Source organism: Lactuca sativa, chromosome 1 (genome assembly GCF_002870075.4).
Source record: "Lactuca sativa cultivar Salinas chromosome 1, Lsat_Salinas_v11, whole genome shotgun sequence".
Lineage (NCBI taxonomy): Eukaryota > Viridiplantae > Streptophyta > Magnoliopsida > Asterales > Asteraceae > Lactuca > Lactuca sativa.
Window position 1 is genome coordinate 10528314 of NC_056623.2, and position 72089 is coordinate 10600402.

At 38.8% G+C, this 72089-nt stretch overlaps 4 protein-coding genes and 2 long non-coding RNA genes across 6 annotated transcripts; 1 reads left to right on the forward strand and 5 right to left on the reverse strand.

Moving 5' to 3' along the window:
• Positions 1 to 1105: 1105 nt before the first annotated feature.
• On the reverse strand, positions 1106 to 3868 carry LOC128127475 (cytochrome P450 81Q32-like). Its single transcript, XM_052765978.1, has 2 exons — positions 2241 to 3868; positions 1106 to 1978 (listed from the first exon to the last, which is right to left on the reverse strand). The coding sequence occupies exons 1-2, from the start codon at positions 3132 to 3134 to the stop codon at positions 1355 to 1357; spliced, it is 1518 nt and encodes a 505-aa protein (XP_052621938.1). The 5' UTR covers positions 3135 to 3868; the 3' UTR covers positions 1106 to 1354.
• A 6292-nt stretch (positions 3869 to 10160) lies between these two features.
• Positions 10161 to 12932, reverse strand: LOC128127533 (cytochrome P450 81Q32-like). The gene is made up of 2 exons (XM_052766105.1): positions 11305 to 12932; positions 10161 to 11042 (listed from the first exon to the last, which is right to left on the reverse strand). The coding sequence occupies exons 1-2, from the start codon at positions 12196 to 12198 to the stop codon at positions 10419 to 10421; spliced, it is 1518 nt and encodes a 505-aa protein (XP_052622065.1). The 5' UTR covers positions 12199 to 12932; the 3' UTR covers positions 10161 to 10418.
• Positions 12933 to 19228: 6296 nt separating this feature from the next.
• On the reverse strand, positions 19229 to 21622 carry LOC128127572 (cytochrome P450 81Q32-like). Its single transcript, XM_052766203.1, has 2 exons — positions 20373 to 21622; positions 19229 to 20110 (listed from the first exon to the last, which is right to left on the reverse strand). The coding sequence occupies exons 1-2, from the start codon at positions 21264 to 21266 to the stop codon at positions 19487 to 19489; spliced, it is 1518 nt and encodes a 505-aa protein (XP_052622163.1). The 5' UTR covers positions 21267 to 21622; the 3' UTR covers positions 19229 to 19486.
• Positions 21623 to 25267: 3645 nt separating this feature from the next.
• Positions 25268 to 27025, reverse strand: LOC128126947 (cytochrome P450 81Q32-like). The gene is made up of 2 exons (XM_052765147.1): positions 25938 to 27025; positions 25268 to 25675 (listed from the first exon to the last, which is right to left on the reverse strand). Exons 1-2 carry the CDS (start codon positions 26829 to 26831, stop codon positions 25268 to 25270), a joined length of 1302 nt encoding a protein of 433 aa, XP_052621107.1. The 5' UTR covers positions 26832 to 27025.
• Positions 27026 to 29099: 2074 nt separating this feature from the next.
• Positions 29100 to 30772, reverse strand: LOC128127661 (uncharacterized). The gene is made up of 3 exons (XR_008225543.1): positions 30195 to 30772; positions 29460 to 29526; positions 29100 to 29212 (listed from the first exon to the last, which is right to left on the reverse strand). It is a non-coding gene; the product is annotated as an uncharacterized LOC128127661 (long non-coding RNA).
• A 13917-nt stretch (positions 30773 to 44689) lies between these two features.
• On the forward strand, positions 44690 to 48468 carry LOC128132214 (uncharacterized). The gene is made up of 3 exons (XR_008230304.1): positions 44690 to 45265; positions 46369 to 46457; positions 46857 to 48468. It is a non-coding gene; the product is annotated as an uncharacterized LOC128132214 (long non-coding RNA).
• Positions 48469 to 72089: the final 23621 nt, after the last annotated feature.

Genomic DNA, 72089 nt, shown 5'->3' on the forward strand with positions numbered 1-72089 from the left:
GTCGAAATACGTAGTTTAAGTATGGGTACAAAAACTAAAAAGTACATATTTACATAGAGGTGAGTTAGGTACTGAAATGGGATCAAACTCGTACCGAATCCAAAGGTACCAAAACTGATTTGAGAAATTTGTAGGAATGAAATACCAAACCATAAGGTGCTATACAATACCAGTTCAGTTTGGTTCCGATACTGGTACAATGGTACAACCAATCTCTAACTAGTATCGATTTTACAAAGTACAACTTACAAAGCCAAAAGTACATGCGCATTTAAATTAAAAGAACTTAATAAACAACTAAAAGAAAGTTGAAAAAACATAAACCGAAACAATTGTGATGGTTTTATCATAAGTAGCAAAAGTTTTAATGTGTTACGACGTTGGAAAGAAAATTACCAACAAATTAAAAATCAGTACCTCCATTTCGGTTTGGTATCATTTTATTATCTGAGAACCGATGGTACCGGTCCCACAAGTAACAAGAACGAAATGAGTAATAATTAAGGAATAGATCATCGAACCGCTTATGCTTATGCGGTGAGGTTCGGGAAAATCGGTTCAAAGGCTCAACCCTATATTTATATGTATTTATGAGTGAAAATATATATAAATACACCTATATGTATTTATGAATACAACTTAAAGAAAATAAGATCTAAATACTAGCACCTGATTGTTTTGGATCACATAATTCCCATCATACAGTGCTTGGGGAAAAAAGAGAAATTAAATATCCTCCTACATTTTGTTCCTACCAATCCTCCTACCCATTTAAATGATGACATGTGTCTTATTAGTATCCTAAAATATCATTAAATTTCATTAAATAAGCATCAAATGTTACACATCTCACAATTTTATTGGGTGGGAGGATATGTAGGAATAAAAAGTAGGAGGATATTTAATTTCTCGGGAAAAAAAATTCTCCATTAGTTAACTCTAATGGCCGTAATGATTACTATCAAAATAGAGAAACCTTATGGAGATTCTGTCACTCATCTTCTAGACTAATCAATGTAACAATGTACTCTTTTTAATTACCTTTTATACTGCTATTAAATAGCTTATGGGAAGAGAAGAATTCGTAACGTTTTAGGTTGCCACATCATATTTAATATGAAACAATGCTTAAATAGCTTACAAAAGAAACAATAAAGATTAAATTTAAGCTACAAAGATAGCCACAAAACAACTAGATTGCTTAATAATTAAGAAGAATACATTAAATTGACCTAAAAATTTCAACCAGCGCGTACCTTCCACTCTACCTGTTGCACCCTTCGACTCTTTCATATACTACATCCTTAGGCAATTAAAATATATTCTTTTATAATGACACTCATAATTGATATCTTCACATGTGAGATAGCAGTTTGGCCATCACTCCACGGGACTGACATTTCGCCACCAAGGGTTTAGCTTTTGGTGCGATCAATCCTACTCCTGCGGTCATGTCAATCATCTCGTTACTCGGTCTTTCCCACTCGAAGCATTGAATAAGCGTAGCCATTGTCAACCCGATCATACGCATTCCCAAGTTTTCTCCTGGACACCTCCTCCTTCCGGTCCCAAATGGCATTAGCTTATAGGTATACCCATTTCCCGAACCTTTTAACCCTAGAAATCTTTCTGGCTTAAACATTGTAGGGTCTTTCCAGTTCTTTGGATCATTTTGTATCGCCCACACGTTCATCAGTAGCATTGTACCACTTGGGATGTGGTAACCTCCCACCATACAATCCTTTGCAGACTCATGTAACAAGAGTGGAGCAGCAGGGTATATACGCATAGTCTCGTTTATTATACAACGAAGATAAGGAAGGTTGGTCAAATCTGATTCGTTAACTAGACGATCTTCCCCAACACAATTGTCAATCTCAGTCTGCACTTTCTTTAGAGCTTCAGGATTATTTAACAAAAGCGATAACATCCATTCCATTGTTACACTCGATGTATTGCTTCCTGCTGATATTAGTACCTATCACACATGAAAATGATCAGGAAACTTAGCCATATTATATAACTAAAAAAAACCGAATGCTTGAATTTCAATTTCGAAGTGGAATTAGTTATAATATTAACAAGAATTAAAACGATATTATCAGTAGACTATGATATAAAATTATTTTCTTTTGCTAAATTGCTAGTGTATTACTCGAAACAATAGTATTAAAATGTTGCCTCTCATCGTTATTGTGTTCCCAATACCATGTAAGGTATGTTCTAATTTTAATGAGTACCTGCAATAATCCCTTGATAACTTCATCGCTGTGATTTTCAGGTTCTTTTTGTTGCGACATCAGTAGAAATTCAATCAAATTTTTCTTTTCATCGGAGCTACCACCCTCCGCCTCCACCACGGTTTTTCTTCTCTGCTCTTCTATAAAATCTTGCATTAACGCATGCCACTTTTCATTTAATGTCACCATTTCCTTCTCTAAGTGTTTCCCTCCCACCCACTTCCACCATGGCAAATAGTCGGACACATGGGTCGCCCCCATCACAATAAACAACTCCTGGACAAGCTCCATAAACCGCCCAGCCTCTCCCCCTTCAACATCACACCTCCTCCCGGCAATCGTCATCATCACCACATTCAGCACCACCTCAAATAACACCGACTTCATCTCCATCATCCCGTCCCTTACTACTCTAGGGTACATGACATTCTTAACCAGGTGGTGCACCACTTCTGCACGAATGGCGCTAAGGGTTCGTACCTGGCAAGATGACAAAAGCTCATGGCTGACCACGCGGCGGAGGCTACGCCAGTTATCATTATGGCTTGACCAATTAATGGTGGTGTAGTCCAACCCAAGGTGTTTTCCGGCAAGCAGACGGGGACGGTTGGCGAAAGTAAGGTCGTTGGTGGTGAGGCATTCCTCCACCACTTCCGGAGACGAAACTAAGAAAACCCGGCGGGCGCCCAAGCGAAGCATGAGCATCGGACCATGGTGGGCGGAGAGTTTACCTAAGGCTCGGTAGAGCGGCCGGCTTCTCAGCAGGTAAAGATGACCCACGATAGGTAAACATGGGAAGGGGCTCGGTGGTAAATTTCTTATTTTCCCTAGGGCAACTTTCGTAATCCATATCACGAAAATGATTGAGAAAAATATATAAAATATTGGCTCCATATTTATTCAGGTTTTAATTAATTTCTTGTATGTGTCTCATCCCGATGCTACCACATATATTTATAGTGAGATCATGGACAGGAAATGCAACCAGTCTACCACATAGATATAAACACGTGATTTACCTTGAAACTTCGTACCATACATGTCTCAATATATCGACATCTAATCAATATATACATATAACAGGTCCCATGCTGGGTGGACTTAAAAAAAACATTTAACTCAAATAAATCATGTTATTTCATTTGCAAATCAATCGAACTCAAGGGGACGGACAATCCTCATCGTAACAATGCAATGGGGTGAGCTGGCACCATAGGGAGGTAAAGGACCACCACATGGTTGGTGCGAGGAGAACACTATCTCTTTTATTTACTTTCCCTTGCCCTATAGTACTCGCAGCAATTTTTTTTTAAAAAAAAAATTATAAACCATTTTACAGCTCTATAGATACCACTATTTTTAACCTTTAATTCACATCACCTTCTATATTTTCTCTCCTTCATTCGTATTTGCATTAAAATGTATTCCAACAACCCCACACCCTAAAATATGGTTGGAGGAACTCTTTTACTACTAGTTCAAGAACACTATCTAGTGCAAAGTGTCCAAAACAATATTACCATATGTCTATGCGAAACGTAACCCGGAACATGTTCACCATCTTCACGGCTTTCCCCTTTATTATCTACAAACCCAACCCCATCAAGGCCCAAAAGCCAAACCCTCACCAAGCCACAAACACAAAACGCCACCGAGTCGGATGACGACTTCGTATAAGAAAATCAAACTACCCAAATAAATCTTCAAGAACCAACCCCTCCACGACAAAGGAAAAGGAAAGCATCAACCAAACCATGGAATCCAAAGGAAGATTTTGTGTTAGGCAAAATCATGGGTCCACATATCCAAGGATGCGGAGATCGAAAATTCAAAATCAACAAATCATATTTGCCGCATTACATAACTATTTTGCGCTGAAATGGATCTTGGTGATCTCTCAAAAGAAATATTCCTCGAGGTCACGTTCCAGTGATGGTGACTGGAATGCAAATAAGGACCGAAATCAGGCTATCAAAGAAAAATAAAGACAAAAAGATTTTGAAACAAAAGTCAAGAGATACTTTGGCGAAACCGAAATTGGTCAAACTGAGATCGATGTCCCCAAAGTCATCTCATGGGTCATCATCTAACCAAAGATGGATACCTAAAAGGTCAAACACAAAGGACAAAAAGGAATCAAAATCAAATGTCAAATCCCCCATCTATGTCATTAATAAAATTCTTAAACCTTATTATAGATGGGTGCCCAAAGGTCCTGCGACCCAATCACTTCACCATCCTTTAAATTCGTCAAGTACATTATCCGATTCAAAGGATATGGTATGGCAAGAAGTCTAATGTGTAGATAGAAATGGTCAACCTAGTGTCTCTATGGACTCGGTTCCCAAATCTAACTAATTTCGCACATTGTGCAGGAACAACTATAGAGGAATATCATCATACCTTGGTATGTTGATAGCGGCTGTTCCAGACACATGACAGGAGACATCTCTCAACTGCATAACATTGAGAAGTTTAATGGAGGGTATGTTTACTTTGCGGGAGGAGGAGGAAAAACCACTCAGAAGGGTACGGTTACTAATGGAGTTTTGAACTTTGAAAATGTTAATTACGCTTCAGAGTTGAAGCACAGTTTGCTGAGCGTCTCTCAGATCTGTAACAAAGGTTTTTCAACTCATTTCACAAACAAGGAATGTTTAACTTTTGAAGCCTGATATCATCATACCAGAGGATTGGATTTTGGTGAGATCTGAGCATGAAAGGAATGCATACATCATCGACATGAACCACAATGTTCCCGAGCAAGTAACATGTCTATTCTTAAAAGTCTCAAAACACAATGTTATGCTCTGGTATCGTCGTCTCGGTCATGCAAACACTAAGAATAGGGCTGCAGACGAGCCGAGCCGAGCCTGAGCCTGGCCAGGCTCGGCTCGGGCTCGTTCAAGTTATATAAGGCTCGAGCTCGAGCTCAGCTCGATTCGAGCTTCCTTGTACTGAGCTCGGCTCGAGCTCGTAAAGAATTATACAAGATCGGCTTGGGCTCGACTCGTTTTTTATCTGACGTGTCTAAATAAGCTTAAGCTCGGCTCGAGCTCGTTATGAAGCTCGTTTACTAATACCCTAAATCCATAATTCCCCTAATATGTTTTTATTTTAATATATATAAATAAAATTATATTATATTATATAAAGGCTCGTTTAGGCTTGCGAGCCTAATCAAGCTTAATGACATAGGCTTGAGCTCGGGCTCGTTTAATAAACGAGCTTAATATTAAGCTCGAGCTCGGCTCGGGCTCGTTAAAATTGATTTCGAGTCGAGCTTTTAACGACCCGATCTCGAGTAGCTCACGAGTAGCTTGGCTCGTTTGCACCTTTGGCTAAGAACCTCAATCGTCTTGCTAAGAATAACATTGTTCGGGATCTTTGAATAAAGGATTTCATTACTTTTGAAAAATGTGTGGCTTGTGCTCAAGGAAAACATCATCGCAAGCCACACAATCCCAAACTGGTCAACACAATCAACAAAACTCTCCAACTACTTCATATGGATTTGTTTGGTCCCGTGAATGTTCTGAGCATCAATAGAAACTCTTATTGCTTGGTTATAATCAATGATTACTCACGTTTTACATGGGTATTCTTCTTGTCTAATAAGAGAGAAACTGCTGAACTTATCAAAAGGTTTATTGTGCTCATTAAAAATCAGACCAACGAGAAGGTGAAGGGGATTCTAAGTGATAATGGCACCGAATTCAAGAATGTTGTCCTGTATCATTTTTGTGCATACTGCATCAATACAGTGCTGCTCGGAAACCTCAACAAAAGGGTGTAGCGGAGCGGCGAAATCGCACTCTGATTGATGCAAAAGGACCATGCTTTATGACTCTAAATTATCGGTCTTCTTTTGGGCTGAAGCCACTAACACGACATGCTATGTTCAGAACCTTGTTCTAATAAAAAAACAGCAGATGAAGACTCCATATGAAATTCTATATGGTCACAAACCACTACTATCTTTCTTTTCTGTTCGACTCCCACCCCCTCCCTTATATTCTCCCTCCCCCTTTCTCTCTCTCTCTCTCTCTCTCTCTAACTCTCACATTCTTTGCTTCCCTCTTTTTTGATATCATTTCAACACTGAAAAGCCTCTGAAATATGAGGAATTTACTGGGTTTTTTAGGATCGATATGCTCGGTCCAAAGGCCGATCCATCCGAAGAACACTTGTAGGTTTTAGGTTTCTAAACTATTTGTCTAAATTTCCAGAAGAAAGTTAAGGAAAATAGCGAAGGAGATTCAAAGAAGTTGTGTGTTTTTCATGGCTGATAGTAACGAAATCAACGCAAATGAATCCAAGGTATTTTTATTTTCTGATTTGTTTTCTTTGCCCCTCGTTCTTTTCTTTATTATTTTCATCCCAAACTAGTTAATTTTCATTTCATGTGTTCAGGTGGCAATTTATATTTCTGATTCACCTCATGAGTGTGTATGTATGTCTGTTAAGAAAGTAAACGAGAAACAAGGGACTATCCCTGTTTTTACCTATATGTTTTGGTCGGAAAAAAAAAACACATCCGCCTCCCTTCTTAAAATCGAAATGCTAGGTCTAATCGAGGTGAAAAATGAATTGAAAAACTAAGAAATTTGGTTTAAAGAGAGATGAACAAGACTTCTTTAATCAAAGGTATGTGTTCTTATTTGCAGCAAAAAACAAAGTGTAAATAAGGGAGTACTACTTGATTGTGATAATAAAGGTTGATGCTTTTATACCTTCAAGGGTTTATCAGATGAAGTTTTTCCACATCCACAAAGGTTCAATATTTTCAACAATCTATAACACCCACCGGCATATGCAAGCACAGTTTCAGTAAATAAAGAACATCCACTAATGTTGACCATAAATCTTCGTATAGATTGCTTCTTCCATGACTGGTGCTATCCAAAATATGAAATTGGGGCTTATAAACTTCATATTATTGCATTAATGGGTAATACCATGTACCAATTTGAGTGTACGTGTGTATTTTTCTGAGGAAGAAGATGATCGATCAGGTGAAGAAGAAAAATAAAAGGATAGATTTGGGGATGGGTCTTGTAGAGAGAGAGAGAGAGAGAGAGAGAGAGAGGCGGGTCCTATATTATTTTTTAATTGTTAAAATAAATAAATAAATATTAAATGAAAGAAAAATGAAAAATAAATACCCCAAGGGTATTTAGTCATTTCAATTTTTGGAAGGACTATTTTCACATATAAACTAGTCCAAAAGGACCACAAAGCCAAAAAATTCATGGTTTGGACTAAAACCCTAAAAAATTGAATATCACAAGGACCATTTTTGCAGTTTTGTCTTATATGTTTGTGGGAGTGGTACTGGGGAAGCTCACTAAGTTTTGTGCTTACAGCTTTATGTTTATGATTTCAGGTACTTCTGGTTCGAAAGGGAATGACACGACATGATCGCATCGTATCTACCAACATTCTGCATTTTATGACATGATTTGTCCTATGATAATTATTTTATACATTAACACGTTCTAATAGGATTGAAATGAATGAATGATGTTTCTTTTGGCTTATAAAATGAAATTTTCACTTAGTAATTTTTGGGACGTTACAAGTCGGTATCAGAGTCTTGGTTTGAGGGATTCGGGCACACTCTCAGGTGTGTTTGAACTCAAACTGAGGAATTGGTAATTTTTTACAAGAAAATGGATTTTTCATAAATATATTTTATAAAGAAAATGGTATGATGTGTGCAATCAGCCGAGCTCATGCAAGTATTTTCCAAAATACTCATACATGTTTATATTTCTGTATATGCATATGTATATAGCATGCTAGATTAGGGCTAAGAATCTGCTCATAATTTCATAGTAAGATGCTTGAATCGATGCCTTTGTGTGCCAGTTGTATGAACCCTTAGAACTGCATGCTAGTATGGATTTCAAATGATTAGATAGAGTGGCCTGGTTTAGTAGTGATCTAGTTTAGAACTTAATACTTAAGTGTTGCTTGCTTTGTGTTTATAGGGACTCCACTAGTGTCGACTAATTATTAAGTGAATACATTAAACTACATGTTATGGAGATTAGATAATTCTCGAAGGTTGGATTCAAATCTATTGTGCAACTCTAAGTGCAACTGTTATAGAGGGGGGCCTAGCATTCGAAAATTATATAGTGCTAGTAACATGTAGTTGTAATCGTGAGATGGTGGAAGGCACTGGATGGGAGGCTCTTCAGCAGTTGATGGCAAAAAGTGGGGGTAAAGAAACACTAGGGAAGCTCAGGAAATGTTTTAGTACGTAGGACGCTCTTTATTATAAGTAGGGTAATTGATATTGGGGAAGCGACTAAGAGGATTTAAGACCGTCCTTGGGAGTTAAGGATGTTTAGTTAGAATCCAAACCCAAAAATTAGGGTTTGCACCATGACCACTTACGCCTAGTGTACCTGGGGTTACGCCCAGCGTATCCATGCCGCTTCCAAAAATTACAAAATGTCACTAAGGGATAAAATGTAGTTAATTCTCATATTAAGGGTTAAAAGTGGAAATACCTTAATATCAAGATGTTACAAAAATAACATGTTTTATTAATATATATTTGTTTTTTATATTTATTTAAAAAACAAAAAGAAAATATGATATCGAAAATAGAGGGTGTTATAACAAACATGTTATAACATGTTGTCCGTTTCTTCTAATTGGTGTTATAACGCAGACATGGCATGTGAGGTGACATTTTTTTGGTGCTTTAACATGCTATAACATGTTGCCCATACCCACCGGTCTTAAAGCAAACCATTACAAACACAAGGTCTTTTAAATGTCAACTTATGTTCTCAATGACTTAAATACATGTCGAAATACGTAGTTTAAGTATGGGTACAAAAACTAAAAAGTACATATTTACATAGAGGTGAGTTAGGTACTGAAATGGGATCAAACTCGTACCGAATCCAAAGGTACCAAAACTGATTTGAGAAATTTGTAGGAATGAAATACCAAACCATAAGGTGCTATACAATACCAGTTCAGTTTGGTTCCGATACTGGTACAATGGTACAACCAATCTCTAACTAGTATCGATTTTACAAAGTACAACTTACAAAGCCAAAAGTACATGCGCATTTAAATTAAAAGAACTTAATAAACAACTAAAAGAAAGTTGAAAAAACATAAACCGAAACAATTGTGATGGTTTTATCATAAGTAGCAAAAGTTTTAATGTGTTACGACGTTGGAAAGAAAATTACCAACAAATTAAAAATCAGTACCTCCATTTCGGTTTGGTATCATTTTATTATCTGAGAACCGATGGTACCGGTCCCACAAGTAACAAGAACGAAATGAGTAATAATTAAGGAATAGATCATCGAACCGCTTATGCTTATGCGGTGAGGTTCGGGAAAATCGGTTCAAAGGCTCAACCCTATATTTATATGTATTTATGAGTGAAAATATATATAAATACACCTATATGTATTTATGAATACAACTTAAAGAAAATAAGATCTAAATACTAGCACCTGATTGTTTTGGATCACATAATTCCCATCATACAGTGCTTGGGGAAAAAAGAGAAATTAAATATCCTCCTACATTTTGTTCCTACCAATCCTCCTACCCATTTAAATGATGACATGTGTCTTATTAGTATCCTAAAATATCATTAAATTTCATTAAATAAGCATCAAATGTTACACATGTCACAATTTTATTGGGTGGGAGGATATGTAGGAATAAAAAGTAGGAGGATATTTAATTTCTCGGGAAAAAAAATTCTCCATTAGTTAACTCTAATGGCCGTAATGATTACTATCAAAATAGAGAAACCTTATGGAGATTCTGTCACTCATCTTCTAGACTAATCAATGTAACAATGTACTCTTTTTAATTACCTTTTATACTGCTATTAAATAGCTTATGGGAAGAGAAGAATTCGTAACGTTTTAGGTTGCCACATCATATTTAATATGAAACAATGCTTAAATAGCTTACAAAAGAAACAATAAAGATTAAATTTAAGCTACAAAGATAGCCACAAAACAACTAGATTGCTTAATAATTAAGAAGAATACATTAAATTGACCTAAAAATTTCAACCAGGTACGCGCGTCCACTCTACCTGTTGCACCCTTCGACTCTTTCATATACTACATCCTTAGGCAATTAAAATATATTCTTTTATAATGACACTCATAATTGATATCTTCACATGTGAGATAGCAGTTTGGCCATCACTCCACGGGACTGACATTTCGCCACCAAGGGTTTAGCTTTTGGTGCGATCAATCCTACTCCTGCGGTCATGTCAATCATCTCGTTACTCGGTCTTTCCCACTCGAAGCATTGAATAAGCGTAGCCATTGTCAACCCGATCATACGCATTCCCAAGTTTTCTCCTGGACACCTCCTCCTTCCGGTCCCAAATGGCATTAGCTTATAGGTATACCCATTTCCCGAACCTTTTAACCCTAGAAATCTTTCTGGCTTAAACATTGTAGGGTCTTTCCAGTTCTTTGGATCATTTTGTATCGCCCACACGTTCATCAGTAGCATTGTACCACTTGGGATGTGGTAACCTCCCACCATACAATCCTTTGCAGACTCATGTAACAAGAGTGGAGCAGCAGGGTATATACGCATAGTCTCGTTTATTATACAACGAAGATAAGGAAGGTTGGTCAAATCTGATTCGTTAACTAGACGATCTTCCCCAACACAATTGTCAATCTCAGTCTGCACTTTCTTTAGAGCTTCAGGATTATTTAACAAAAGCGATAACATCCATTCCATTGTTACACTCGATGTATTGCTTCCTGCTGATATTAGTACCTATCACACATGAAAATGATCAGGAAACTTAGCCATATTATATAACTAAAAAAAACCGAATGCTTGAATTTCAATTTCGAAGTGGAATTAGTTATAATATTAACAAGAATTAAAACGATATTATCAGTAGACTATGATATAAAATTATTTTCTTTTGCTAAATTGCTAGTGTATTACTCGAAACAATAGTATTAAAATGTTGCCTCTCATCGTTATTGTGTTCCCAATACCATGTAAGGTATGTTCTAATTTTAATGAGTACCTGCAATAATCCCTTGATAACTTCATCGCTGTGATTTTCAGGTTCTTTTTGTTGCGACATCAGTAGAAATTCAATCAAATTTTTCTTTTCATCGGAGCTACCACCCTCCGCCTCCACCACGGTTTTTCTTCTCTGCTCTTCTATAAAATCTTGCATTAACGCATGCCACTTTTCATTTAATGTCACCATTTCCTTCTCTAAGTGTTTCCCTCCCACCCACTTCCACCATGGCAAATAGTCGGACACATGGGTCGCCCCCATCACAATAAACAACTCCTGGACAAGCTCCATAAACCGCCCAGCCTCTCCCCCTTCAACATCACACCTCCTCCCGGCAATCGTCATCATCACCACATTCAGCACCACCTCAAATAACACCGACTTCATCTCCATCATCCCGTCCCTTACTACTCTAGGGTACATGACATTCTTAACCAGGTGGTGCACCACTTCTGCACGAATGGCGCTAAGGGTTCGTACCTGGCAAGATGACAAAAGCTCATGGCTGACCACGCGGCGGAGGCTACGCCAGTTATCATTATGGCTTGACCAATTAATGGTGGTGTAGTCCAACCCAAGGTGTTTTCCGGCAAGCAGACGGGGACGGTTGGCGAAAGTAAGGTCGTTGGTGGTGAGGCATTCCTCCACCACTTCCGGAGACGAAACTAAGAAAACCCGGCGGGCGCCCAAGCGAAGCATGAGCATCGGACCATGGTGGGCGGAGAGTTTACCTAAGGCTCGGTAGAGCGGCCGGCTTCTCAGCAGGTAAAGATGACCCACGATAGGTAAACATGGGAAGGGGCTCGGTGGTAAATTTCTTATTTTCCCTAGGGCAACTTTCGTAATCCATATCACGAAAATGATTGAGAAAAATATATAAAATATTGGCTCCATATTTATTCAGGTTTTAATTAATTTCTTGTATGTGTCTCATCCCGATGCTACCACATATATTTATAGTGAGATCATGGACAGGAAATGCAACCAGTCTACCACATAGATATAAACACGTGATTTACCTTGAAACTTCGTACCATACATGTCTCAATATATCGACATCTAATCAATATATACATATAACAGGTCCCATGCTGGGTGGACTTAAAAAAAACATTTAACTCAAATAAATCATGTTATTTCATTTGCAAATCAATCGAACTCAAGGGGACGGACAATCCTCATCGTAACAATGCAATGGGGTGAGCTGGCACCATAGGGAGGTAAAGGACCACCACATGGTTGGTGCGAGGAGAACACTATCTCTTTTATTTACTTTCCCTTGCCCTATAGTACTCGCAGCAATTTTTTTTTAAAAAAAAAATTATAAACCATTTTACAGCTCTATAGATACCACTATTTTTAACCTTTAATTCACATCACCTTCTATATTTTCTCTCCTTCATTCGTATTTGCATTAAAATGTATTCCAACAACCCCACACCCTAAAATATGGTTGGAGGAACTCTTTTACTACTAGTTCAAGAACACTATCTAGTGCAAAGTGTCCAAAACAATATTACCATATGTCTATGCGAAACGTAACCCGGAACATGTTCACCATCTTCACGGCTTTCCCCTTTATTATCTACAAACCCAACCCCATCAAGGCCCAAAAGCCAAACCCTCACCAAGCCACAAACACAAAACGCCACCGAGTCGGATGACGACTTCGTATAAGAAAATCAAACTACCCAAATAAATCTTCAAGAACCAACCCCTCCACGACAAAGGAAAAGGAAAGCATCAACCAAACCATGGAATCCAAAGGAAGATTTTGTGTTAGGCAAAATCATGGGTCCACATATCCAAGGATGCGGAGATCGAAAATTCAAAATCAACAAATCATATTTGCCGCATTACATAACTATTTTGCGCTGAAATGGATCTTGGTGATCTCTCAAAAGAAATATTCCTCGAGGTCACGTTCCAGTGATGGTGACTGGAATGCAAATAAGGACCGAAATCAGGCTATCAAAGAAAAATAAAGACAAAAAGATTTTGAAACAAAAGTCAAGAGATACTTTGGCGAAACCGAAATTGGTCAAACTGAGATCGATGTCCCCAAAGTCATCTCATGGGTCATCATCTAACCAAAGATGGATACCTAAAAGGTCAAACACAAAGGACAAAAAGGAATCAAAATCAAATGTCAAATCCCCCATCTATGTCATTAATAAAATTCTTAAACCTTATTATAGATGGGTGCCCAAAGGTCCTGCGACCCAATCACTTCACCATCCTTTAAATTCGTCAAGTACATTATCCGATTCAAAGGATATGGTATGGCAAGAAGTCTAATGTGTAGATAGAAATGGTCAACCTAGTGTCTCTATGGACTCGGTTCCCAAATCTAACTAATTTCGCACATTGTGCAGGAACAACTATAGAGGAATATCATCATACCTTGGTATGTTGATAGCGGCTGTTCCAGACACATGACAGGAGACATCTCTCAACTGCATAACATTGAGAAGTTTAATGGAGGGTATGTTTACTTTGCGGGAGGAGGAGGAAAAACCACTCAGAAGGGTACGGTTACTAATGGAGTTTTGAACTTTGAAAATGTTAATTACGCTTCAGAGTTGAAGCACAGTTTGCTGAGCGTCTCTCAGATCTGTAACAAAGGTTTTTCAACTCATTTCACAAACAAGGAATGTTTAACTTTTGAAGCCTGATATCATCATACCAGAGGATTGGATTTTGGTGAGATCTGAGCATGAAAGGAATGCATACATCATCGACATGAACCACAATGTTCCCGAGCAAGTAACATGTCTATTCTTAAAAGTCTCAAAACACAATGTTATGCTCTGGTATCGTCGTCTCGGTCATGCAAACACTAAGAATAGGGCTGCAGACGAGCCGAGCCGAGCCTGAGCCTGGCCAGGCTCGGCTCGGGCTCGTTCAAGTTATATAAGGCTCGAGCTCGAGCTCAGCTCGATTCGAGCTTCCTTGTACTGAGCTCGGCTCGAGCTCGTAAAGAATTATACAAGATCGGCTTGGGCTCGACTCGTTTTTTATCTGACGTGTCTAAATAAGCTTAAGCTCGGCTCGAGCTCGTTATGAAGCTCGTTTACTAATACCCTAAATCCATAATTCCCCTAATATGTTTTTATTTTAATATATATAAATAAAATTATATTATATTATATAAAGGCTCGTTTAGGCTTGCGAGCCTAATCAAGCTTAATGACATAGGCTTGAGCTCGGGCTCGTTTAATAAACGAGCTTAATATTAAGCTCGAGCTCGGCTCGGGCTCGTTAAAATTGATTTCGAGTCGAGCTTTTAACGACCCGATCTCGAGTAGCTCACGAGTAGCTTGGCTCGTTTGCACCTTTGGCTAAGAACCTCAATCGTCTTGCTAAGAATAACATTGTTCGGGATCTTTGAATAAAGGATTTCATTACTTTTGAAAAATGTGTGGCTTGTGCTCAAGGAAAACATCATCGCAAGCCACACAATCCCAAACTGGTCAACACAATCAACAAAACTCTCCAACTACTTCATATGGATTTGTTTGGTCCCGTGAATGTTCTGAGCATCAATAGAAACTCTTATTGCTTGGTTATAATCAATGATTACTCACGTTTTACATGGGTATTCTTCTTGTCTAATAAGAGAGAAACTGCTGAACTTATCAAAAGGTTTATTGTGCTCATTAAAAATCAGACCAACGAGAAGGTGAAGGGGATTCTAAGTGATAATGGCACCGAATTCAAGAATGTTGTCCTGTATCATTTTTGTGCATACTGCATCAATACAGTGCTGCTCGGAAACCTCAACAAAAGGGTGTAGCGGAGCGGCGAAATCGCACTCTGATTGATGCAAAAGGACCATGCTTTATGACTCTAAATTATCGGTCTTCTTTTGGGCTGAAGCCACTAACACGACATGCTATGTTCAGAACCTTGTTCTAATAAAAAAACAGCAGATGAAGACTCCATATGAAATTCTATATGGTCACAAACCACTACTATCTTTCTTTTCTGTTCGACTCCCACCCCCTCCCTTATATTCTCCCTCCCCCTTTCTCTCTCTCTCTCTCTCTCTCTCTCTAACTCTCACATTCTTTGCTTCCCTCTTTTTTGATATCATTTCAACACTGAAAAGCCTCTGAAATATGAGGAATTTACTGGGTTTTTTAGGATCGATATGCTCGGTCCAAAGGCCGATCCATCCGAAGAACACTTGTAGGTTTTAGGTTTCTAAACTATTTGTCTAAATTTCCAGAAGAAAGTTAAGGAAAATAGCGAAGGAGATTCAAAGAAGTTGTGTGTTTTTCATGGCTGATAGTAACGAAATCAACGCAAATGAATCCAAGGTATTTTTATTTTCTGATTTGTTTTCTTTGCCCCTCGTTCTTTTCTTTATTATTTTCATCCCAAACTAGTTAATTTTCATTTCATGTGTTCAGGTGGCAATTTATATTTCTGATTCACCTCATGAGTGTGTATGTATGTCTGTTAAGAAAGTAAACGAGAAACAAGGGACTATCCCTGTTTTTACCTATATGTTTTGGTCGGAAAAAAAAAACACATCCGCCTCCCTTCTTAAAATCGAAATGCTAGGTCTAATCGAGGTGAAAAATGAATTGAAAAACTAAGAAATTTGGTTTAAAGAGAGATGAACAAGACTTCTTTAATCAAAGGTATGTGTTCTTATTTGCAGCAAAAAACAAAGTGTAAATAAGGGAGTACTACTTGATTGTGATAATAAAGGTTGATGCTTTTATACCTTCAAGGGTTTATCAGATGAAGTTTTTCCACATCCACAAAGGTTCAATATTTTCAACAATCTATAACACCCACCGGCATATGCAAGCACAGTTTCAGTAAATAAAGAACATCCACTAATGTTGACCATAAATCTTCGTATAGATTGCTTCTTCCATGACTGGTGCTATCCAAAATATGAAATTGGGGCTTATAAACTTCATATTATTGCATTAATGGGTAATACCATGTACCAATTTGAGTGTACGTGTGTATTTTTCTGAGGAAGAAGATGATCGATCAGGTGAAGAAGAAAAATAAAAGGATAGATTTGGGGATGGGTCTTGTAGAGAGAGAGAGAGAGAGAGAGAGAGAGAGAGGCGGGTCCTATATTATTTTTTAATTGTTAAAATAAATAAATAAATATTAAATGAAAGAAAAATGAAAAATAAATACCCCAAGGGTATTTAGTCATTTCAATTTTTGGAAGGACTATTTTCACATATAAACTAGTCCAAAAGGACCACAAAGCCAAAAAATTCATGGTTTGGACTAAAACCCTAAAAAATTGAATATCACAAGGACCATTTTTGCAGTTTTGTCTTATATGTTTGTGGGAGTGGTACTGGGGAAGCTCACTAAGTTTTGTGCTTACAGCTTTATGTTTATGATTTCAGGTACTTCTGGTTCGAAAGAGAATGACACGACATGATCGCATCGTATCTACCAACATTCTGCATTTTATGACATGATTTGTCCTATGATAATTATTTTATACATTAACACGTTCTAATAGGATTGAAATGAATGAATGATGTTTCTTTTGGCTTATAAAATGAAATTTTCACTTAGTAATTTTTGGGACGTTACAAGTCGGTATCAGAGTCTTGGTTTGAGGGATTCGGGCACACTCTCAGGTGTGTTTGAACTCAAACTGAGGAATTGGTAATTTTTTACAAGAAAATGGATTTTTCATAAATATATTTTATAAAGAAAATGGTATGATGTGTGCAATCAGCCGAGCTCATGCAAGTATTTTCCAAAATACTCATACATGTTTATATTTCTGTATATGCATATGTATATAGCATGCTAGATTAGGGCTAAGAATCTGCTCATAATTTCATAGTAAGATGCTTGAATCGATGCCTTTGTGTGCCAGTTGTATGAACCCTTAGAACTGCATGCTAGTATGGATTTCAAATGATTAGATAGAGTGGCCTGGTTTAGTAGTGATCTAGTTTAGAACTTAATACTTAAGTGTTGCTTGCTTTGTGTTTATAGGGACTCCACTAGTGTCGACTAATTATTAAGTGAATACATTAAACTACATGTTATGGAGATTAGATAATTCTCGAAGGTTGGATTCAAATCTATTGTGCAACTCTAAGTGCAACTGTTATAGAGGGGGGCCTAGCATTCGAAAATTATATAGTGCTAGTAACATGTAGTTGTAATCGTGAGATGGTGGAAGGCACTGGATGGGAGGCTCTTCAGCAGTTGATGGCAAAAAGTGGGGGTAAAGAAACACTAGGGAAGCTCAGGAAATGTTTTAGTACGTAGGACGCTCTTTATTATAAGTAGGGTAATTGATATTGGGGAAGCGACTAAGAGGATTTAAGACCGTCCTTGGGAGTTAAGGATGTTTAGTTAGAATCCAAACCCAAAAATTAGGGTTTGCACCATGACCACTTACGCCTAGTGTACCTGGGGTTACGCCCAGCGTATCCATGCCGCTTCCAAAAATTACAAAATGTCACTAAGGGATAAAATGTAGTTAATTCTCATATTAAGGGTTAAAAGTGGAAATACCTTAATATCAAGATGTTACAAAAATAACATGTTTTATTAATATATATTTGTTTTTTATATTTATTTAAAAAACAAAAAGAAAATATGATATCGAAAATAGAGGGTGTTATAACAAACATGTTATAACATGTTGTCCGTTTCTTCTAATTGGTGTTATAACGCAGACATGGCATGTGAGGTGACATTTTTTTGGTGCTTTAACATGCTATAACATGTTGCCCATACCCACCGGTCTTAAAGCAAACCATTACAAACACAAGGTCTTTTAAATGTCAACTTATGTTCTCAATGACTTAAATACATGTCGAAATACGTAGTTTAAGTATGGGTACAAAAACTAAAAAGTACATATTTACATAGAGGTGAGTTAGGTACTGAAATGGGATCAAACTCGTACCGAATCCAAAGGTACCAAAACTGATTTGAGAAATTTGTAGGAATGAAATACCAAACCATAAGGTGCTATACAATACCAGTTCAGTTTGGTTCCGATACTGGTACAATGGTACAACCAATCTCTAACTAGTATCGATTTTACAAAGTACAACTTACAAAGCCAAAAGTACATGCGCATTTAAATTAAAAGAACTTAATAAACAACTAAAAGAAAGTTGAAAAAACATAAACCGAAACAATTGTGATGGTTTTATCATAAGTAGCAAAAGTTTTAATGTGTTACGACGTTGGAAAGAAAATTACCAACAAATTAAAAATCAGTACCTCCATTTCGGTTTGGTATCATTTTATTATCTGAGAACCGATGGTACCGGTCCCACAAGTAACAAGAACGAAATGAGTAATAATTAAGGAATAGATCATCGAACCGCTTATGCTTATGCGGTGAGGTTCGGGAAAATCGGTTCAAAGGCTCAACCCTATATTTATATGTATTTATGAGTGAAAATATATATAAATACACCTATATGTATTTATGAATACAACTTAAAGAAAATAAGATCTAAATACTAGCACCTGATTGTTTTGGATCACATAATTCCCATCATACAGTGCTTGGGGAAAAAAGAGAAATTAAATATCCTCCTACATTTTGTTCCTACCAATCCTCCTACCCATTTAAATGATGACATGTGTCTTATTAGTATCCTAAAATATCATTAAATTTCATTAAATAAGCATCAAATGTTACACATGTCACAATTTTATTGGGTGGGAGGATATGTAGGAATAAAAAGTAGGAGGATATTTAATTTCTCGGGAAAAAAAATTCTCCATTAGTTAACTCTAATGGCCGTAATGATTACTATCAAAATAGAGAAACCTTATGGAGATTCTGTCACTCATCTTCTAGACTAATCAATGTAACAATGTACTCTTTTTAATTACCTTTTATACTGCTATTAAATAGCTTATGGGAAGAGAAGAATTCGTAACGTTTTAGGTTGCCACATCATATTTAATATGAAACAATGCTTAAATAGCTTACAAAAGAAACAATAAAGATTAAATTTAAGCTACAAAGATAGCCACAAAACAACTAGATTGCTTAATAATTAAGAAGAATACATTAAATTGACCTAAAAATTTCAACCAGGTACGCGCGTCCACTCTACCTGTTGCACCCTTCGACTCTTTCATATACTACATCCTTAGGCAATTAAAATATATTCTTTTATAATGACACTCATAATTGATATCTTCACATGTGAGATAGCAGTTTGGCCATCACTCCACGGGACTGACATTTCGCCACCAAGGGTTTAGCTTTTGGTGCGATCAATCCTACTCCTGCGGTCATGTCAATCATCTCGTTACTCGGTCTTTCCCACTCGAAGCATTGAATAAGCGTAGCCATTGTCAACCCGATCATACGCATTCCCAAGTTTTCTCCTGGACACCTCCTCCTTCCGGTCCCAAATGGCATTAGCTTATAGGTATACCCATTTCCCGAACCTTTTAACCCTAGAAATCTTTCTGGCTTAAACATTGTAGAGTCTTTCCAGTTCTTTGGATCATTTTGTATCGCCCACACGTTCATCAGTAGCATTGTACCACTTGGGATGTGGTAACCTCCCACCATACAATCCTTTGCAGACTCATGTAACAAGAGTGGAGCAGCAGGGTATATACGCATAGTCTCGTTTATTATACAACGAAGATAAGGAAGGTTGGTCAAATCTGATTCGTTAACTAGACGATCTTCCCCAACACAATTGTCAATCTCAGTCTGCACTTTCTTTAGAGCTTCAGGATTATTTAACAAAAGCGATAACATCCATTCCATTGTTACACTCGATGTATTGCTTCCTGCTGATATTAGTACCTATCACACATGAAAATGATCAGGAAACTTAGCCATATTATATAACTAAAAAAAACCGAATGCTTGAATTTCAATTTCGAAGTGGAATTAGTTATAATATTAACAAGAATTAAAACGATATTATCAGTAGACTATGATATAAAATTATTTTCTTTTGCTAAATTGCTAGTGTATTACTCGAAACAATAGTATTAAAATGTTGCCTCTCATCGTTATTGTGTTCCCAATACCATGTAAGGTATGTTCTAATTTTAATGAGTACCTGCAATAATCCCTTGATAACTTCATCGCTGTGATTTTCAGGTTCTTTTTGTTGCGACATCAGTAGAAATTCAATCAAATTTTTCTTTTCATCGGAGCTACCACCCTCCGCCTCCACCACGGTTTTTCTTCTCTGCTCTTCTATAAAATCTTGCATTAACGCATGCCACTTTTCATTTAATGTCACCATTTCCTTCTCTAAGTGTTTCCCTCCCACCCACTTCCACCATGGCAAATAGTCGGACACATGGGTCGCCCCCATCACAATAAACAACTCCTGGACAAGCTCCATAAACCGCCCAGCCTCTCCCCCTTCAACATCACACCTCCTCCCGGCAATCGTCATCATCACCACATTCAGCACCACCTCAAATAACACCGACTTCATCTCCATCATCCCGTCCCTTACTACTCTAGGGTACATGACATTCTTAACCAGGTGGTGCACCACTTCTGCACGAATGGCGCTAAGGGTTCGTACCTGGCAAGATGACAAAAGCTCATGGCTGACCACGCGGCGGAGGCTACGCCAGTTATCATTATGGCTTGACCAATTAATGGTGGTGTAGTCCAACCCAAGGTGTTTTCCGGCAAGCAGACGGGGACGGTTGGCGAAAGTAAGGTCGTTGGTGGTGAGGCATTCCTCCACCACTTCCGGAGACGAAACTAAGAAAACCCGGCGGGCGCCCAAGCGAAGCATGAGCATCGGACCATGGTGGGCGGAGAGTTTACCTAAGGCTCGGTAGAGCGGCCGGCTTCTCAGCAGGTAAAGATGACCCACGATAGGTAAACATGGGAAGGGGCTCGGTGGTAAATTTCTTATTTTCCCTAGGGCAACTTTCGTAATCCATATCACGAAAATGATTGAGAAAAATATATAAAATATTGGCTCCATATTTATTCAGGTTTTAATTAATTTCTTGTATGTGTCTCATCCCGATGCTACCACATATATTTATAGTGAGATCATGGACAGGAAATGCAACCAGTCTACCACATAGATATAAACACGTGATTTACCTTGAAACTTCGTACCATACATGTCTCAATATATCGACATCTAATCAATATATACATATAACAGGTCCCATGCTGGGTGGACTTAAAAAAAACATTTAACTCAAATAAATCATGTTATTTCATTTGCAAATCAATCGAACTCAAGGGGACGGACAATCCTCATCGTAACAATGCAATGGGGTGAGCTGGCACCATAGGGAGGTAAAGGACCACCACATGGTTGGTGCGAGGAGAACACTATCTCTTTTATTTACTTTCCCTTGCCCTATAGTACTCGCAGCAATTTTTTTTTAAAAAAAAAATTATAAACCACTTTACAGCTCTATAGATACCACTATTTTTAACCTTTAATTCACATCACCTTCTATATTTTCTCTCCTTCATTCGTATTTGCATTAAAATGTATTCCAACAACCCCACACCCTAAAATATGGTCGGAGGAACTCTTTTACTACTAGTTCAAGAACACTAACTAGTGCAATGTACCAAAGGGTCTTTGGCCTAGCGGTAAGGAGTGACTCTCTCAAATGAGAGGTCATGGGTTCAAGTCTCACTAGGAGACATAAGTGGTGTTTAGGATTAGATTAGGAGTAGGATAGTTTGCCGTTTCAAAAATAAATAAATAAATAAATAAATAAATAAAACTAGTGCAATGTGTCGAAACAATATTACCATATGTCTATGTCAAACGTAACCCGGAACATGTTCACCATCTTCACGGCTTTCCCCTTTATTATCTACAAACCCAACCCCATCAAGGCCCAAAAGCCACAAACACAAACCGTCGCCGAGTCGGATGACAACTTCGTATAAAAAAATCAAACTGCCCGAATAAATCTTCAAGAACCAACCCCTCCACGACAAAGGAAAAGGAAAGCATCAACCGAATCGTGGAATCCAAAGGAAGAATTTGTGTTAGGCAAAATAATGGGTCGACATATCCAAGGATGCGGAGACCGAAAATTCAAAATCAACAAATCATATTTGTCGCGTTACATTACTATTTTGCGCAGAAGTGGATCTTGGTGATTATCATACAAAACACCAAATTTTCAAGAGATGAACAGTCACAACAAGAATTCGGAGTATTAGGGACGACGCTTTTTGGGACGACAAAAGCAATAGCGGCGACACCAGACTTGACGCGCTTTATGTCGCCGCTAAAACCCCACCGTCGTCGCTATTAACGACGTCGCTAAAGGTAACCACCGGTGATCCGTCGGAGATAAGCTACTTTCAATCGTGACCATTGGTTTGGCAAATAATCCAACGGATAGGGTTTGTTCCTGTGATAAGGCATTAGAGACGACACCTTTAGCGGCGACATGTCGCCGCTAAAGGGGGCGATCCGTTGACTCACCCTTAGACGAAATCTGGCCCTACAATTCCAACCCAATCCAACGGTTGGTAATCACCAAAAAGTGCGTGTATGATTCCCTCCATTTTGTCGCCGCAAATAGCCCCATGTCGCCGCTATTAGCGTAGTCCTTTATGTTCCAGTCCGTCTTCCCCAGACGAACGTTCCTCTCCTTTCTTTCACACCGGCGATCTGCAGTTTCTGTGGCGACTCCCAACGCTCTCCACTGCTGATTGGGCTACAAACCTTTCTCCCACCGCCGATTGTCCTCCAAAACCGAGTCCCACCGGCGGTATAACCTCCAAAGCGACTGCCACCTCCAATTCCGACGGGACCTTCGATTTCGTGCTCATATCTCTGGCGAGGTTAGTTTTCAGGACCCAATTGTGTTTGCATTTTTCTTTTAACTCACATTAACACCACCGATTCTTATTTGAAGTGATTTTTTTTTTTTTCGTTCCAGCAGCTTCACCACTGTCTAGCTTTCATTTTTCCTGGCAAAAACAAGTTAGTTTGATTAGTTTCACTTGATGGAAACTGTAAAATTGTTTATTTTGAAGCTGTGAAATTGTTTATGAAGCTGTGAATGTGAATGATTATTTTGAAGCTATGAATCTGTGAAATTTGTGAAATTTATTATGAAGCTGTGAAATTGATTTTGAGTGTGAACTGTGAAATTGTGAATTTGATTATTTTGATTTCTTTGGATTGATATAAACTGGAAACTGTGAAATTGTTTTTTTTTCAATTGTTTGAATGTATGTTTCAGTTGATTAATTTGATATGTTTTGTATGAATTGAATAGTTTATATATATTCACTTGTTGATCATGTATGAGTTGATGAATTTATATGTGAAATTGATATATATATATATATATATATATATATATATATATATATATATATATATGTGAAACTATTGTATGTTCATCATGAATTTGTATGTAAAATTTAAGAATATTCATATGATTATTAGAAATATATTTTATTCTATATTAAAAAAATAAAATAAATGCATCATAATAGATAATTTTTTTGTATAAGTTAATGAAGAAACATTCGTAAAAAAGGTTTTTAAAAGAAAAAGAAAAAAACCATAATAAACTAATTAAATAAATAACAAATATATAATATCATTTAAAGCAAAATTTAATAATAAAAAAAATAAAAATTAAAACGCTACGCTAAATCTACTAAGTTATAATTAATCAAAATAGAAAAATAAAAACAAAAATAAGTTCATAAATCAAAATTGGTCAAAATTGTTTAAAAAAGAAAAAGAAGAAGAATAATAATAAATCATAATAAACTAATTAAACAAATAACAAATATATAATATCATTTAAAGTAAAATTTAATAATAAAAAAATTAAAAATTAAAACACTACGCTAAATCTACTAAGTTATAATTAATCAAAATAGAAAAATAAAAACAAAAATAAGTTGATAAATCAAAATTGGTCAAAAAGGTTTTAAAAAAAAGAAGAAGAAGAAGAAGAATAAACCATAATAAACTAATTAAATAAATAACAAATATATAATATCATTTAAATTTAATAATAAAAAAAATTAAAAATTAAAACGCTACGCTAAATCTACTAAGTTATAATTAATCAAAATGGAAAAATAAAAACAAAAATAAGTTGATAAATCAAAATTGGTCAAAAAGGTTTTAAAAAGAAAAAGAAGAAGAATAATAATAAACCATAATAAACTAATTAAATAAATAACAAATATCTAATATCATTTAAATTTAATAATAAAAAAAATTAAAAATTAAAACGCTACGCTAAATCTACTAAGTTATAATTAATCAAAATGGAAAAATGAAAACAAAAATAAGTTGATAAATCAAAATTGGTCAAAAAGGTTTTAAAAAGAAAAAGAAGAAGAATAATAATAAACCATAATAAACTAATTAAATAAATAACAAATATATAATATCATTTAAACTAATTTAATAATAACAAATCTATACTCCTGCGTTTTTTGACATTATGGTTCATTTAGTTTTGCATTTACCTGATGAAGCAATTTCTGGAGGCCCAGTATGTATGAGATGGATGTATCCCTTTGAAAGGTATATGAAAAAACTAAAAAACTATGTCAGAAACAAGGCGAGGCCGGAATGTTCTATAACTGAGGGTTATGTCGCTGAAGAGGCATTATCATTTTGTTCGATGTACCTTGAAGATGTTGAGACTCGATTCAATCGCCTTGAAAGAAACGAGGATGTTATCATAGAAGAAACAAAGTTATGGGTGTTTCAGTCTAAGTGTCGACCAACTAGCGGAAGGAAAATGAAAAATCTCAGTCTAGAGGAGAGAAAACGTCTACATTGGTTTGTGCTTGATAATTGTGAAGAAGTCAGAAAGTATATTGCGTAAGTGTTCTTATCTTTTAATTCATTGTCTTTTTTTAATTTCGCATTTTTACTAAATATATATATATATATTTTCATCAATGTAATGAATTCAAAATCATTACATTCTGAAAGTGATGAAAAAATTGAATTTCCTAAATGGTTCCTTCATAAGGTCTATGATATGCAAAAACAAAAATCTCCAGAAATCTTTCTGGCTTAAACATTGTAGGGTCTTTCCAGTTCTTTGGATCATTTTGTATCGCCCACACGTTCATCAGTAGCATTGTACCACTTGGGATGTGGTAACCTCCCACCATACAATCCTTTGCAGACTCATGTAACAAGAGTGGAGCAGCAGGGTATATACGCATAGTCTCGTTTATTATACAACGAAGATAAGGAAGGTTGGTCAAATCTGATTCGTTAACTAGACGATCTTCCCCAACACAATTGTCAATCTCAGTCTGCACTTTCTTTAGAGCTTCAGGATTATTTAACAAAAGCGATAACATCCATTCCATTGTTACACTCGATGTATTGCTTCCTGCTGATATTAGTACCTATCACACATGAAAATGATCAGGAAACTTAGCCATATTATATAACTAAAAAAAACCGAATGCTTGAATTTCAATTTCGAAGTGGAATTAGTTATAATATTAACAAGAATTAAAACGATATTATCAGTAGACTATGATATAAAATTATTTTCTTTTGCTAAATTGCTAGTGTATTACTCGAAACAATAGTATTAAAATGTTGCCTCTCATCGTTATTGTGTTCCCAATACCATGTAAGGTATGTTCTAATTTTAATGAGTACCTGCAATAATCCATTGATAACTTCATCGCTGTGATTTTCAGGTTCTTTTTGTTGCGACATCAGTAGAAATTCAATCAAATTTTTCTTTTCATCGGAGCTACCACCCTCCGCCTCCACCACGGTTTTTCTTCTCTGCTCTTCTATAAAATCTTGCATTAACGCATGCCACTTTTCATTTAATGTCACCATTTCCTTCTCTAAGTGTTTCCCTCCCACCCACTTCCACCATGGCAAATAGTCGGACACATGGGTCGCCCCCATCACAATAAACAACTCCTGGACAAGCTCCATAAACCGCCCAGCCTCTCCCCCTTCAACATCACACCTCCTCCCGGCAATCGTCATCATCACCACATTCAGCACCACCTCAAATAACACCGACTTCATCTCCATCATCCCGTCCCTTACTACTCTAGGGTACATGACATTCTTAACCAGGTGGTGCACCACTTCTGCACGAATGGCGCTAAGGGTTCGTACCTGGCAAGATGACAAAAGCTCATGGCTGACCACGCGGCGGAGGCTACGCCAGTTATCATTATGGCTTGACCAATTAATGGTGGTGTAGTCCAACCCAAGGTGTTTTCCGGCAAGCAGACGGGGACGGTTGGCGAAAGTAAGGTCGTTGGTGGTGAGGCATTCCTCCACCACTTCCGGAGACGAAACTAAGAAAACCCGGCGGGCGCCCAAGCGAAGCATGAGCATCGGACCATGGTGGGCGGAGAGTTTACCTAAGGCTCGGTAGAGCGGCCGGCTTCTCAGCAGGTAAAGATGACCCACGATAGGTAAACATGGGAAGGGGCTCGGTGGTAAATTTCTTATTTTCCCTAGGGCAACTTTCGTAATCCATATCACGAAAATGATTGAGAAAAATATATAAAATATTGGCTCCATATTTATTCAGGTTTTAATTAATTTCTTGTATGTGTCTCATCCCGATGCTACCACATATATTTATAGTGAGATCATGGACAGGAAATGCAACCAGTCTACCACATAGATATAAACACGTGATTTACCTTGAAACTTCGTACCATACATGTCTCAATATATCGACATCTAATCAATATATACATATAACAGGTCCCATGCTGGGTGGACTTAAAAAAAACATTTAACTCAAATAAATCATGTTATTTCATTTGCAAATCAATCGAACTCAAGGGGACGGACAATCCTCATCGTAACAATGCAATGGGGTGAGCTGGCACCATAGGGAGGTAAAGGACGACCACATGGTTGGTGCGAGGAGAACACTATCTCTTTTATTTACTTTCCCTTGCCCTATAGTACTCGCAGCAATTTTTTTTTAAAAAAAAAATTATAAACCATTTTACAGCTCTATAGATACCACTATTTTTAACCTTTAATTCACATCACCTTCTATATTTTCTCTCCTTCATTCGTATTTGCATTAAAATGTATTCCAACAACCCCACACCCTAAAATATGGTTGGAGGAACTCTTTTACTACTAGTTCAAGAACACTATCTAGTGCAAAGTGTCCAAAACAATATTACCATATGTCTATGCGAAACGTAACCCGGAACATGTTCACCATCTTCACGGCTTTCCCCTTTATTATCTACAAACCCAACCCCATCAAGGCCCAAAAGCCAAACCCTCACCAAGCCACAAACACAAAACGCCACCGAGTCGGATGACGACTTCGTATAAGAAAATCAAACTACCCAAATAAATCTTCAAGAACCAACCCCTCCACGACAAAGGAAAAGGAAAGCATCAACCAAACCATGGAATCCAAAGGAAGATTTTGTGTTGGGCAAAATCATGGGTCCACATATCCAAGGATGCGGAGATTGAAAATTCAAAATCAACAAATCATATTTGCCGCATTACATAACTATTTTGCGCTGAAATGGATCTTGGTGATCTCTCAAAAGAAATATTCCTCGAGGTCACGTTCCAGTGATGGTGACTGGAATGCAAATAAGGACCGAAATCAGGCTATCAAAGAAAAATAAAGACAAAAAGATTTTGAAACAAAAGTCAAGAGATACTTTGGCGAAACCGAAATTGGTCAAACTGAGATCGATGTCCCCAAAGTCATCTCATGGGTCATCATCTAACCAAAGATGGATACCTAAAAGGTCAAACACAAAGGACAAAAAGGAATCAAAATCAAATGTCAAATCCCCCATCTATGTCATTAATAAAATTCTTAAACCTTATTATAGATGGGTGCCCAAAGGTCCTGCGACCCAATCACTTCACCATCCTTTAAATTCGTCAAGTACATTATCCGATTCAAAGGATATGGTATGGCAAGAAGTCTAATGTGTAGATAGAAATGGTCAACCTAGTGTCTCTATGGACTCGGTTCCCAAATCTAACTAATTTCGCACATTGTGCAGGAACAACTATAGAGGAATATCATCATACCTTGGTATGTTGATAGCGGCTGTTCCAGACACATGACAGGAGACATCTCTCAACTGCATAACATTGAGAAGTTTAATGGAGGGTATGTTTACTTTGCGGGAGGAGGAGGAAAAACCACTCAGAAGGGTACGGTTACTAATGGAGTTTTGAACTTTGAAAATGTTAATTACGCTTCAGAGTTGAAGCACAGTTTGCTGAGCGTCTCTCAGATCTGTAACAAAGGTTTTTCAACTCATTTCACAAACAAGGAATGTTTAACTTTTGAAGCCTGATATCATCATACCAGAGGATTGGATTTTGGTGAGATCTGAGCATGAAAGGAATGCATACATCATCGACATGAACCACAATGTTCCCGAGCAAGTAACATGTCTATTCTTAAAAATCTCAAAACACAATGTTATGCTCTGGTATCATCGTCTCGGTCTTGCAAACGCTAAGAATAGGGATGCAGACGAGCCGAGCCGAGCCTGAGTCTGGCCAGACTCGGCTCGGGCTCGTTTACGTTATATAAGGCTCGAGCTCGAGCTCAACTCGATTCGAGCTTCCTTGTACTGAGCTCGGCTCGAGCTCGTAAAGAATTATACAAGCTCAGCTCGGGCTCGGGCTCGACTCGGTTTTTATCTTACGTGTCTAAATAAGCTTAAGCTCGGCTCGAGCTCGTTAAGAAGCTCGTTTACTAATACCCTAAATGTAACAACGCAAATTTTCAAACAAATTTTTCATTTCAAAAATAAATTATTTTCATTCAAACAAAGCATAATTATTCCAAGTGTTATGTCAAAATACAATTCATAGAATTCCCAAGATCTCAAAACATCAATCAGTGTGTACACATCACGCCGGCGCCTTCCCACGGTCCTCGCTAGTACCTGAAACACATACGTAACAACTGTAAGGATAAATGCTTAGTGAGTTCCCCAATATACAACTTACGCATATACGCCTTTCCAGGCCCTGACCTTCCGGTCCACAACACAACGCCTTCCGGCCCATATAAACATACATAGCACGCATAACAATTAACTTACCACATATAGCACGTATATCACATATCATATCCGACCTTCCAGTCACACAGTCAAACCCTTCCGGGTATAGTATAGTGAGAAGACTCACCTCGTGAATACTGAAAGCTAGCAAATCCTGAAATCACTCGTGTTCGATCCGCCGAGCTACAAACTCCCTATAACATCATATATCTCTTATTAACACTTTTATCTTCTAAGTTAACTGACCCTAAGAAGTCACACATAGGTCAACTCTGGTCAACGGTCAACTCGACCGGACTCGGCGAGTGCCATAGCGACTCGGCGAGTCTAGACGTCCTCCAACCCTCTAAGATTCCCCTTCTACTCGTCGAGTATCCTCCTTGACCCGACGAGTTATTCCTGGAAGAATCGCGGGGCCACCCCGACTCAACTCGCCGAGTCTGAAGAACAACTCGACGAGTCCCAGTTATTCTTCAAGCTACTCGCCGAGTCTGTTCGTCGGACTCGGCGAGTCCATGCCATGCAACCGCTCAAACTGCTTCCTAAGGTCGGAACTGCTTCGACCATTCATAGGTCTGGCCTTCCTAGACTGGTCCATCACGTAAGGTCCTCATTTCGGTGCTCATGATACACCCCAAGACTTATAATTTACATATTGACCTAAGGCATAAGGATTCCAATCCAAAACCTTCATCAATTCCCGAAATGCACAGGCATGGGACATTCTGGACCTCCAAAGGTCCCAATACAGGGTTACAATCGTTTGGGGGACTAGGGTAACATTCAATCTATCCACAAAAGGGTTTCATAAACCCTAATCCTCTAAACACATCACCATAGCAGAGTATACTCGAATTCTTACCTGGATGATGTACTCTCTGTGTCCCCAATCCTCAGAACGTGACTCTCTTGCAGTTCCTTTAGCCAAGCCCTTCTCTTCCTTGCACAACAACTCCTTCAAAATCACCAATGGCCTTTAACCTTGCTCCAGATGCACACAATCGATTTAGGGTTTCTCTCAGAAGGCTAAAGTGAACAATGACGGCCAATAAGTCCCTTTTATACGTCCCAAACCTGAACGGTTAGGGTTTTCGCTAAACAGCGCAGACTCGCCGAGTCCATATCTGGACTCGTCGAGTCCAGTTGCGAACCCGCGACCAGGTCTGCGGTCCTACTCGGCGAGTCTAGGCTCCAACTCGCCGAGTCCCCTCTTAAAACACTCCAAAAACATAATTTTAACCATACCTGAGATTCCGGGCTGTTACAATTCTCCCCCACTAGGATTAGACTTCGCCCTCGAAGTCTCACTCGGAAAATAGTTCCGGATGCTGCTCCCGCATCTCACGTTCCGGCTCCCAAGTCATTTCCGATCCTTTCCGGTGTTGCCACTGAACCAACACCAGAGGTACCTCCTTGCTCCTCAGAACCTTGATCTTCCGATCCCTGATGACCACCGGTCTCTCGGCATAATTCAGGCTCGCATCCACCTGAATATCCTCTAATGGAACCACTGCTGACTCATCGGCTATGCACTTCCTCAATTGTGACACATGAAAAGTGTCGTGGATCTGTCCCAACTCCGCTGGCAACTCCAAACGATAGGCTACCCGGCCTATCCTTGCAATCACACGAAATGGCCCTATATACCGGGGCCCCAACTTGCCCCTCTTCCTAAATCGAATCACTCCTTTCCAAGGAGAGACCTTCAGGAGAACGAAGTCGCCGACTTGAAACTCAAGCTCGGATCGGCGCCTATCTGCATAACTCTTCTGTCGGCTCTGGGCGGTCAATAACCTCTGTCTAACTTGTTGAATCTGCTCTGTCGTCTGAAGCACGATCTCTGTGCTGCCCATCACTCTCTGTCCCACCTCTCCCCAGCAAATGGGGGTCCGACACCTCCTACCATACAATAGCTCAAAAGGTGGCATACTGTTGTAGGAAAACTCTGCCAAGGGTAAATACGCATCCCAGCTACCCCCGAAGTCTAACACACATGCTCGAAGCATGTCCTCCAGCGTCTGAATCGTCCGCTCGCTCTGACCGTCTGTCTGGGGATAGTATGCGGTACTAAAATGCAATTTAGTACCCAGCTCTTCATGGAATTTCTTCCAGAACCTGGAAGTGAAGCGCACATCACGGTCTGAAATAATCGAGGTCGGCACTCCATGCCGAGATACTACTTCTCTCACATATATCTCCGCCAACTTCTCCGCTGAAGAACTCTCGCTGATGGCAAGGAAGTGTGCACTCTTCGTCAACCTATCCACAATCACCCAAATTGCATCAACCCCCCTGGCAGTTCTCGGCAATTTGGTGATGAAATCCATAGTGATCTGTTCCCACTTCCACTCAGGAATCTCCAATGGCTGTAACTTGCCATGCGGTCTCTGGTGCTCGGCCTTAACCCTACGGCAGGTCAAGCACCTCTCAACTAACCATGCAATGTCCCTCTTCATACAAGGCCACCAATACTCTTTCCTCAAACCCAAATACATCTTCGTAGCACCGGGATGGATTGAGAATTTCGATCTATGAGCCTCTTCCATCAAAGTAATACGCGTATCGCCCACGAACGGTACCCAAATCCGACCCTGAAACGTCAGAAGCCCTCGTCCATCCTTAACGAACTCTGAAATTAACCCAACGACCCGCTCTTTCTTCTGCATCTCTGGTCTCACAGCCTCGGCCTGTGCTTCACGAATAGCATCCAATACTGGAGTCATCACAGTCAGTCTCAAACATACATCTCGCAATGGAGTGCTCTCCGCTCTGCGGCTCAATGCATCGGCTACCACATTAGACTTGCCTGGGTGGTACAGGATCTCACAATCATAATCCTTGACCACATCCAACCACCTCCTCTGACGCATATTTAGGTTGGGCTGATCCATCAAATACTTCAAGCTCTTATGGTCCGTGTATATCGTACATCGAACCCCATATAGGTAGTGACGCCAAATCTTGAGAGCGAACACTACTGCCCCCAACTCTAAATCATGCGTGGGATATCTCGCCTCATGAGGCTTCAGCTGCCTCGACGCATAAGCTATCACATGACCCCTCTGCATCAACACTGCACCCAGTCCCGAAATCGATGCGTCGCAATATACTACAAAATCTTCCATCCCTTCCGGGAGAGCTAAAACCGGGGCTTCGCACAACCTCTGGCGAAGTGTCTCAAAGGAAGTCTGCTGCTCGGGTCCCCATGAGAATACAACACCATTCCGGGTCAATCTGGTGAGCGGCACTGCGATCTTGGAGAAATCCTTAATAAATCTCCGATAGTACCCTGCCAACCCAAGGAAACTCCTGATCTCAGAGGGCGACTTCGGCACCTCCCAACTCATCACAGCCTCAACCTTGGCCGGATCGACCAATATCCCTTCCTGATTAACAACATGTCCTAGAAATTGGACCTCCCGCAGCCAGAAGTCACATTTGGAGAACTTTGCATAGAGCTTCTCCGACCTTAATACCTCAAGGACCTCCCTCAAATGCTCCTCATGCTGCTCTCTAGATCTCGAATACACTAGGATGTCGTCGATAAATACAATCACTGACCGATCCAACATCGGCCTGCATACCCTGTTCATGAGATCCATGAACACAGCCGGGGCATTGGTGAGCCCGAAAGGCATCACCACGAACTCATAATGCCCATATCGCGTCCTAAACGCTGTCTTCTGGACGTCCTCATCCCGTACTCTCACCTGATGGTACCCTGACCTCAGATCAATCTTGGAAAACCAAGATGCTCCCTGCAACTGATCGAATAAATCATCGATCCTCGGCAACGGGTAACGATTCTTGACCGTCAACTTGTTCAACTCCCGGTAATCAATGCACATCCGGTGTGAACCATCCTTCTTCTTGACGAACATAATAGGTGCTCCCCACGGCGAGCTGCTCGGCCGAATGAATCCCTTCCCCAGCAACTCCTGGAGCTGCGAGGACAACTCTTGCATCTCTGGAGGTGCAAGACGATAAGGCACCTTAGCAATAGGCGCGGCCCCCGGAACCAGATCGATACCAAACTCTACTTGCCTCACAGGAGGTATTCCCGGCAGCTCCTCGGGGAAAACATCTGGAAACTCACGCACCACTGGGACCTCCTCCACTGACCTCGGTCTCTCGGAAACCTTCCGCGTATCCATCACATACGCCACAAAACCCTTACAGCCCTGCTGTAGACACTGCCTCGCCCTAGCGGCCGAACAAAAAGCTGATCCCGAACGGGTACCCTCGCCGTACACCGAAAGAACTCCCCCACTATGGTCTCGTATAGTCACCAGCTGACGCTCACAGTCGATGACAGCGCCGAATCGGCTCAACCAGTCCATGCCCACGATGACACAAACATCACCCATCACGATAGGAAGCAGGTCAATTGGGAACTCAACCCCGAAAATCTCTAGCACGCATCCCCGGAGAACCTCCGTGGCACAAATCACTCTCTCGTCAGCTATAGAAACTCTCAGAGGCCGGCTCGACGACTCACGACTAACGCTGATATGCTGACTAAAAACTAAGGATACAAAGGACCTACTCGCACCCGAGTCAAATAACACTAGAGCAGGCACAGAGTTCACAAGGAAAGTACCTACACATATAATAACATAAGCATAACATCTCGAATTTAAAATAAATACATGAATTACAGCATACCTGCCACAACATCGGGCGCAGCGCGGACCTCCTCCGCAGTCAGCTGAAAGGCTCTCCCACGAGCCCTCGGGGCCTCGACCTTCACCGGTCGAGTCTCAGTAGCCCTGGCAGTAGGTGCAGATCCCTGACGAAGCTGAGGGCACTCGGCCTTCCGATGGCCTGTCTGGTTGCAATGAAAGCAGACCATAAACCCCTTGGGGCACTCCCTAGCAATGTGCCCCTCCTTGCCACACTTGTAGCAAGCACCAGCTCGACACGCCCCATCGTGACCCTTGCCGCACTTTCCGCAAGTGCGGCCCTTCGAACCTCCTGTCCTCGAATCGGCGGACTTTATTCGCTTGGCTGCCGGCTGGGACTAAGCCGGTCGCCGGTCCACCCGCTGAGACTCGGCCTCCTCCCTGGCCTGGGTCTCCAACTCGATCTCGCGCTTCCTGGCATTCGCCTGAAGCTCAGCAAAAGTATGGTAGGTGGAGTTCGACACAAACTCTCGGATATCCTTCCTCAAAACACCCAAGTACCGGCTCATCCGAGCCTGCTCTGTGGGCACCAGCTCGGGGCAGAACATCGCCCTCTCATGAAACCTCCGCGTGATCACCGCAACCGAATCAGTACCCTGCTTGAGGGTTAAGAACTCCTGAACCAATCGTTCCCTCTCCACCGGGGGAACGTACTCGTCCCTGAACATAGCAGTAAACCCCTCCCATGTCACTGCTGTAATCTCTGCCAAAGTGAAGTTCGCCGTCACGAACTTCCACTAATCCTTCGCTCCCAGACGGAGCTGGTTCAAAGCGAACCGTACCCTCAGGTGCTCCGGGCATGAACAAGTGTAGAAGCACCCCTCTATATCCGCGATCCACCTCATCGCAGCAATCGGATCCTGCGTCCCATCGAACTCAGGTGGCTTCGTGTTGCTGAACTCCCGGAACAGCAACGAGTCACCCGCCTGTGGCCTGGCAGCGGCCACAGCTGCGGTAGCTGCAGCGGCTACAGCTTCAGTCAATGCGGCGTACCGCTCCTCAAACGTCTCCATCAGGGTGGTCTTAATAGACCCAAACATCTCCGGGATCTCAGCCCGGATCGCCGCAGCTACCTCCTCGTGAATCATCTGACGAATCTCCTCGTCACTCACACCGCTCGAACTCGCTCCGTGGCGTGGCCTAACCATGATGTCTCTGAAATACAACATAAAACTATCAGAGACTCCATCGAGTATAATCGCACTCGATAACGCAACCCCACTCAGTCTCTGATATTCAGGGATTCCTACTTGGGTCTCCCACTGACCCGGTGTCTTCGGTAGTACGGGCCCAATACTACCGACCACACCGCATCAGCATTCATCCCAAGTCTTCCTCCCCAAACCCCGGATAGTGAGTACTCTACTTCTGTTATGCACTATCTACTTGTACACTAGCAAAACATCCCATATCGGCAATCTTCCCTAGACTAAGGTATCACAATTCAGGCCACTCTAGTCCTATCATGAATACCTAGTCTTCTAGCATGCATAACAATTCATATCATATAATGTTGTAAGGTATTTTGGGGATCTTTACCGTTCGGGCGCTGACTGATCGTACACACTGCTTCTTTCTTGTTTACCACAAAATCATTCATAAAAGTTTATGTCTTTATTTGTAAAAGTTTTCCTCAAATCCTCGGTTTGAGTTCAGTTACGCCCGAAGGTGCACCCGAATCCCTCAAACCAAGGCTCTGATACCAATTGTAACAACGCAAATTTTCAAAAAAAAATTTCATTTCAAAAATAAAGTATTTTCATTCAAACAAAGCATAATTATTCCAAATGTTATGTCAAAATACAATTCATAGAATTCCCAAGATCTCAAAACATCAATCAGTGTGTACACATCACGCCGGCGCCTTCCCACGGTCCTCGCTAGTACCTGAAACACATACGTAACAACTGTAAGCATAAATGCTTAGTGAGTTCCCCAATATACAACTTACGCATATACGCCTTTCCAGGCCCTGACCTTCCGGTCCACAACACAACGCCTTCCAGCCCATAACATAATCGCCTTCCGGCCCATAACATATTGCCTTCCGGCCCATATAAACATACATAGCACGCATAACAATTAACTTACCACATATAGCACGTATATCACATATCATATCCGACCTTCCAGTCACACAGTCAAACCCTTCCGGGTATAGTATAGTGAGAAGACTCACCTCGTGAATACTGAAAGCTAGCAAATCCTGAAATCACTCGTGTTCGATCCGTCGAGCTACAAACTCCCTATAACATCATATATCTCTTATTAACACTTTTATCTTCTAAGTTAACTGACCCTAAGAAGTCACACATAGGTCAACTCTGGTCAACGGTCAACTCGACCGGACTCGGCGAGTGCCATAGCGACTCGGCGAGTCTAGACGTCCTCCAACCCTCTAAGATTCCCCTTCTACTCGTCGAGTATCCTCCTTGACCCGACGAGTTACTCCTGGAAGAATCGCGGGGCCACCCCGACTCAACTCGCCGAGTCTGAAGAACAACTCGACGAGTCCCAGTTATTCTTCAAGCTACTCGCCGAGTCTGTTCGTCGGACTCGGCGAGTCCATGCCATGCAACCGCTCAAACTGCTTCCTAAGGTCGGAACTGCTTCGACCATTCATAGGTCTGGCCTTCCTAGACTGGTCCATCACGTAAGGTCCTCATTTCGGTGCTCATGATACACCCCAAGACTTATAATTTACATATTGACCTAAGGCATAAGGATTCCAATCCAAAACCTTCATCAATTCCCGAAATGCACAGGCATGGGACATTCTGGACCTCCAAAGGTCCCAATACAGGGTTACAATCGTTTGGGGGACTAGGGTAACATTCAATCTATCCACAAAAGGGTTTCATAAACCCTAATCCTCTAAACACATCATCATAGCAGAGTATACTCGAATTCTTACCTGGATGATGTACTCTCTGTGTCCCCAATCCTCAGAACGTGACTCTCTTGCAGTTCCTTTAGCCAAGCCCTTCTCTTCCTTGCACAACAACTCCTTCAAAATCACCAATGGCCTTTAACCTTGCTCCAGATGCACACAATCGATTTAGGGTTTCTCTCAGAAGGCTAAAGTGAACAATGACGGCCAATAAGTCCCTTTTATACGTCCCAAACCTCAACGGTTAGGGTTTTCGCTAAACAGCGCAGACTCGCCGAGTCCATATCTGGACTCGTCGAGTCCAGTTGCGAACCCGCGACCAGGTCTGCGGTCCTACTCGGCGAGTCTAGGCTCCAACTCGCCGAGTCCCCTCTTAAAACACTCCAAAAACATAATTTTAACCATACCTGAGATTCCGGGCTGTTACACTAAATCCATAATTCCCCTAATATGTTTTTATTTTAATATATATAAATAAAATTATATTATATTATATAAAGGCTCGTTTAGGCTTGCGAGCCTAATCAAGCTTAATGACATAGGCTTGAGCTCGAGCTCGTTTAATAAACGAGCTTAATATTAAGCTCGAGCTCGGCTCGGGCTCGTTAAAATTGATTTCGAGTCGAGCTTTTAACGACCCGATCTCGAGTAGCTCGCGAGTAGCTTGGCTCGTTTACACCCCTAGCTAATAACCTCAATCGTCTTGCTAAGAATAACATTGTTCGGGATCTTCGAATAAAGGATTTCATTACTTTTGAAAAATGTGTGGCTTGTGCTCAAGGAAAACATCATCGCAAGCCACACAATCCCAAACTGGTCAACACAATCAACAAAACTCTCCAACTACTTCATATGGATTTTTTTGGTCCCGTGAACGTTCTGAGCATCAATAGAAACTCTTATTGCTTGGTTATAATCAATGATTACTCACGTTTTACATGGGTATTCTTCTTGTCTAATAAGAGCGAAACTGCTGAACTTATCAAAAGGTTTATTGTGCTCATTAAAAATCAGACCAACGAGAAGGTGAAGGGGATTCTAAGTGATAATGGCACCGAATTCAAGAATGTTGTCCTGGATCATTTTTGTGCATACTACGTCAATACAGTGCTGCTTGGAAACCTTAACAAAACGGTGTAGCGGAGCGGCGAAATCGCACTCTAATTGATGCAACAGGACCATGCTTTATGACTCTAAATTATCGGTCTTCTTCTGGGCTGAAGCCACTAACACGACATGCTATGTTTAGAACCTTGTTGTAATAAAAAAAAACAGCAGATGAAGACTCCATATGAAATTCTATATGGTCACAAGCCAACGGTCGCTCACTTTAGGATCTTTGGATGCCCCTGCACGCTACTTCACTTGGAATCAACTCCTAAGTTGAATTCAAAGGCTGATGACTGCTATTTTGTGGGATATGTTGGACCCACTGTTTATCGAGTCTACAACAAATCCACCAAACATATCGTGGAGTCATTCGATGTGCGCTAGCTGGAAGAAAACACGACTAAAGCTCGAGTTGGACCAGATTGGTTATTTGATTAGACTTTTTTTTTTAAATCATTTAATATGTTTTCAGATGATATTTCAAGTACATGCTCAGGTTCGAGTGCAGTTGTTGGAGATGATGAGGAAGATGTTGTCATTGGCTCATTCAAACCATTTGTGGTGATTCCTGAATCTCCTACAGCGGATGCAGCTACATCAAATACATCACCTTCATCATCAGTCCAAAAGTCTAGTTTTGAAACCGAAGGCACTTTCCTTATCCCCGAAGAAGCTGAGGTTCTCTCAAGGGAAAATGTATCTGCCAAACAAAGCTTCATGGAATATCTCTTTCCATAGCCATTCACAGATGAATTTGTGGCAAGTACTTCTCATGATCACAGACCGATTGAAGGAGGTGATTCGACAGCGGGAAGATTTGATAACATCACAAATCTTCCAGTTACAGTCACTGATATCATCCATTCTATCCCAACCAGAGTTTAACGCGATCATCCTATCCAGAACATTATTGGTCCACTAGAAAGCGGGGTTCAGACAAGAAGTCAAAGCGAAGATGTTAACGAGTGTCCCTAGTCGTGCTTCATATCTCAAAATGAACCAAAGAATGTAGACACGGCTTTAAATGAACCAAGCTAGGTAGATGCAATGCATGAGGAACTGAATCAGTTTGAGAAGTTGAGAGTATGGCAGTTAGTAGAGGTACCAAAGGGCAAGAAGTCTTTGGATACGCGTTGGGTTTTCAGAAATAAGAAAGATGATAGCAAAGTTATTGTAGGAAAAAAAATCTCATTTGGTCGTTCGTGGTTTCAGGTAGATAGAGGGTTTTGACTACACTGAAATGTATGCTCCTGTGGCGTGTTTGGAAGCCATTCGTATATTCCTAGCATATGCTTCCTACATGGGGTTTACAATTTGTCAAATAGATGTCAAGACAACCTTCTTGTACGGAGTCATGAAGGAGGAGATTTATGTTGATCAACCACCAGGGTTTGTCAATCCAAAGTTTCCAAATCATGTCTACAAACTGGACAAGGCTCGATATGGTTTGCATCAGGATCCTAAAGCTTGGTGTGCTACTCTAAATGAACATCTGCTTGAGCACGGATACACAAGGGGAACGATCAATCAGACATTATTCATCAAGAAAGTGGTTGGAGATTTGATTGTCGTACAGATCTATGTAGAGAATATCATTTTTAGGTCGACTAGCACAGAGCTATGAAAAGAGTAGGAGGATATAATGAAGAAAAGATTTGAGATGAACTCACTGGGTGAGATGACAATGTTCCTAGGGTTACAGGTTCAATAGGATTTAGCTGGATTTTATTGCATCAAGGAAAATGTGTGGAAGACATGCTAGAAAAGTTCGGTTTTAAAGATTCAAAATTGCTTCAACTCCAATGGCAGAAAGACCAGTGTTGACTCCAGATCCATATGGGGAATCCATAGATCAAATTGAATATCGATCGATGATCGGATCTCTAATGTATCTGAATACCAGCAGACCTGACATCATGTTTGTCGTCTATCAATGCGCTCGTTATCAGGATAATCCTAAAATTTCCCATTTAACTTCTATTAAGAGGATTTTTAGATACCTTAAAGGTAGCCCTAAACTAGGTATTTGGTATCCTAAAAATCCCGATTTCGATTTATATGCTTTTGCTGATAGAAGCTATGGAGGGTGTGATCTTGACAAGAAATCTACATGGCATGGATGTCAGTTTCTAGGGGACCGATTGGTGTCTTGGAAATGCAAGAAACATCAAACGGTGTCGACCACAACGGTTGAGGCTAAATACATTGCTGTTGGGTCAAAATATGGTTTATACTTTGCTTTTCTGGGCATTTATATTTTTATATAATATTTTATGAGCTTAAAGTCTAGTTTACGGTCAGGTGGGGTTTACGGTCAGTGTTTACGATCGTAAAACCATTTACGGTCCAAGTTCAGTTAGCCCATACTCCCAAGTATAAATATAGGTGTTAGGGTGAGGAGTAGAGGATTGATGAACACGAAGAGAGTTTACGGTCAAGAGAGAAAGGAGCGTTTGTGTGTGTGAATCTTGTGTAAGGAACTTAATTCATATTATCGATAAATTCAAGATTCATATGATTCTTCTTCTCCTTCTCTTCTATTTGATGTGACATCATCCGTTTGATTGGGATTCCGCACCATCAAACGGATCTGATTGATACACGGGTAGATTAGGGACTTACAATTGGTATCAGAGCTTGGTTGTATCAGTCAATTTTGTCAGATTTCGGGCATTATTTGATCTTATTTTCGAAATATTCTTGCGTTTTTGGATAGGTCACTGAAAAATAAGGGGGGTTTGTTCTTCGTGTTTTTCATAAAAAAATATTTTTGATCGAGTTTTAGAGCTTCAAAGTCGAACAATCGTTGTTTTTTTTGTCGTAATCAGCGAGGAGTTTGCGGCCGGCGGCTAGGGTTTCAGAGTTCACGACCGGAAACTGTTCAAGGTCGCCGGAGCATTGCGGCCGGAGTTTGTGGCCTCGGCTCGGATTTTGGCTCGGCTCGGATCGCGGCTAGGGAAGCCCGCTAAGCAGCAGCTCGCATCAACCCCTTCATAAAAAATTTCGAAAAGGAATTGAGGGTGCCCAGGATCGAACCCGGGACCTCGATCATCAACAAGGCGTCTTACCAGTTGAACCAGCTTGCATCTTGTTCCTTTCCTTCGAAATTTAAACTATAACCCATCTCTCTCACAGCAAGTTTTCCTATTTTGACACTTTTAATCCAAAATTCAATTCCTTTTTAATTTTAAATTCCTTTTTCATCTTTAAAAAAAATTAAAATTAATAATAATAATAATAATAATAATAATAATAATAATAATAATAATAATAATAATAATAAAAAATAATAATTTTTTTTTTATTTTTGACATTTATTTTTGATTTTTTTATTTTGACTTTCACTTCCAAGTTTGACCTTTGACTTTAAACTTTGGCTTTTTCATTTAACTTTTAAATTTTCAAATTTAGCTTTTCGGTTTGATTTTTAAGGTTGACTTTTCAAGTTTGACTTTTGAGTTTAACATTTTTAATTTGACTTTTAAGGTTGACTTTTGAGGTTTATAATCAAAGTGTTTGACTTTTAAGTTTGATTTTGGCTTCTAGTTTTACTTTTTAATTGAATTTAAGGTTTACGAGGGAGTTGAAAACATGAAAGAGAGTCGTCAGGATATGTTAAGACAAAATTTCAGCATTTTTGATTATATCCCTGGAGAAACCCTCGAAACTCAGTTGCAGCGATTTACTACACTTACTACTGAGATGAATATAGCTGGGATCTTCTTGACCAAATCTGCGATAAACAAAAAGCTACTGAATTCACTTCCGAAATCGTGGGATATGAACGTGGCTATCATCAAGAAGACAAAAGATCTCAATCATCTTAGTCTTGCTGATATAATTGAAGAAATTGATACTTTGAAATGTGGAGAAACAATGAGTTCTGCAAACCTTCCGGTCAAGGAAGTTTCATGTTCTCAATCATGTGAAGTTTCATGTACACTATCTAGTGAAGATACAATTAAATTTCTTCGGGAACAAATTGATTTATTAAAAAGAGAAGTTGAGGACCTGAGATATGAAGGATATCAACTCAGGAAAGGACAGAAACCCCTGAATGCTGAATTAGAAGCAAAAACTAAGGACTTTAGGAAACTTTAGGAAGAGTATAGCAACAAGTGTGAAAATTATGACTATATTAAGAGACAACTTGATGCTGTAACCGAAGAACTTGACTCTTTGAAAATTAAGTGTGGAAAAACAGACGTTAGTTTCAAAAATTATACTGCGTCAAGTCAGACAGTCGAGTCATTATTTGAAACCCAATTAAAATTCAAAGATAATCAAAACAAGGGTCTAGGGTATGATAGTGTTCCTCCACCTTTCAATCATAACTACACATCCATCCCCATGACACAGAAAGAAATTGACAGGGAGGCACATCTTCAATATGGAAAACGAGCTGGATTTGTGTCAAGATGAGTTATTAATATTGAAGATACTAATATTGCTACTTCTTGTGCAGGCAAAGTAACAGAGGATGAGAACAAGGAGAGTTCTTCTGAACAAACAAACGGCCCCTTGAACTCTGAATCTGTTGTTCTAATCAACCTGCCGTTGGTAAATACAGGCCACCATTTCAAGCTAAACAGAGTGCATGTTGCAACTGTGCGTGTGGGAAAAACAAGAGACAAGGCAAGGATACGCCACCAGGGGTAGGAAGAAATAACTTCACAGTGAAGAAAAATACATGTTTTCACTGTGGAACACCTGGACACATTGCCAGACATTGTCCACATCGCGCATACGTTCCCTACTACGCACAAGAATGGCAGAACACGCCAAAAGGGAGATACTCCAAAAGAAACCCCTTAAGGTCACGTTCAGACCATGGTGACTAGAATGCCAAGAAGGCTAAGAATTCAACTCCTATGACCAAGAATCAAACTCCAAAGGACAATAATCAAACTCCCAAGAACAAGAAGGGAATGTTGGCCCAGAAGTCTAGTTCAAGAGATGCTCCTGTGAAGCCAAGACCGGTTAGGTCAAAGTCATCTAGGCAGACGGCTTCAAGTTCCAAAGCAAGTGCCGAGGCACCCATCGGATCGAACAAGAAATAGGTTAAACCCGGATAAAGATGGGTACCAAAGGTGAAAACTCCCAAATCTCCTAATGCTTCTAACGTTTCTACATCTTCTGTTTGTGATAAGCAGGATATGTTATGGGAGAGAGTATCGTGCGTTAATGATAAAGGTCGACCTAGTTTCAAAATGGTCTGGGTTCCAAAGACCAACTGATCCCGCTCTGTGCTGGAGCAGCTATTGAGGCATATCATCAGACTTCGGTTTGTTGGTAGTGATTACTCCTGGCATATGATTGGGGACATTTCTCAACTGTACAACATTCAGACCTTTGTTGAGAGTATGTGTCCTTTTGAGGGAAAGGAAGAAAGGAAGAGATCACAAATGGGGTTAATGTTTAATGATATGAAGAATTTTCGGATCTGTTCTGAGATTATGCTTGCTGTTCTCAGACCTTCTGAATGCAGATTCAATCGGTGAATTACGGTTTGCGTTTTCTTCTCTATACTACCGAGTTTTTCTTAAGCTGATTCGCTTTAAAGACTAATTTTTGTTTTAGCATAGTTTAAATTTGCGCATTTACTTTCGTTTCTCTCCTATGCACAAACTTAGGGGGAGAAATAAAAACAAATAAAAAATTAGAAAATTTTAAAAAATCCAAAAACATTAGAAAATCAGAAAATCAAAATATGGTGTTAATGGAATGTGCTTGCAGGAGATGTTTTGGGAAATGAAATTAGCAAGTGATAACGGGAAATTTGAATCGGCGTAACGTACCTAAGTTGAATCGTCTACGCTCTGTTTTCGATGCGCTGGTAGGCACGAAAGATTTTAAATGGACTTGACTAGGGAGAGTTGAACCTAATGAGTTTAAGGACTTGATAAACTTTGACCTAGTTAGATCCGTTTAACCTAGTTTCACGATGCTCGGATAGGTTGAGTAGGGAGATATACATGGGAATCTACCAGTCACATTAAATAACCCGTATCTAGAACTGTGGATTCACTTTTCCTCGATGTTCGGATTATGTCCTTAATTCCGGTTTGATGGGGCGACTGGTAAATTCTGATAAATTAGGTCTGTAGAAAATCGTTTTCTTTCTTTCTGTCTGTTAGTCATATGTTGTCTCCTTTGCGTGACCTCCAATCCGACCTGGTACACAACATATGCAACTCTATTTCTGTGCATGTTATATATACGAAATTCCTCTTATCTGTTAGCCATATGCTGTCTCCTTTGTGTAAAACCCCATTTATTTATTAAATAAATAAATAGATAAATGAAGGACATATAGCCCTAAAATCAATAATTATTAAGCAAGGTGTAATTTCGAGGAACTAATTGTAAAGATTTGAGAAGTCAAGGGTTAAAAGTGTATGTTTCAGATGGGTTCCGTAAAGAATTGTTAGGGCAGGGATTACTTGGTAATTATTTGGACTTCTTTTGAAAATAGTTTGTAGGGGAGGGGCTATTTTAGTAGAATCCGGACCTGAATTGTTAAGGATTTAATGATGAGGGTTTAAAGGGTAAAATATGGGATTTAATTTGAAAATGCAATTCTGGAGAGGGGCTATTTCTGCCATTATGGCAGCAACTTTGGAAAGGCATCGGGTATATATCGTTTAAGGGACCCTAACCCTAAATCATATTATAGCCGTCACCCCCTCACCCTTATATCTCCCATCTCCGGCGCCACCTCATTCTGATGCTCCTTATCCGCCGCCGACGATCAGATAGAGTCTCAAATGGCGCCGCCTGCTGCCTCACCATCGAAGAAGCCATCGTGGCTTTGCTGCCGGCGAAGACATGTCTCGCTACTGTTTCGTTGTCGACCCCTCGCACTCCCACAGTTGAAGACGGAGGCGCCGCTAGCCGGTGGTCAATGGTGCTTCAGTCCAAGGTGGTCTCTGCTCATCCTCCTCACCCGTTCTCCTGTTGCTATTTCCTATTCGTGACCGCTAGCCACTGCCGTTAGATGTCATTGTAGCCGCCTTCTAGTGCCGTTGTCTCCTCCGTACACCACCGTGAGGTGGGTGGTTGTGTTTATCTCCGAGCAAGGACGTGAGGGTGTGGCTGGTGTAGTCCCCAAGCGGGTTTGGATGTTGTTGTATTGTGCTAATTTTCGTGTGTGTGTGGGTTCTGTCGAATAGTTGCTGTGAAGAACCACTATGGCATCCGGCCATGGTGGCTGCCACCTCAAGGACCACAATAGCGGTTGTGTATGCTAATGTATGGGTTAATTTCGTGTGTGTGTTTATTTCCTTAGTGTGTGTTTGGCCGGAATTCTAGGTTCAAGGCACCACCACCACCGTGAGGTGGTGGCTGCCACCGTGTACCACCACCGACCACCGCAAGGGTGGTTGCGGGTGTGTGTTCATTTAGTATAGTGTGTGTGTTTTTCGTGAGTTCCTTGTAAATTGTAAAATTGGAATAATGAAAGGAAAATCAAACCACCACCTTAGGGTGGTGGCTGCCGCCACCGGCCGCCGTGTCGGGTGGCGGTGTGCTTAGTTGTGTTGTGATTTGGTTGGGATGTTTGGACACGGGACTGAAACCCTAATGGGCTTAAAGGAGCTCTAATGGGCCTAATGAAGCTTAATGGACTCTATTGGACCCAATAAAACCCTAATGGGCTTAATAATATTTTAGTGGGCTTAATAGGCCCAATAAAGCCCTAATTGACATAAAAGGCCAACAAGTTAATAAATGGGTTTGTCTTTGGGTTGGAAAACACTAATGCCAATTAAACCCTAATTTTTGAGAATTAATCGGGACGCACACGAGAATTATTTAATAACTTGAGATATTAAATAATAAACTTTGGCAAAGACTAATCTAAGCGATAATGGACTTAATGGATTAAGTCCTTAATGGGTTAAGTAGGAAACTTAACCCTAATCATCATTTTATGTGAAACCCTAATTTCACTTGGGTTTATTGTTGGGCCTTCCTTTTGGGCCTTGACGATCGGGTTATTAATGGGCCATCCAAAGTCAAGCAGTTAGACTAGAATAATTTAATGGGCCTAGGGTAAGGCCCATGTAAGGGGCTTGGGCCCAATTTGGAAAATTGGGCCATAGATGGGCCATAGTTTGGGCCTTAATGATTATATGATGTTGGGCCTTAGAATGAGACCATGTATAGGCCTAGGCCCAATTTGGAAAATTGGGCCATGTGTTGAGATTTGATTCCTAGTCGAGTTTGGGCCTATGGATTGGGCCTTGGGCTTGAATAAGCCAAGCTAGGGGTAATGTAGTAATTACCCAAAGAATATACGTATGATTATGTATTGGGACCCAATTATTAATTGGGTGTTATTTTGGTGTTGACAGTTCGGGAATCTGTCAGCCAGCAGCTGGGGTCGAGTCTGCAGGACTTCAGCAAGTGAGGGATTGTGTCTTCGGGACTTCAGCAGTGTGAGGTGAGTTTTCCTTCCAGTAGGAATGGGTCTAAGGCACCAAGGCCGGCCCGTATAGACGAGATGTTAGTATTAGAGTGTGGGTCGAGCCCGTATCTCTTGGTTGAGTTGATTATGATATATGCCAGTATAATAGAGTTGTCTATACTTGTTGTCTGTGTGATACTTGTATATTATGGGTTAGCGGTTGAGTGTGGGCAAGGCCCGTATCTCTCCGAGAGTGGAGTGTGGGCGAGGCCCGTACCTCCCAGATAGTGGAGTGGGCTAGGCCCGTATCTCCTGGCTAGCAGAGTGTGGGCAAGGCCCGTATCTCCTAGCTGTATTTTGTATGCTTTCATGGTATGTGGTATGATGGGGGAACTCACTAAGCTTCGTGCTTACAGTTTTCAGTTTTGGTTTTAGGTACTTCGTGTCTAAAGGAAAGGAGTCGGCTTGATCGCAGCGCATCACACTATGGTTTTCCGCACATGAGATCTTTGGGATTACACTATGATATTGTTTTATGATAACACGTTTGATTATTTCTACTTTGGTTTTGACATGAGATATGAATATGAATGTTTTATTACTGATGGTTTTATATTATAACTTAATCAAAACGAAATTTTTGGCCTGTATTTTTGGGATGTTACACTTTGTGTGACTTCCAATCCGACCTGGTACACAGCATATGCAATCTTCTACTTCTCAATCCCTCTTAAACAATAAGTAGTAGAAATCTGAATCTGTCCTCTCTATGAATGATTGTCTGATCACCCGGTATAAGGAGTACTCTGGAAGTTCTTGATGGCTGGGCCATATCAGGAAGCGGGAAACACGTTCTAGTACACTTAAAATTAAACACATACAGATTGTCTGTAGATCTCGCTGCTCGATTTAGGTGGACAACAATATCCCTGGTTGTAGTCAGTTAAATGGTCATAAGAAAATTTTATTTAAGAATTAGGGCCAATCATGATAATAAAGTTACAATTAGATATATGCATGTATCATGTCATTGGTAAATTGTCCAAAATTGTCATAAATTTTTCATGTTTAAGTGGACCACAATACTGGCGATCGATCAGACGAAGATGTGAAGATAAGGTTACCGACAAGTGGAATAAGGTTGTCCAACAACTTTGATCCCAAATCACTCTTAAAGTTAGATATCATTTTATTTTTGTTAAGTTTGTTCATAGTGTTCTTCTAATTTAAATGTTAGGGGAGAAAAAAAATTCAGAAAATTAAAAATTAAAAAAATAGTGTTATTTCTATTTTATTTCTTTTTCAGAAAATATGAAAAATCCAAAAATATTTTTGTTTTTGTTTTAATTTGTGTGTTAAGTTTTTTTTAGTTTTGTTTTGTCTTGAAAAGTGATTTCAGGTGAAGATGAAACTCATGGAGTTTGTGTTGAATATTTCTAAGCCAAAGGCTTCGTCCGTGAGCATCGAAAAATTCTCATTCGAAGGAGAAAGAAATGAAGATTATTCTTTCAAATTCAATCTTTTAACCCCAAAAGCAAGGTGAAGCTGAAATTAAAGATTATGTGACATATTGCATTGAAGCCTCTCCAAACAGTCTGCTGCTATCCTTAAACCTGTTGAAACGAACCAGAAGATTATTTCTCTCTCATGTTCTCTCGGAAGATTCTCAAGCTGAAAGCGCCATCTTTCAAGAATCAGTACAAGAAGCCTCCTCACCCAATGTGCGTTTAGAGTCAAATCTTGAAGAAAAGTTCAAGTGCTCAAGATGATGTCATTCATTGAAGATTCATGCAGAGCCAAGCTCTCGATGAAGATTAACAAGAAAAACCAGCTACTTTTTAGGGGGAGCTTGTTGGGTCAATTAAGAAAAGAAAGCTATAAACCAAGGGGGAGATTGTTCGGTCCAAATATGGTTTATACTTTGCTTTTTTGAGCAATTATATTTTTATGTAATATTTTATGAGTTTACAGTCTAGTTTATGGTCAGTGTTTACGGCCGTAAACAGGTTTACGGCTGTAAACCCATTTACGGCCCAAGTTCAGTTATCCCATACTCCCAAGTATAAATATAGGTGTTAGGGTGAGATCCCCATTTTCACATCCAGAAAAAACCGATTTTGTTTATGCTTTATAAAAATCAGAGTACTTCTTTTAGTAAAAATGTTGCGGAATTTGTTCCCAGAGAAACATGATAAATACGTTATTAAAACATTTTTGAAGAAACATAAGCATAAACAGAACTTACAATTATTTACACTAGTGATCTACATCTCTTTAAATCTCTTAGTGTAATGTCACTTCATATCGTCACCTGTGATATAAATAAACTGAGTGAGTCAGGTTGGGAAACCTGGTGAGTACATAGGGTTTTCAACCCATAACAATATAATTATTATGTTTAATTATCAAATAGTTAACCCAATTACCCATCCCCATTATCTTCTTTATTCTAAAGGATCTACCCTAAGAATCAGCTATTTCTTGTTCATTCATTCCTAAGGAGTATCCTAAGGAATAGGTATGAATTCCATCGTTGTAAATGACACATTTGTCAAGCACAATCTGCTAGTTCTGTCACTAGGGCGCAACTACCAAAATTGTGACATTCTCTATGGGGTGCATCTGCCAAAATAGTCCTTTAGGCGCATCTGCCGGGGTTATGAGGTTCTCTATTAGGCGCTTCTACCGGTAGAGTCTTTTAGGCGCTTCTGCCGGGATTTATTGACAGTATCGTTTTCGAGAGTCCACTCGCAATACATATCAATGGGTTTTTAGAGTACACTAGTGAACACATCGTTCACAACATCTACAGGTTGCGAGCCTGCTAGTGTTCCACTGGACTTTCTAGATTAGTCAGTGGTTGTCATCCATACTCTGTTTAATGACGGAGCCATCATTTGGGAAAAAGGCTTCTCACATCGTCCACCTCTCACCCTCACCTCACGGTTTATTTTACCTCTCAACTCATCATCCAACTCATATTTCATATATTACATCTACCCATGTCTTACCCTAACATTTTCGTAGATATAAAATATATATACAGTTTAAATCATTTAAAACATGTATAAAATCGTTCACCGAGCATACACAGCAAGTAAAGAGACAATATGCACACATAGCACGTAGTAAATACTTCATATCTATGTGTAAGTTGAAGGGGACCATGCACTCACCTGAAAGGTGATGACTCAGCACTCGGACAGGGCTTCAATACTCTCAAAACAATTTCCTTCGATAAAACCTAGTACCAATACCACTAGGGTTTAGTCTAACGATAACCGTGACAAATTAATTAGTCTGACTATTATTATTATTATATAAGCGTTAATAACACTCAATATAACTCATAATAATAGCTCAAATAATTATTTGAAGGACCTAATAACATTCCTATAATTATTTGAAAGCTATATTAAAAATTACGTAAGCGTAGCACACTTACAGCAAATTTTATCGAAAACCGAAACTTAATTGGAGCAGCGCTTCGAAACCGAAATGCTCTTTTTCTCGGGACTCCGGGAGCCTTGGGGCTTCCCTCGGGAGCTAGGGATTTTATCTAGGGCTTAGGGGTGGTTAGGGAGCTAGAGAGAGAAAGTATTTTAGAGAGAGAAGGAGAATTGGTGTGAAAATGTTGGAGACCCTCGCCCCTTTTTATACCCAGCGAGGCCTCGGATTACGCTGGGCGTAGTCCTGGGCTACGCTGGGCGTTCTTTGGATAAGGCGCCACCTGGACCCAGCTGTCTCGCATTTCATCGGAAGAGATAAGAACCGAAGTACGCTGGGCGTACCCGGCCTCGGACGCGGGGCGTAGATGCGAAGCGAGGCGACGCGGACCTTCCGAAGCCAAGCGATTCCGAACGCGGGGCGTTCTCTTCTTGTACGCGCTGCGTAGAGAGCCAGCTGTCATCCATCTGAAGCGAGTCGTGGGCAACAAGGAACGGCCTAGATCATGCCACATCATCATTTTTGCATCAGACTTCGCAAATTTCACTCTCGACTTCTAAAAATCATAACTTTCGCATACGAGTTCCGTTTTTGACGTTCTTTATATCCAGTGAAGGTGGGAACGTACTCTACAACTTTTGTTTAAACTCCGTTGGCAAATTTTGACTCGATTTTAAATTTTATATTATTAACAGGCCGGGACAGGATTGGTCCGTTAAATTCTCATAACTTCTTCATCCGACGTCCGTTTTCGCCCATCTTTTTCTCGTTACGCTACTCTTAACGAGATCTTCGATTCTCGTTTAGGTCGTGTCGGCTAAAAACCGCTCGATCTAATATTCGAATTTCGGGCTGTACACTGCTAATCCGAAACTTCGAAAAATCATAAATTCTTCATACGAAGTCAGATTTGGGCGCTCTTTTTATCGATGTTCTTAGTTTAACATATTCTACGACTTTTGTTTAGATCTCTAAGGCTAAATCTCTCTCTATCGTAAATTCAGTATTTACGCTTCCCAGTGCCGTGCCAGTTCCGTCGCGAAACTTCGACGGGTCATAACTTCTTCGTTATAACTCGGATTTCGGCGTTCTTTATATGTACGGGAACCTTGTGACATATAATACACCTTGGTACAAGTTATTTATTCTAAATAATCTTTTGTTGAAAATTCATTTTTGACCCCTATTGCCCCTAAATTAACTAGCCCGGATCTGTGGGCGTTACAATTATCTCCCCCTTAGGATGATTATGTCCCGGAATCATCAACGAAACAGGGCTTGTATAATGACTCCATACGTAATCTATTCATCCTAAGTCATAACTTCGATGTTTCTTTGAACGAGTATCCAACTCTTAGACTCCTTGACTACAGGCGGTGCCCGATCTTGCATCTGCTCTCTATCTCACGTTAGACTCTGAATTTTGACCTTCAAGTCTTAATGTCAATCCTCAGTTGATACGAACTTAAGATAAGTTCTCTTTATTATTACAATGGAACGATGTGTTACATTCTAATGACCTATCATCGCGTGATGCATTGCTTGGACTCAGGTCGTTTAGAGCAAATTCTGGAACCGTCTATACCTTCCTTCATGTTCTAATCACATCTTAAAAGGTAGCATTTCTAGAAACCGTCGAGATACTTCTACTGATCGCTTTGATTAATTCTTCTGGCTTAAGTCAGTGCTACATCAAACTTGGTTCTCTGAACCACGTAACATACTTATCGTAGTCGGACTCAATTCGATATGATCACTCGGGTCGGAATATCAACAATCTTTTTAGTCTTTACCGAAACGATGGTAACGACATACTTGAATAAAATGATATCAGTTACTAGCTTCTTGGTAACCTTGTGACCTTCCCTGATCCAAGCGTGAGTCCTGTGCTTCCGGTAGTATATGCATCTACTACCTTTCATACCTAATCATACTCGTCCCAAGTATTGTCTCGCATTTTTCCAACTCACCAGACAAGAAAATCACATAACAGCTTAACACATCAAATATCAAAATGAAGGTTTTTTATTATTCCTTGAAACTATTACATAGGTGTTTAAGTTCACCTTAGACTATGCCTCTAACAGGCTACATCATACGATTCTATGGCTACTTCATAACTCGATCCTTGGATGTCAAGCCGTCACTCCTGAATCCTCGCATTGTCATCTGCTTCGTCAAGGATCATTTGAAATGCTCTCGCCTTTGGCTTTGGCGGCATATTTGGCTTTGTAGCCCCCTCTCTCTTTGGGCAATCTTGCTTGAAGTGCCCTTCCTCATTACATTCGTAACACACCCTTTTATTGAATTTACACTCGTTGGCATAATGCCCATGCTTCCCACACTTGAAACAAGTTACTTCCTCACCGCATTTTCCAGAGTGTTTCTTTTTGCACTTCTCGCACCATCTTTCTTCACTCCCTCCTCCTCTAAACTTCCTGGTATTGGATTTGCTTCTCTCATTGGGCTTCGCAGACCCCTCAAACTTTCTCTTTTCGCCAACCTCGGTCTTGTTGGCGGCTCTTCCCTTGATCATCTCCTCAATCGACTTGGCAGCCCAGATAGCTGCCTCCAAAGTAGGTGCCTGACACACTGGCACTGCATATTCCCATGGAAGTCCTTTTGCGTACTTGTCAATTTTTGTCAGCTCATCCGGAACAAGACGTAAGGAGAACTCCATCTTCTCTGTGAAGTTCTTGGTGTATTCATCAACAGACATGCTTCCTTTCTTTAAGGTAAGGAATTGGTTTTCTAGCTCGAGCAGATTTTGGGTTGAGCAGTACCTACGTTTGAATTGCACCAGAAATTCTGCCCATGTCAGTTGCAGGGGCTCATTGGGGCTCAGTGTCTTTCCCAAGGTATTCCACCATCGTACAACGCCTCCTCGAAACTGACGCACTGCAAATGTGGTCTGTTGTTTTCCCTTGCAACCGCACGTCATGAAAGCTAATTCCATCTCCGAGATCCAATCCATGACCCCGATCGGATCCTCCTTTCCAGTGAAAGTCGATGGCTTGCAAGTCAGAAAATCCTTGTACTTGCATCCATTCCTCTCGACTTCGTCATCTTGGTTGTTTTGTCGAACTATTGGTGGGTTGACTTGACCAACAGTCCCACTGTAGTTTCCTTCCTCAGTCTGCCCTTCGTTCAACTCGGGCTGTTCGATCTGAATAGTCGCTTCCTCTCGATTTTGTTGGAGCAAACGTCTGGTTTCCTCCATTTAACGATCCAACATCGCTTGGATCATCGCTTGCACTCCGACTATCGTTATTGGCTCAGCAGCGGCTACCACAACCGGTATTTGCTCAATCGCTGGGGGTTGATCTCGGTTCCCATTTGCATTCACATTTCCGTTACGGTTTCTTGCCATCTTGATCTATACACCGAATAAGGTGAATCTAGACCTTTACTTAGGATTGACGTTTAAATCATCCTTATCACTCCGAAACGTTTATATGCTATTTCTAATATCGTAGTTAAACGCTTAGAATCCTAAACACATAAGGTTTCCAGATCCGGTCGGCAACAGACCATAGATCCGAACAAATAACAGCATATCAGGCACAAGCATTTAGCACATAAAAGCACTTTAGGCACAATTCCTAAAATAATCTAGTGCTCACACCTCACAATCATCGCTTAGCATTCTAAGTTTAAGTCTAGAAATCCTACAAATTTCTAGTTCGCTTAAACTAATGCTCTGATACCAACTGTGACATCCCCATTTTCACGGCTAGAAAAGTCCGATTTTGTTTATGCTTTATAAAAATCAGAGTACTTCTTTTAGTAAAAATGTTGCGGAATTTGTTCCCAGAGAAACATGATAAATACGTTATTAAAATATTTTCAAAGAAACGTATTTATTTCATTTTTAAAACGTTTGGGATGTCATCGTTAATATAGAAACATAAGCATAAACAGAGCTTACAATTATTTACACTAGTGATCTACATCTCCTTAAATCTCTCAGTGTAATGTCACTTCATATCGTCACCTGTGATATAAATAAACTGAGTGGGTCAGGTTGGGAAACCTGGTGAGTACATAGAGTTTTCAACCCACAATAATATAATTATTATGTTTAATCATCAAACAGTTAACCAAATTATCCATTCCCATTATCTTCTTTATTCTTAAGGATCTACCCTAAGAATCAGCCATTTTTTGTTCATTCATTCCTAAGGAGTATCCTAAGGAATAGGTATGAATTCCATCGTTGTAAATGACACATCTGTCAAGCACAATCTGCCAGTTCTGTCACTAGGGCGCAACTACCAAAATTGTGACATTCTCTATGGGGCGCATCTGCCGAAATAGTCCTTTAGGCGCATCTGCCGGGGTTATGAGGTTCTCTATTAGGCACTTCTGCCGGTAGAGTCCTTTAGGCGCTTCTGCCGGATTTTATTGACAGTATCGTTTTCGAGAGTCCACTCGTAATACATATCAATGGGGTTTTAGAGTACACCAGTGAACACGTCGTTCACAACACCTACAGGTTGCGAGCCTGCTAGTGTTCCACTAGACTGTTTAGAATAGTTCGTGGTTGTCATCCATACTCTGCTAAATGACGGGGCCATCAGTTGGGAAAAAGGCTTCTCACATCGTCCACCTCTCACCCTCACCTCACGGTCTATTTTACCTCTCAACTCATCATCCAACTCATATTTCATCTATTACATCTACCCATGTCTTACCCCAACATTTTCGTAGATATAAAATATATATACAATTTAAATCATTTAAAACATGTATAAAATCGTTCACCGAGCATAGACAGCAAGTAAACAGACAATATGCACACATAGCACGTAGTAAATACTTCATATCTATGTGTCAATTGAAGGGGACCATGCACTCACCTGAAAGGTGATGACTCAGCACTCGGATAGCGCTTCGATAGTCTCAAAACAATTTCCTTCGATAAAACCTAGTACCAATTCTACTAGAAAAGCAGCCTTTTACGACGCTCATTGCGCGTCGTAAAAGGCTCAGACGACGCGCAAATGCGCGTCAAGGAAAGCCCTGTAATAAAGAGAGACGACGCGCATTTATGACGCTCATTTACGACGCGCAGTTACGACGCGCGTTTACGACACGCAATACGTATCAAGGAAGGCTCTGTCATAGAGAAAGACGGCACGCATCCGCGTGTCGTAACCTTACGACGCGCGTGTTAATGACACGCAATGCGTATCAAGAAAGCCCCTGTCAGGAAAGGTCATGTCATAAATCAAGATGACACACATTTTTGCGCATCATAATTTTAAATGTTTAAAAAAATATAGTTTTTATAGATTTACTAATATTCAAATTAAATTTGCATTTAATGCCTTATAATAGAAAATAAAATATCATATACAAAAAATATAATCCATTTAATAAAATTTAATGTCATACAAAATATCATATACAAAAAAGAGAATCCATTGCATAATATTTTATTACAAATTTGACATTTTTTTGTTTCCGTACTTTGACAATTTGTGCTACTGCTGATTCCGGAGCTAATCCGCGACTGCATTCCAGAGCTGATTCAGTGGAAAGAGCATCCAAGACTCCATCACTTGAAATTACAAGCTGCCCACAAGCAGAAGATAGCTGAAGATCATGAATAAATAAAAGTTTTTAATAAAAAGAGGAATAAATTGAGTTTAATTACTAAACTAACCTTCACTTGTTTGACATGAGGAACTGGAATAATGAACTCCCCAACATCTCTATCTCCAATAGATCTTGAAAGGCATAACCCACCTCGCAAACATTTTAAAGGACCAAGAAACTTACAAGGACTGTTGACCACCAGTTTCTTGCATCATCCGAGTAAATATGTACTCATCAACTCTCTGTTTGTTTTCCTTATTGAGCCACCTAATGCTGCATCAATTAGTAAATAAATCCATTGTGTTTGAAATATCCTAAAAACCTATAAGTAATGTACCTTCAAAAGTAATATTATCAATCTGGACATGATTATTAATGGTAACAGAAAATGGAGCCACATTTAATGTTGGAATTGATGATATACTTGGCTTTGTAGATGATTCCACAAAATTATCCTAAAAATATATCACAACCAGAATGCTGATTTTTATACTAAAAGATATTTCTATAAAAAAATGTATGGTTTCGTAAGTATACCTTCTTATGAATTGAGAATGCCTAGCATCCCAAATCCTACATGACTCATAATCGAACAACCTAAACAAAAAAATCAAGATTCAAAATCAAAATAGTATGCATAAGAATAACATCATAGAAAGCTACAGATAATATCCACTATGTTCAAATCATAGGGGAATCAGTCAACAACTAAGGGTGTTTGGATGTGAATCTTTATGGGTTTGGTTTACATATGATTAATTTTATGAAATAAGGGCAGAGAAGTAATTTTACTCCACTTTTTTAGTTTTGATAGATGTGCTAATGTAAGTTATCACAATCAATAAAAACAAAATAAATAGAAATTAGTATACCAACTAATATAGAAAGTCAAGAAAACGAAGCTTTCCCTATCAACTCCTAACTTCTTACAAATTTACCCTCAGCTTTTTTCCTTTCATATCTTTTTTTTTTCTAATATCCAGACAAAACTTAATAAAGAAAAAGAAGGAAAATAGACAAGGATTTAAATTTTAAGGGCACAAAAAGTTAAAATTAAACATGCTATTTGGTAACGTTTTTAATGCATTTGGCACAAAACCTCTATATAATCCAGCAACACCATCACGGGCAATAATACCTACACCTTAAAAAACATATTAAGGAATTTTAGTTTAAAACAATAAATAAATAAAAAAATAAAAAATATATATGAAAAAAGAGAGAGAAATCTTACAGAAAAAGTTTCTGCCCCTATAAAGTTTCTGCAAAAACTCAACATCAATTTATAATGCAATAATCATAAAATAAAAAATAAATAAATAAATAAAAATAAAAAAATAAAAAAATAAAAAAAAATTTACCCTTATTTTTACAAGGGCAAATTGGTTACAAAAGGTTACCCTTGTGAAATGTTTTCAACAAGTTCTGCAGTTATAACTCCAACTGTTAAACACCACATTAATAGATACAAAAGGGTACAAGTATTTTATATTTACTTACATTTACAGAATCACGTAGTGAACGAAATGCTTCAGAAGGCAATTCTTCAAAATCTCTTTGCACCTGTTACAATATCTGGATTTAAGTAAATAGTTATGTCCTATGATGTTATAAGAACTGCCTCGAACAATAGCCATTACAACTGGATTTTGAAGAAAAACAACACTTGTTAAGTATATAAACAAGCATTGAAACCCTAAATCCATATTCCATCAAGACATTTGTCTGTGATTATCCGAGTTTTTAGTTTGTATTCAACTACATTTAATTAAATTAGAATTATTAATATTAAAACCTTATCTAAGAAATTGGAATAAAAACTACCTATTAGTTCACAAATCATTAAGCGTCATCAACAGTATCATTAATGTTTCAACTTCTCATTCATATTGTACATAATAGAATTGATGAATTTTTTTTTGGTATGGGGAGGGAAAAAAAAGGTAAATTGTCACTAATTAAGTGGACCCGGAAACCGTGTCATCATTTGCAAGCTTTTTATCAACGACATCAGCTCAAGAAGAATAACTCTTTTTTAAGGATGTGAAATTGGACTTTACAGATTTCTCTTCTGTTTTAATGTTTGATCCACTTAAAAAAGATGCATCAGATGGAGCACCTTCTCGTAATAGCCAAAAAATCAAACCCAAAACAGCATCAGTAAAAGGGCATTTTCGGTATTTCACTTAAAAAAGAACTCGCCTTGACAGATGTTTCTTATCTACCTTAGTTTGTGCAGCGTGGTGATACGCATGCAACTTAGCCACCAAATCAGTCGCATCCTTTGCAGTATTCACAACAAGAACCTGAGCATTATCAAAAAAAGAAAATTATCACCATTCATAAGAAATTAAATTATATATTTTTCAAATTTTAATAATAATAAAAAAACCTTTGGAATTATCAACAATGACTCAGCAAATTCTGCAATCGCCAACTGCTTGCGGGACCCCCAAATTTGTAGCAAGGTACTCTAAATACAAAAATAAAGCAGCCTCAACTGCACCCCTCTTGCAACCACCTAAAAACAACAATAATATAAATTATCAATCAATAAATAAAATTAAAAATTAATTTTTTTTTATTGTATTGGATTCGAGGGTTCTTTTGACAATACATAAAGCATCATGTAACGCCCTATCCATTTCATCAAGCATGAAGTCATTAGCACCTCTCAGAATTATCGACACCTGTTCAAATTGTCACAAAATTAATTACTTTTATATTAAAAAAAATAAAGAAATATTAAATCACATACAACCCCTGTTGTTTTAGTTCCTTTGATGAGTATGCCATCATCATCTGCAATTCGCTCCTCCACTACTTCATCTGCATATCCAAGGATACAAGGTGATAGTGACGCAAATTTGAAAGCATCTCAACTTCTGCCCAGAACTCTGTTGCACCTTGACTGGACATAGAATCCAACCGTTTAAAGGCACCAACAATAACACTTGATCCATTGATAATGTTACCTTTGTAAACTTTTTCAAACCCTCCATGCCCTTAGCAGAAGACATAGTTTTTGATGCAGAACAAGTGAAAGTTGAAGCAGATTTTGAAAATTGTCATTTAGTATATGGTAATTTCTTCCTGTAAAGAGAGATGGATCCATCGTGTGTGATCAGGCATTTGTATTTAAACTGTTTTTAAATCAACTAAACGTTGAAGTGGCTCCAAAACAGCAACTTAAGTTTTATCACCTAAATGGACAATGGGACAACGGAGATATAAGTGATGAAGAAATTATGTTTTATCCATCATATATAAAGAGCACCCAAATACTTTTCAGCTAAGTCCTTTGCATCATCAATCCCACGGTTGTTCCGAATAAAATCAGCTTTACTCATCTTACATATAAACAAACCAAAGCATCAAAATCAGAAAAAAAAAATGAATATATAAACTGGGAATAAATACAATATTGAAATCCCGACCTTATCTTTGACCATGCTGTTATGGGCATCTGTATTGAGCAAAATCACAGAATATGATCTCGAGTCACCAACATCTTCATCTAAGTTTCCAAAAGTCTTCCTCTGTTTACAGTCTCCGTGTTAACATTGGGATGAACACAAAAATTAATACAGGTTTGCACACACTTACACACTTAGACACACTCACATATCTTTGAAATAAGATCTAATTATGACCTTATATCTATTTATTTTTATTTTTCAGGGTTATAATATTAGTTTTCTTATCACTAATTACCACTAATTTTCAACAGGTATGAAACTCAGTAGCATATCTTACTACTTACTAGCTAGCTTAGCTTGGAGGAGGTGTTCTTATCCCAAACATTTCTGATACCAAAATTTATTATCATATACATATATGGTAGCTTGTTCATCAAGATAGATAGTTGAGCAACTAAGTGTTCTGAAATCTAGAAATTTAAAAAGCAAACAACGATTGTACTCTTTCATATTCACACAACATTATCTTACAAATCAAACATGTGAATGGATGTTCAAAGCATGGCTATCAACCCATTTGAAACCGACTTGGTGGCAATCGTCTCTTTCACATGGCCCTCCTTCACATCTGACTCACAAGCTCTAGGACTAGGAGGAACATCCACTGCAAGAGAGCAGTTAAAGAACCCATGTGGCTACAAAACCAAAACATTTATATATTTTTTTTAGTTCTTTGTAAATAAAATAAACATACATAACCAATTAAAAACATACATACCTGAAGCATAAACCCAATCCGTTCCACTGGCATCACAGACCAATCTTCCAACCTAGGAACATGAGTTATCCCAAATACATACCTGCAACTTTTCATATAAGAAAATATTGTACGAAAAGCACGCACAACCTGATTAAAAAAAACAAGGAAATATACTTAGTCACCAAAGAACAATGTCGGTTTCTTCAAGAGATCGATTTTGCTGGACCCATGAAACCATACCTTCACCAACACATGAGTTTTGGTTGGGAAATTCTCCTCCGGGGAAATCCTCACCACAAGCATACGGTGTGATCCATAGATTATGTTTTAAAAAGGCAGCCCTTCTTACGAACTTGGCTTCTGAACCTGCTAAAGGCAAGCAATTTACCGGATGTAAAAAGTCTTCAGCAACTACTTCTCAGTATCAGGAAACCATGGAAAAACGTTTTTTTTATATTTGTTTATTAAAATTTTCTTCCAATATGTTTTTCAAAAAACGTGAAGGAAGATGCTTTTGATACGTTTATTTTAAAGACACTAACAATTCTTATTCTGATTCTAGAATTGTTTAATTTAAGTCAGGCATTTCATCGAATGGCTAGAATGCATAAATTTTCTTTATGAATAGATGAGAATCAGAGCATGGAAAATGAAATTAAATCAAATCGATGAGAGGATTGTATAAAGTAATGTAACAGATCTATTCTTACCTTGGAGTCGATGCCTATCCAGAGAAAAGTTAGAAGGCTAGTGAACAATGTTAAAGAATCTAAATAGATGTCGAACCCTAAAATGCTAAAGAACATGTTAAACTCTAGAATGGTCGCGAATGGTTGAAGAGAAATGATGTAGGAGGTAAGATGTTGAGATATGGATTAAGCTTGTAGAACCCTAGATGGAATCACCGATTCTTAGCGACTCTTCTGGAAGTGAAAGCTATGGCAGCCGCACCTCACAAACAATGTGTGTGTGTGCCTTTTTCCTCCTCTTTTACGTTCTATGTGTCTTTGTTCCTAACTCGCAAAGAAATGGAGAGAAATCACCAACTCTTCTGCAAGTGAAATTTGTGTCTTGTTTTGTCCTTCGATTGTGAGAGAGAAATTAAGATAGCTAGGGTTGCAGATGATCGTGAGAGAGAAATGGAGAGAAATTCAAGCGGGTTTTCAAAATTTTGGGAATTTCATTTCCCCCGTATCTATTAAACGTGCCTTTCATTAAAAATTTAAAGTGACACTTATATAGGGCGCACATTTAAGATACAGCGCCCTCCGTGTTTTTAATTTTTTTTTTCTTTTGACACTAATTTAAGGGCACGGAATAATGCGTGACCTAAATCCTTAAATTTTTTTAATAGATGACACTTTTTTAATATCACTCTTTTTTGCGTAACATAAATCATTGAGTGTCGTAATTAGCGCGTCATAAAAGGGTCTTTTTCTTGTAGATACCACTAGGGTTTAGTCTAACGATAACCACGAAAAATTAATCGGTCTGATTATTATTATTATTATTATTATTATATAAGCGTTAATAACACTCAATATAACTCATAATAATAGCCCAAATAATTATTTTAAGGACCTAATAACATTCCTATAATTATTTGAAAGCTATATTAAAAATTGCGTAAGCGTAGCACACTTACAGCGAATTTTATCGAAAACCGGAACTTAATTGGAGCAGCGTTTCGAAACCGAAAGGCTCTTTTTCTCGGGACTCCGGGAGCTAGGGATTTTATCTAGAGCTTAGGGGTGGTTGGGGAGCTAGAGAGAGAAAGTACTTTAGAGAGAGAAGTAGAATTGGTGTGAAAATGTTGGAGACCCTTGCCCCTTTTTATACCCAGCGAGGCCTCGGATTACGCTGGGCGTAGTCCTTGGCTACGCTAGGCATTCTTCGGATAAGGCGCCACCTGGACCCAGCTGTCTCGCATTTCATCGGAAGAGATAAGAATCGAAGTACGTTGGGCGTACCCGGCCTCGGACGCGGGGCGTAGATGCGAAGCGAGGCGACGTGGACCTTCCGAAGCCAAGCGATTCTGAACGCGGGGCGTTCTCTTCTTGTACGCGTTGCGTAGCGAGCCAGCTGTCATCCATCCGAAGCGAGTCGTGGGCAACAAGGAACGACCTAGATCATGCCACATCATCATTTTTGCATCAGACTTCGCAAATTTCACTCTCGACTTCTAAAAATCATAACTTTCGCATACGAGCTCCGTTTTTGACGTTCTTTATATCCACGCGAAGGTGCGAACGTACTCTACAACTTTTGTTTAGACTCCGTTGGCAAATTTTGGCTCGATTTTAAATTTTATATTATTAACAGGCCGGGACAGGATTGGTCCGTTAAATTCTCATAACTTTTTCATCCGACGTCCGTTTTCGCCCATCTTTTTCTCGTTACGCTACTCTTAACGAGATCTTCGATTCTCGTTTAGGTTGTGTCGGCTAAAAACTGCTCAATCTAATATTCGAATTTCGGATTGTACACTGCTAATCCAAAACTTCGAAAAATCATAACTTCTTCATACGAAGTCAGATTTGGGTGCTCTTTTTATCGATGTTCTTAGTTTAACATAGTCTACGACTTTTTTTTAGATCGCTAAGGCTAAATCTCGCTCTATCATAAATTCACTATTTACGCTTCCCGGTGCCGTGCCGGTTCCGTCGCAAAACTTCGACGGGTCATAACTTCTTCGTTATAACTCGGATTTAGGCGTTCTTTATATGTACGGAAACCTTGTGACATATACTACAACTTGGTTCAAGTTATTTATTCTAAATAATCTTTTGTCAAAAATTCATTTTCGACCCCTATTGCCTCTAAATTGACTAGCCAGGATCTGCGGGCGTTACAGGCACCACCCGACATCCGATCGTAATCCGGGAACACATAACATAAATACGGGCCGACATTGGTGCCTTCGACCCGTTCAGACAGGAGGGAAACTCACCTCGTAAAGTGTAACATATGGTTTTCTAGGTATATTAATATAAGCATTTATTTTAAGGATTTTGGGTGGACTCGACGAGTTGGTGCCTCAACTTGTCGAGTCGGATCGCGACTTAGTGACATGTTTAATGAATGGACTCGACGTATCTGACTCGCCGAGTTAGCGCTGTTGAGGGAAACCCTAATTGCTTGGGTTTGTGGCCTATTTAAAGGCTCTTATGGCGTCTATTTGCGGCCACCCTTTCCCTTAAGAGACCCTAATTGATCCAGAGAGCTTAGAAAGAGAGAGAGAGAGAGAGAGAGAGAGAGAGAGAGAAAGAGAGCTAATTTCTTCATTTTTGTGCATTATTGCAAGGAAGAAGGAGAGGGTTCAAGCTTAGCTGTCTTGAGGGGCTCAGATCTTTCCCTATTTCTTTCAAGGCTGCTATGGAGGTATGAATCTTCACCCGTTTTCATATGATTAGTAGATCTCTTGAAGTTAGGCTTTCTTTACCCTCTTTTAAGTTGAGTTATGAAAAATGTGAAGTCCCTTTGAGGCCTAGATATCAGATCTGGACCTTGAGAGGTCCAGGGAGTCCCAAGAACCAAACTTTATGCAGCCTCATAAGAATATTGATCCTAAGACACCATTATCAGGGCTATTTTATCAAATAGAGCTAGATGAGTGATGCATGGATATAAAGGTTGAACCTTTACATGATTAATGAGCCATGAGGGCATAGATCTGAAGTTTGGGAAAGTATCCTGTACTAGATCGACTGAATGCAAAAGAGTCTGAATAGACTCTCCAACTCGAGCCGCTGACTCGGCGAGTAGCCTAGGGTTTTGTCCCGATGAACTGAGTCAGATGGTGACCCGTCGTGTTAGGGGTTAGCTCGTCGAGTTGGAGCTTGCTGGGGTTGCCATGAATCGACTAGACTCGACGAGTCTCCCGAGTGCACTCGACGAGTCTGGTCAAAGTTGGACCGTTGACTTGAGTTGACTTCTGTTGACTTTAGGGTTTGGTAAAAGGAAGTGAAAGAGCTCAGGGAAGGGTAGAATGGTCTTCCACCCCCTTTTCAGAGATAAGAGTAGAATATTAATTAGAAATATTAACTTGTGATAGGCGAAGGCTAGACCGAGGATTTCATGCACGAGACTTTTACTAGCTATCTTACGAGGTGAGTCTTCTCACTATACTTTACCTAGATTTGTAATTATGTGTGACCAGAGGGTCTTATGTGCTTGCTTGAGTATGCATGATTATGTGATATGTATTGTATGCTATATTATTTGTTCCTTAGACCGGGCCGGAGGGTCCAACAAACTATGAGGTCAGAGGGTTCTCAATCAGACCGGACCGGAGGGTCCAACGAGCTAGACCGGGCCAAAGGGTCCAATGAGCTACGGGATTGGAGGGTCCCGCTAAGACACAATGACTAGAGGGTCGTACAGAGTATAGCCTCGAGTGGTGAATTGTTGTATGTGGTATTTTGGGGAACTCACTAAGCATTCGTGCTTACTGTGTTATTTTTTATGTGTTTCAGGTAGCCCAGAGGATCGTGGGAAGGCACCGGCGTGATTGTACACACACTCTTGATATGGAGCTATGTTTGCGGATCCTGGATTTGACTTGTTGTTTTGAAAAAACTTTGTTGATGGATGTTTGGATTTTGTTAACGAGACACGTGTTTTATGATTGTTAAAAAAAATGGTGTGAAATTTTTGGTTGTTACACAAAGCTGAATGAAGAAAATCACGGTAAGGAATCTCTAATGGCTACTCCGACGACTCCCCGAGCTATCATTACCAAAATAACACTTAGTCAAAAACCAATAACCCTTCTTAGGGTAAAATGATCATTTTACTCCATCTAATCTAGCCCATGACCTAGGCCCAAATCCATAATATGAAAGGCCCAATTCTAGATAGCCTTTCCAAGACCACTAGTGGCCCACCAATGGCCCAATCTTCTAAATTGGGCCCAACACTCTAATGGGCCTTACCCTAAAGCCCAAACATATTCTTATCCCAAATTATCTGATTTTTGATGGCCCACTAAGGCCCAAAGTAAAAAAGTCCGAGGAATGGCCCAAGCCGAGGCCCAAATGACGCATAGCTCAAATCCAGTAAGTACACGAGGCGTACTCCTCTATACGCTAAGCGTACATGCTGCATGGCTTGTACACTACACGTACGGGCTTGTATGCCCAACGTACTACCTTTTAAGCCAAATCTCCAAAAAGGGCTTAATCCTTTAAGACCTTAAGCTCCAAACACAGATCTGAGTCCAATAAAGTGTCTTAACCCATAAAGTCGATTACTTGGTTGCTTGCAAACCCCAAAATTAATGGACCTAAACTTGAAATATGACAGCCTATTTCCATAAAAATGACTAATACTCATGTGTGGCCACATCAAGACCTTCAAGATGGTAACTTTTCTGTCTTTGGGACTCAACTAGCACTAAGGGTGGCAACCCTAAGCCTAGAAACGGATTTGGAATCATAAAGTTCCATTCTTGGGACCAAAATGTCCAAAACCCTATTACAAGTGATCTAAGCACTCATGAGGAAAGTTTTGAGCTTTTTACCTCAAATGAGTGCTAAAGGATAATAATGTCTCAGATCCTTAAGCTCAAGCTACACAAGTTCTTCTTCACCAACTTCCTCTTTCTCCTTCCAAGCTCCAAGCTACTAAAATGGACTTTACAAGGTCAAGATCACATAAAGATGAAGAACATCATGTTTCTAGGGTTTCTGAGTTAAGGAGGCTGGGGTATGGGACATAATGATGTATATATATATATATATATATATATATATATATATATATATATATATATGTGTGTGTGTGTGTGTGTATGTGGCCTAAACCGTAAAAACAAGGGTTTTGAGTCAACTCGCGTACGCTGCGCGTACATGCTTCATCCCCCTATATACAATGTTCCCATTACGCCCCGCGTACGCTACGCTTAAGCCCAACGTACAGCTTCAGCCAGCCAACTCAATAATGGCCCAAACTCAATAATCAACTTTAATCCCATAATCCCAAAATTAAATACGAAATTAAATAATTAGCATTACCTCAAGTCACGAGTGTTACACAAGAACATAAACATATATAAATATATATATTTTTTAAGAATGATAATTTTTAGCTTAAATAAATAAATTTTTTATTTCAACTCAAACATCAATTAACTTCAACACTTAACCTAAAATAAAAAAGTATTGTTAATTCTAACTCATGACAATAAAAAAATCTATACATATTCAAGCCCAAAAAAACATATTTCTACTTTTAAAATAAAAAAGAAACATAATTTTATTTTTAACGTAAAGCAATGATGTACTATAATTTTACCATAAAACCATTGTCTTTTATATTTCAAAACAAAATCAAGAAACAAAGCTTTACTTGCTAATTTTCGTTCATGTGGTCATATTGCATATGCAACTGCTTCAATGGATTTTGCGGCTAATAACATGCCTGGTGAAGAACAGATCACTCTCATTTTAAGATTCCTTTTAATCATGAAAATAAATCGGTGTGCAAGATTACAAGACAAACTAGTACTACTCAACTACTTCGGACTACAAAAGTAATCATATAGGACGAAGCGTTGATGACTAAAAGACATGTGTTTGAGGCAGCTGACTGTATAATGAAAGATATCATTGGGGTGAAGCTAGCTCATATTTTGTTGGAAAGATAAGGGTTTTGGGAGGTGATTTTAGACAAGTGTTGCCGGCCGTGAGACGTGGAACACAAGCACATACTGTGAATTTTAGCATATAAATATCACCTCTTTGGAACACGAGCACAAACAAAGCATGAAAGCTTTATTCGTGATGATATGGTAATTCCCTTCACTGAAAAAGAAAGTCATTGAATGTTCTTATTGATGCAATTATATTATTTTGCATGCAATATTATCTATAAGAAATGATAATGTCGATGAGATTAATGATTATTTGATCGGCCGATTCCATTGAGAAGAAAGAATTTACTATTAGTTTTGATGAAGCTATAGACGATATAACTTCTATTTTGTGTAATTCTTGAACACGCTCAATGTTACCGGTGTATAAAGAAGTATTACACGATTAATAGTACACAATCAATCATTTAGAAAAAGCGATAACATCCATTCCATTGTTACGCTATTTGTAGAGCTTCAGGATTATTTAGCAAAAGCGATAACATCCATTTCATTGTTACACTCGATGTATTGCTTCCTGATTGCTTCCTGCTGATATTAGTACCTATCAGTAGCACCAGAAAATCAGTAAATTTAGCCATATTATATATTTAAAAAAAAAAGAAAAAAAAAACAGAATGCTTGAATTGAAATTTCGAAGTGGAATTGTAATGATAAAAAGAATTAAAACGATGTATAATATTATCAGTAAGTAGACTTTGATATAAAATTATTTTCTTTTGCTAAATTGCTATTAATGTTGTTTATATAATCGAAATAATAGTATTAAAACGTTTCTTCTCATTTTTGTTGCGTTCCCAAACCATACAACTCGTGTTTGAAATGCTATAATTGGTTCCTTGTCCGTGGACCTATTTTGCATTGACCATAAATAACATTAAAAAATCTAATTTTAATGAGTACCTGCAATAATCCCTTGATAACTTCATCGCTGTGATTTTCAGGTTCTTTTTGTTGCGACATCAGTAGAAATTCAATCAATTTTTTCTTCAGATCATCGTAGCTACCACCCTCCGCCTCCACCACGGTTTTTCTCCTCTGTTCTTCTATCAAATCTTGCATTAACGCATGCCAATTTTCATTTAACGCCACCATTTCCTTCTCTAAGTGTTTCCCTCCCACCCACTTCCACCATGGCAAATAGTCAGACACATGGGTCGCCCCCATCACAATAAACAACTCCTGGACAAGCTCCATAAACCGCCCAGCCTCTCCCCCTTCAACATCACACCTCCTCCCGGCAATCGTCATCATCACCACATTCAGGACCGGTCGAAACGTGTATGGGGCCCGGGGCAAAAAGAAAAAAATGGTCCGTCAAAGACAAATATAATTAAGATTCAAAAAAATATCATTTATTTTTCATTATAGACGTATTCAATTAACAATAACAAGCAGTCCAAATTTTTTATCTTTTGAGCTAATTTGGGTTTGAATCAACTTTAGACGCTAACAATCATTTAGACAATATATATATATATATATAACACTATATGGCCCAGAAAATTTGGGCCCCTGGAGACATGGGCCCTAGGCGGTCGCCCGGGTTGCCCACCGTCTGGATCGGCCCACATTCAACACCACCTCAAATAACATCGACTTCATCTCCATCATCCCGTCCCTTACTACTCTCAGGTGCATAACATCTTAACCAGGTGGTGCATCTCTTCTGCACGAATGGCGCTAAGGGTTCGTACCTGGTAAAATGACAAAAGCTCATGACTGACGACACTACGGAGGCTACACCAGTTATCATTATGGCTTGACCAATTAATGGTGGTGTAGTCCAACCCAAGGTGTTTTCCCGCAAGCAGACGGGACGGTTGGCGAAACTAAGGTCGTTGGTGGTGAGGCATTCCTCCACCACTTCCGTCTTCCGTAGACGAAACTAGGAAAACCCGGCGAGCGCCCAAACGAAGCATGAGCATCAGACCATGGTGGGCGGAGAATTTACCTAAGGCTCGGTAGGGCGGCCGGCTTTTCAGCGGGTAAAGATGACCCACAATTGGTAGACTTGGGAAGGGGCTTGGTGGTAATTTTATGATTTTCCCTAGGGCAACTTTCTTAATCCATATTACGGCAACGATTGAGAAAATTATAAAAAATATTGGCTCCATATTTATTCGGTGCTTAATTTGTTGTATATTATTCTCGTCCATTTTTTTTTTAACCGGCAAATACAAATATATAATCTACACCTAAAGTAACACCTAATTACATCTATGTCCACGACCGGACTTGAACCCTCAACCTTAAGGAGAGAGGACACCACCTGATACCGCTGGGCTAATGAGAGCATGGATAGAAATTAATGCTACCACATAGGCATAAACGCGTGATTTACCTTGAAACATCGTACCTGTCTCCATATATAGGCATCAAATCAATATATAACGACAGGGCCCATATATAATAGGGGTTCTCCTATATACATGAATAAATTCGTGTACCGCATAAAAGTTTTACTTACTTTCGCATCAAATCTGTCCAATCCATTACACTTGTCAAATCTTTTCATTTAATACCTCTATAACTTATAAAAATAATCTATATTACCCCTTTAGTTTTAAATTTTTTTTACTTTAAAAAATTCTTTTTTTATATTTTTTAATAATATATTCAAAAGATATGTTTTAAACAAATTTTTTTTTTCTCTCTCTCTCTCTCACACACACACATATATATATATATATATATATATATATATATATATATATATATATATATATATATATATATATATATATAAATGTTCAAATGAAAACATTTGTTGTTTTGAAAACAAATGAGAATAATTTCCGGCTATAAATTTAAACTAATAATTTTAAATGTTTAAATTTTAATAAATTGTACATGATACCTAATTCATTCTCTTTCTCTCTCACACGTGCTTTCTCTCTCCTCCACCTCTGTGTAAATCGGATCATCATCATTATCTCCAGATTGCCTCTGAAACCAACATAACACCATCGGAACCACTATAACGTCGTTGGAACCACTCTTCACTTTTATGGATCCTCGTGTTCCTCACCTCCCCAGCCTCCCACCCACACACCCCTAGAAAAGACCTCTTCCGCCTCTTGTGGTACTGAACCACCAGATCTCGGTCTCGTTACACCGGTTATAAGATCTCGTTTTGCAATTTGTTTCATCGGAACACTAGATCTCGTTACCGTTGTTAGTGATTTTTCATCATCTTTCCATAGAGATCAATATTTATATATAAAATATGATTTTTTTTTAAACTTACTTCATTTTCTTTGTTTGTTGAAAAGTTAAAGTCTATTTTTTTGTTGAATATATATATATATATATATATATATATATATATATATATATATATATATATATATATATATATATATATCAAAATTCATATTTTTTGGTACTTTTTAAAATCAAACGTGTTTAATATATTCCTATCAAGTGTGTACCTAATGTTACATCCAATTGAATTTTTTATCAAAATAAAGATAAAAAACGGCTAAAAATATATATTTTGATTTAGATTAGATATTACTATATATAAAAAGCATCATGGAAAATTAAACAAGAATCATAAAAAAAAATAACAAGAATATAAAACAATAAGGGTTAAAGTAAACACTTCTACATATTTAAAGGTTATAATTAAAAAAGAAATTAATATACAATCTGTCAAAATTTGAGTTTGACATTCACTTACGCATATCAAATCGTCGTGTAGTTAGAATATGGTTCGTGTCTTTAGAGTTTGCGTGGTCTTAAAATGGAAACATTTATCTCAAAAAATCATGTTATTTCATTTTCAAATCTATCAAACTTAGGTAGATAAGAGTTTCCCCACCTTACACTCGTGTCAGTGTCAGGTCTCCCCACCTTACACTCTTGTCAGTGTCAGGTTACTTAATCAATGATGACTGAGTTTGAATTAAAAGAAATTGTTCATATGATGGGTAACGAGTGAACAAGAAAAAGTCTTTTTAAAATGCATCAAGATTCAACCAAACATAAAAAATTGCATAAAATGGCATCAATAAACAATATAATTTGAATTAAAGTGAACGATATATTGGCATTTGAAAAAGACAAATTACCTAAAAAACAAGAAAAAACACGTGAAGATAAGCAAAAGACACCCTACGAAAAGCCAAAGGCGGATGACTAAAAAATATATCAATGAAAGTTTTTGATAAAAAGCACCGACCACTTTTCAACTTTCAAGAGAGGAGCTCCAATTGGTTTTAATGTTGAAGGTGAACATTAAGAGAGGGTGTTTGGATAGGAAAAAAAAGAGTGTTTATTGCTTATTCTCACAATAAGCTAATTTGAATGTTTGGATAAAATCCAACTTACTAGGCTAAATAAGCTAATTTTAATAAGCATTCCTCCCCATGTTTATTGCTTATTGCTTATTCCCACCACAAATAAGCTATAAGCAATAAGCTAAAAATCTAATCCAAACACCCCTAAGAAAAAAAAAAAAACTTGCCCGTCTTGTTTTTGTATCATGTTTTAGTTTATTTTTTATTTTAATTGATGGTATGTTTTATTTTACTTGTTTTATCTTAATTATGTACTGTTTTTATTTCTATTTTTAATATTCTTATGTTTATTAGAAAAAAAACTATTAAGGAGTGAGAGTGAAAGGTGACTATTTCTATTTTTATTTATTTATCAAAGTATAGTCTTTTAATTTTATTTAAAAAAAAAATAAAATAACGTGAAGTGAAACATAACTATTTCCTAAGATTTAAGGTTTGAGAGTGAGGGTGAAAGGAAAATGGATGACACCAAGGTGTCAAAATAAAAATGATAGATGTTGTCGAAACGGAAGTCGCATAAGTATTTGTAAAAACTTGACAATCATCTTATGTGTTTTCAAAAACAAAAGTTAGAGTTAATTCACATCGAATGTAACAACCAAGGTTGTAGAACTCGTTACTCGGTACATGTTCAGCCGACTACTGAGTAGCGAGTACTCGGGAGTACTCGGATTCGGTAATTCATACATAAATATTTTTAGAGAACTTATATACGTCAAAATTATAAGTTAAAATCTTAAGTTGATTTAAATATATATCAAAATTTGATATATGTGAATACATAAAAACTGAAAAACACATAATGGTCTCACTTCGTGAACAATTACCAAAAATCTAAGATATATATATATATATATATATATATATATATATATATATATATATATATATTGTAATAATCACATGTGTGTGTGTGTTAAATAATAAATTGTTAAGTATATTATACGTATCAATCACCAAGTTGACCGGGTTTTACTTAGTTCGGTAAGGGCTGATCGGGGAGTACCCGGGATTCTGTAACTCGCCTTGGTAAGGGCCGAGTAGCGAGTACTCGGAGGGGTAATCGGCCAACTCAGCGAGTTTTACAACACTGGTAACAACACATGTTTAACAACATTAAAATTTTACACACCGTTCCATCTAGTTCTTCTGTCAAATAAACTCAGATTTTTAACAAGCTACAATGCAATAGGAAAGACAAATATAGTGATTATTATTTTTAGGATTTAATGTAACGTTGTTTCTAATTTTATGTTTATTAGGTGTTTAATGTAACTTTTTTATTTTCTATTATGGTAATGTAACTTTTATTTGTTTTATTAATAAACATTTTATTTTTTTAGCAAAATGTTATTAAAATAATTAAAAAAAACTTATACAAATGATATGAATTGGTGAGTATTTCCCACAAGTACTAAAGGTATAGTAGTATCTAGTGTAGTGGATGTGATGTTGAAATGACATTAACAATCTTATTAAGTATAC

Bases quoted from the DNA above. Each gene is read 5' to 3' on its own strand.
- LOC128127475 (XM_052765978.1), bottom strand. From the start codon at position 3,134: ATGGAGCCAATATTTTATATATTTTTCTCAATCATTTTCGTGATATGG. The intron at 1,979-2,240 runs GTACTCATTAAA...CATGTGTGATAG, and splicing joins TTATCAAGGGATTATTGCAG to GTACTAATATCAGCAGGAAG.
- LOC128127533 (XM_052766105.1), bottom strand. From the start codon at position 12,198: ATGGAGCCAATATTTTATATATTTTTCTCAATCATTTTCGTGATATGG. The intron at 11,043-11,304 runs GTACTCATTAAA...CATGTGTGATAG, and splicing joins TTATCAAGGGATTATTGCAG to GTACTAATATCAGCAGGAAG.
- LOC128127572 (XM_052766203.1), bottom strand. From the start codon at position 21,266: ATGGAGCCAATATTTTATATATTTTTCTCAATCATTTTCGTGATATGG. The intron at 20,111-20,372 runs GTACTCATTAAA...CATGTGTGATAG, and splicing joins TTATCAAGGGATTATTGCAG to GTACTAATATCAGCAGGAAG.
- LOC128126947 (XM_052765147.1), bottom strand. From the start codon at position 26,831: ATGGAGCCAATATTTTATATATTTTTCTCAATCATTTTCGTGATATGG. The intron at 25,676-25,937 runs GTACTCATTAAA...CATGTGTGATAG, and splicing joins TTATCAATGGATTATTGCAG to GTACTAATATCAGCAGGAAG.